Source organism: Harmonia axyridis, chromosome X, assembly GCF_914767665.1.
Source record: "Harmonia axyridis chromosome X, icHarAxyr1.1, whole genome shotgun sequence".
Classification (NCBI taxonomy): domain Eukaryota; kingdom Metazoa; phylum Arthropoda; class Insecta; order Coleoptera; family Coccinellidae; genus Harmonia; species Harmonia axyridis.
This window is the reverse complement of record NC_059508.1, coordinates 19,107,839-19,179,927: the sequence shown is the minus strand read 5'-3', so window position 1 is coordinate 19,179,927 and position 72,089 is coordinate 19,107,839. Positions and strand designations below refer to the sequence as shown.

The window sequence follows — 72,089 nt, the reverse complement described above, 5'->3', positions numbered from 1 at the left end:
TTTCAAACGCGGTGAACGAAATTGAATGGGATAAAAAATTTGTGGATATGGACACTGAGCATTGTGTTGATGTATTCTATAGCGAGATTTGTAGATTAAATGAACTTCATGTTCCAAATTCGTCAATTTACTCTTCGAATTTTCCAAGTTGGTTGAGTTTTTCAACTATAAATCAATCAAAGAGAAAAAGAGCTCATAGAAAAGGGAAACGATATAAAAGTGTTCTAGACTATCAAGAATTCAAACTTTTGAGGAGTCGTTCAAAGTATCTAATAGATTCTGACAACAGACCATACTTGGAATCTGTGGAGTCCTCGTATAGTACCAATCCAAAATCTTTGTGGCAATTTGCGAAAAATAAAAGAGGTTCTTCAGTTCAGATTACGGCAATAAAAAAGAACTACACGGATAGAGTAATTACTGATTATCGGATCATTGCTGACGAGTTTTCTGATCATTTTGCTTCCATTTTTAATCCATCTAATGTAATCAATCCATCCAAATTCGCTCAGAAATATCAAAATGTAGAATGTCATTGCATACCTCCTGAAGCTGTTTTGAAAAAAATTGAAGATCTGCCAAATAAACCTGCAGGAGCGGATAATCTGCCAAAGTACTTACTAAAGAATTGCGCTACTGCTTTCGTTGCTCCTCTTCATACGCTGTTCAATAAGTCTCTGAATGAAGGTTGCTTTCCGACAATCTGGAAGACAGCCTTAATTGTACCAATTCATAAATCGGGAAATAAACAACTTTTAGAGAATTAAAGGCTAATATCTAAATTGTGTATCATAGCTAAAATCTTCGAATCACTCATATGCGACCATCTATACAGGGTCTTTCACGAGGAACCTCACCCATATTTATACGGGAAACTACTAAACGTATTTTCATGAAATTCAGCACTTATAAGTATTTCACGATGCTGATGAAATCTAAAATATTTTCAAGGCATGAGCACCTCCGGTTTTTCCGGAAATGACGTCAACTTCCGTTTTTCAAATTAGAACACCATTTTTTTATTGCAGAAATAGATTTCTTTGAAAATTTCAAGTTATTTTGATGTAACATTTTTCAGTTTTGGTTGGAAAATTCTCTCTGAGCGGGAAAATTCGAAAAAAAAATCGAAAATAGAGCTCCGCTGAAACAAGAATAACTTCGAGGTTTTTGGATGGAAAATTTTCATTTTTGGGATTTTTCAAGATGTAAGATCGATGTATCCACTTTAAGATTCGAAAACGCGATTAATGATACAGGGGGTGAAAAAATCGCTTTCAAAGTTAGGGATGACAAAATCGTGAAAAACCATTTTTTTCGAATTAAAACCCCATTTTTTTATGGCAGATATTGAATCTACGTTAAAAAATAATGTGAGTGTATGCATCACACCCTTGCCCTAAAGTGGATATTTTCTGAGTTATTCACAAAAAACTGTTTTTCGTCCTGAATTTTCAGCTATTTCTTTTCCCTTCACGCCAAAAAGATGAAATTTTCAGGAACTGTTACTAAAACCATGTTTCAGATTTTACTACCCTAATATGCAAGAGAAAAAAGTTACAGGTTGTTCCTAAATAGATGGCGAATTTTGATTCGAATTTGTATCGGAAACCTCTTTATTTCAACTAATCGGCCATCGGTTTTCTCTCCAGTGATAAATAAATAATTCCTTATGAACCATATGCAAAAACTTACCATGTTTTACATTCTTTTTTTTAATGATAGATATCATTAATTACATCTGCCAAATTCCTCTTTATTCAGTGGCATTTTGTGTTTACTATTAATTTGGTGATAATTCGTATTAAGTTATAAAATCGATCACTATGCCTAATTTCACCAAGGAAGATTATTTAAATCTCATTCTACTTCATGGAGAATGTAATAAAGTTGTAGATAGAACGATTCGACTGTTCATTGAGAGGTTTCCTGACCGACCCAGACCAACGAGAGATACCATTAACAGAACCATGACAAACTTGAAAAATGTCGGATCTTTCGTTAAGAAAACTATACACAAAGAAAAAAGTGTAGTAGAAGATGAGAACAACGAAATTACAGTTCCTGAAAATTTCATCTTTTTGGCGTGAAGGGAAAAGAAATAGCTGAAAATTCAAGACGAAAAACAGTTTTTTGTGAATAACTCAGAAAATATCCATTTTAGGGCAAGGGTGTGATGCATACACTCACATTATTTTTTAACGTAGGTTCAATATCTGCCATAAAAAAATGGGGTTCTAATTTGAAAAAATTGATTTTTCACGATTTTGTCATCCCTAACTTTGAAAGCGATTTTTTTACCCCCTGTATCATGAATCGCGATTTCGATTCTTAAAGTGAATACATCAATATTACGTCTTGAAAAATCTCAAAAATGAAAATTTTCCATCCAAAAACCTCGAAGTTATTCTTGTTTCAGCGGAGCTCTATTTTCGATTTTTTTTTCGAATTTTCCCGCTCAGAGAGAATTTTCTAACCAAAACTGAAAAATGTTACATCAAAATAACTTGAAATTTTCTAAGGAATCTATTTCTGCTATAAAAAAATGGTGTTCTAATTTGAAAAACGGAAGTTGACGTCATTTCCGGAAAAACCGAAGGTGCTCATGCCTTGAAAATATTTTAGATTTCATCAGCATCGTGAAATACTTAAGAGTGCTGAATTACATGAAAATACGTTCAGTAGTTTCCCGTATAAATATGGGTGAGGTTCCTCGTGAAAGACCCTGTATAGCAAAGTTAGGAACATCATTAACGTCGAGCAGCACGGGTTTGTGAGGGGACATTCTGTTGATTTCCTTCTTGAGCGGATGAACGCTGGTTTTCAGGTGGATGCTATCTATTCTGATTTCAGCAAGGCCTTTGACAAAATTGATCATGGTATTTTAATAAGAAGGCATGCTGAGGTTGGTGCACATGGTAGTCTGCTGAGAGTGAAAACTTCTTATGTTAACAACAGACGTCAATCAGTGGTGATCGGTGATTGTTGCTCCTCTTACAGAAATCTTACTTCTGGAGTACCACAGGGATCTCATTTGGGACCTTTGCTCTTCAATATTCATGTCAACAATATTGTGCAGTGCTTCAAATTTGCTAGGTTTCTGATGTATGCTGACGACCTGAAGATTTTTGTGTCATATCTAGTTCATCAGATTCGGCCAAGCTTCAGGAAGATTTGAACAGACTCTTTAAATATTTCCATTAAAACTATATTTTTCTCAATTTCAGTAAGTGCCATTTCATACAATTTTCACGCAAAAAAATATCATCAGTGCCCAGTATGAGATAAACCACAATAGGTTGAACAGAGTCTTTGTAATAAAAGATTTGGGCATTCTATATGACTCATTTTCGATCACCACATCAATTATATTTCCAAAAAAGCTCATAAGATGCTAGGCTTCATAATAAGAATAATATCCCATCATATAACACGCGAAATAAATTTTTATTTCATATAAGTCAAAGTTCCACAAATTATCACCTGAATTCACCTCTGATTAGATGACTCAGGTCATTCAATTCGTTATCCAGTCTTGTAAATGTGGATCCTTTTTCACAATTGTTCGGGGTTTTTTCTGGAATTATGAAGCGATTCCTTATGGATAACATTTCTCTTTGTAATATATAGAATTGATTTTTTTTCTCTCCTTATGTATCGATGTATATTGCGAATGCATTGTTACAATTTTTCGCCCTCCTTGTATAATTTTTTTTTCAATCTTTAAACACCATTGTAACTATTAGTGAGTACATATTTTTGGGTTTTTCCTGTCATGTACTCCATTTGAAAAAATAAAAAATAGATAAATAAAAAAAAATAGGGAATGCCATTTGAAGAAATATACTTATTGACAAGATTTAAAGATCATTTTTCATTCATTGCAGTGTCTTTCGGACCACCTGAAGAGAATTCCGTGAATGTGCAGAAGACTTGAAATCAATTCGGGAATTCATTAAAAATAAATCATACAATTAACTCGAACGGTTTTCAAGATATGATCTTTATTAGTTTAAACCTCCAAATCATCCATGAAATTTGTCCAAGAAAGTGGCATATGTCAAACAGTACCACAGATGAAAATGATGACAAGTGGAGATTTCGAAATCAGAATTTCATGAAGATTATGAGTACGATATAAAAACTGAAAATGATACTAAAAAGAGAGTAGTATCGTGTTTCACCACTTTCGGATCACGCTGTAGAGTCAAAAATAATTTTAGCTTATGTGGTGGGTACTGTCGATTCCGTCAAAATTTAATAATTCTCCTAGCCCAAAATTTGCACGTGTTATCGACCAATCGAGCACTATTGACTAACCCTGTATATGCGAAATTTTGGGGAAAAAATTGCATGATTGCAAATTTGATTCCTTTCTAATTTTTCAACTGCATTTCATGCATTTAGCTCTCAGAGTTTCCTGAAGAATATCCAGAAGTAGGGCATGTATTTACATAATATTGGTTATAAAGATACTGTCAGATTCAGGAATGTTTTTCCATCGAAATATTCCGGTTCATTAGGAAAAATAATTACACAGCAATCAAAGCTGTCCTAAACCTCCAGTCAGATAATGACGTGAATCTTTCAAAACCAATGTTTTAAAGACGTAAAACTCCACTGAGAAACCGATGAGTGTGGGTGTTATACGAATTAGCCTAAATTGAGCTGTACCTGCAGCTGGAATCACAGTCGAATGAACAATTAATGGAATTCACATTGAATCGGTTGCAGTCATGAATACGTAATTAATGGAACTGGTCTGTTAAATATCGATTGTCGTTAATGACACTTTCAGTGTTATGAAATCAAATTTTCTAGGGGTTCGTTTCAAAATAGACGAAGGTTATTCCACATAAACATATTTTTATTATAAAATAACTATATACACATTGGTTGAACAGTCAATTTTCTACCATATTAGGTAACGGGCACGGTTTTACAACTGGGCGTTTAAAAGCACCTTTTTTCAGCTTTAACACTCACTACACGAGTCACACATTCACTACCAGGATGAAGTTCAATATCTCTTTCAAGATCCCACTTGGCTGGAGGACAGTTATCGTTTCTTATGATGACCATGGTTCCCACAACAACTGGATTGGAACCAGTAGTCCACTTTTTTCTCTGTTGAAGGAGGGAATCATCGAAACAACAACAACAACTTTCTGTGAAAGTCGGTTCTTTCATGACAGAACAGAGTCAGGCGAATGAAACCATGGCATATAGTGGAAAACATAACAATCACAGAAAGTCTGAACATAACCAACAAATACACGGGACAAATATAAACACAAACTGTTCGCTTCAATCTGCAGAACAGAAAGCTTGGCTTTATATAGGAAGGATAAATAATAAATGCACAACATGCTATATAGTCTGGATCTAAACTATGAAGAGATTTATGTAGCGGGTGATTTCAACCAGGATTTGAAAAAGTATAGTGGAAATAGTAGAGATCTTCAGGAATTGATGGCGGATTATGATCTTCATGCTTTGTTTACCGAACCATCAAGAGTATCAATAAAATCAAGTACGCTGATAAATAATATCTATTCTAACAGTAAAAGGAACTCGATTGCATACAACATTGAACCACATATATCAGACCATAAAGGTCAAGTCCTTAAGTGTCCTCGAGAGTATATAGATCCTTAAAAGAAAACAAGAAAATTAGTTAGAGCTTTGGCATGTGAAAAACAACTTTGAAGGAAGAATCATGAGACTTTGTGTATGCTGATGGAACTGCCAATGAGGTTTTTGAGAAATTTTGGACAAGATTTCTTGAGGTATTTGAAAGTTCTTGTCCAAAAAAAATTAACACTTCGAAAAAGGGAACCTCAAGGTCAACATTTAAGATGAACAAGGAAATAAAATAGTAGAAATTAAAAGGAAAAAGAACCTGGAGAAAAGAGAAAATGCTGAAAATAAAAATAAAGCGGTATGGAAAGTATAAAAGGACAATTCAGTAAGAACAAAAGAAAAAAACACTCAAACAAGAATGGACCCAGAGGAATTAAATGACTATTTTGTGAAGATTGGTTCTTTGATTGAACAGAGCTGTCCAAGAGTTACTGAATGTGCTGATGAGCTGCAAAAGAAAACAGAGAGGTCAGTGCGAAACTCTATATACGTGGGGAATACTACAACAGCAGATGTTTTGAAGATTGGAAAAAAACTCAAAGCGAAGGATTGCAGAGACATATATGACATATCACCAAGCTTAATGAAGCAGGTTCTACCGAGCATCGCGGAGCCGCTAGCATATATCATCACAAAATGCTCCAACGATAGATATTTCCCAGAAGAAATGAAAAAATCGAAAATAATACCTGTATTTAAGGGAGGGGAAAGAAACACGGCTTCAAATTATAGACCGATTGCGATTCTTCCTAGTCTCTCTAAGATAATGGAGATGGCTATAAAAGATAAATAAACCAACTTTCTTCAAAAGTTCAATATAATCTGCAAGGAACAACATGGTTTCCAAAAAAATCAATCCACCAATACAGCCATATCTTCTATACTGATAGGGGCTGCTCATGCATTCGACAAAAAAAAGAAGAGTAAACTAATAGCATGTGATTTAAGCAAGGCATTCGACTCCATAAATCACGAAGTCTTGAAACAAAAGTTAGAGTTCTATGGCATCAGAGGCGTTGCATTGAAGCTTATAATGAGCTACCTGCAAAATAGAGAACAGAAAGTATTAGTTCAAGGAAAATGTTCTGGATGGAGACTGGTTGAGTGTGGGGTTCCTCAGGGGTCTGTATGGGGACCGGTGCTGTTTCTTTTGTACAATAATGATCTACCATCACCGTTCTTTTTGTAGATGATACTTCCTTCCTCATAATTGATGAATCCGAGAAACAACTTGAAGGAAAAACAGTATCTATACTGAAGCAGGCGGAGATGTGGTTTCATGCAAATAGGTTAAAACTGAATAAAGAAAAAACTCAACATCTAAATTTCGATACTAACCTGAAAACAAGCGCTTCCCTCAAGTTCCTAGGCGTGTTTCTACAACCAAATCTAAAATTCACGGTACATACAGAAGATCTCGTCAAAAGACTGTCAATGGCCACGTACATGATAAGGAGGACGAAGCAGATTGCAGGGAAGCAGGCATCTCGCCACGCATATTTTGGATACTTCCACAGTCTCATCAGCTATGTGCTGTTATTTTGGGGTAGAGGAAATGATAGCAAGAGGATCTTTATAAAAACAAAAGAATGCTATACGTGTCATCTGTGGTCTGAATAGTGCTGAAAGTTGCAGAGGTTATTTTCAGCTGGAAGGTATTCTGACGCTCACTTCTCTGTAAATACTTGCTTGTATTCTGTACATTCATGAAAACAAGGATAATTTATCTAAAAACTGTGAATATCACAAGTATGAAAAAAGAAGTGCAGGAATGTTCACAGCACCGTACCACAGAATAAATGCTGCTTAACTGAGTATCTACCATGAGGCTATCCAAGTATACAATAAGATCCCAGAACGATTAAAAATGATGGACAAAAAGAAAATGAAAAACGGGATCAAAAAGATACTCGCTCAAAAGGCCTACTACTCGATGGAGGAATACTGGAGTGATCAGTTTTGGTAGTTCATCTCAGGAAATGTTGAAGATGTTTATAATTCTGTAGATTTCATTGTTTGTTTGTTTTATATTTGACTAATTTTGTATTTCTGACACCCCATGTAATTTTTGATGGGTCAAAGTTGTTCACAGTATTTGTATTTATAGTGTGAATATATTATTTGATATTTGAATTGAAATAGTCCCGTGACAAACTTTGATGAAGCTGCTGGAGCAACTGGAACCTAGATAGCCGATTCAGTTGAATGGATGTGACGTCTGGGTCTGGTACACTTCGATACAGGCGGCCAATGAGGAAGTGAGCAGGGGTTGAGAGTGTTAAATCATTGGGATCGGAAGAGAGAGGATACAAAGGTCGGGAATTTAAGACCGATTCTATTTGTGTGCTAAATTCTTCGAACGTTTAAATCGTTTCCCCAATAACTTTATATAAATGTGTCTTAAAGGACTTCACAATTTCCTCCCAGATTCCTCCAAAATAAGGGGAGCTAGGAGGAATAAAATGCCACTCGATATTATTTTCATCAACGGAATTAAAAATGAAAGATTCATCTCGTTTGAGGAACTGATATAATTCTTGAAGAGTGTTCTTTGCACCGACAAAATTAGTTCCGTTCTCTGAAAACATATCAGATGGAAAACCTCTTCGTGAAACAAATCTTCTCAAACAAGCAATGAAAGCGTCTGATGTCAAATCTGAAACCAATTCAAGATGTATTGCTTTAACACTTAATTAAATGAACAGGCAAACATAAGTCTTCGATATTTTGCATCCTCTCGATTTCCTGTCTTTTATCAAAAACGAACCCGCGTAATCGACATCAGTCGATTGAAATGGAAATGAGCGCGTTACTCTGCATTCAGGCAAATTACCCATGATGACTGATTGAGACGTTGGGGAAAACTTGAAACCTTTAAGGCAATTTCGGACTATCTTTTTCGCCAGATTCATTCCGTTTAGTGGCCAATTAGTTCATCGAATATTGTTCAACAAGAGTTGTGGACCCGCATGCAACAATTTAATATGCTCCGACTGAATATTAGTGCAGTCAAAGGATGTTTGCTGTCTAATATAATAGGATGTTTAGCCTCATAATTTAGGTTAGACAAACTGTTGGATTATAGGTTTTGAATACACAGAGTGTTCACTAATACACAGATAATGTTTTAATCGTTTATTATAAAACTCTCTACTAAGTCTCTCGCTAAGCGAGCTCGATACAGAAGGAATGAATCTCTAAGGTTATGTCCTGTCGTTTGCTGTCGATCATTGATCTATTCTTGTTCTTTCTCTCGATAGCCCTCGATGGCCTCGTACCTCGCTTAAGCGCTAACAGCGCTACTGTCGTGAGATGAAGTAACGAGAATAGGTAGGAAGTAATGTTGGTTGCCTCTCTCGTAATTTGTTCAGATGGAGTAATACTCTAACACTCCCTCCCTTCATCGAACTACAACCAGCATTATCCACTCTGAGATTAATCTGTAAACAGAATTCAATTAGTTTATACTCTAGTCTGTAGAAATACTCTGAAAACAAAAATTCAATGAGTTAGTATTCTAAGATTATTAAATCATTAGTTCTTGAGTTAATCTCTTATGACCGTCTGATGGTAGAGGTTTTGTCATTATGTCTGCCACATTCTCTTTGGTTGGAATCCATCTCACTCTGATTTTCATTTCTTCAACACATTGTTTTATGAAATCACCATATGTTTCAGCCATATGTCGTCTAAGTCCAGATTTCTCTCTATGTAGCAGGTCGTCATTTATTACCTCTGAATGATCATCAAATACTATTAGTTTGTGACTACCATCTTTCTTGGTGCAGTCTCCTGCGGATTTGTTATCTCACCAGACTGTTATAGGAAACATAGTTTTTCCTATCACAAATCTAAGTGCCTTATCAAGAGATTAATTTTTGACAAGCATCACTCATGGCTAGGTATTTGGCTTGACAAGTGGACAATGTCTCATATGTTTGTTTTTGGCTTCTCCAAGCTATTACATCTCCAAACAATCTATTAGCATACTCTCCAGTTAATGAAGATTCTGTATGATCTGTAAAGCTTGCATCGGTAAATGCCTCTAAGTCTTCAGTTTGAGCAGTGAATTTAAGGCCCAAATTCACAGTACCTCTCAAATACCTGAAGATTCTCTTTACATCTTTACAATCAACTTCGGTGGACTTTAGTTGTTTTCTCGCTATTTAACTAACTAACTATTTAGTTAACGGCAAATGTAATGTCTGGCCGTGTGCCATTTGAGAGATACATTAAGCTACTAATCGCTTCTCTATAAGGAACTCTCTTCATCTCTTGTTTATCATCTTGAGTCATCTTTTAGATTCGCTGATTGATTTCTCTTAATCCTATTTTCAACCTGTCTGGTTACCCTAGGAGTATTTTGGGCATTGCAGTCATTCATATTAAATCTCTCCAATATATTTATGGTATAATTCGATTGATCGACTTTTATATACCTCTCCTCTCGGTTTCTCTCGATATTTATACCTGGAAAGTTTTAATCCTTCATTTAAAATTTGCTCGCAAATGGTATTTTATTTCTTGCAGTTTTTGTATGTCATTACTGGCTAGCAAAATATCATCTACATATATGACTAGAAGTGCCATTTCACCATTGCTCTTCCAAGTATATAAACAGGGATTGTCCGGAGCTGGCTGGCCTAAGAACCATTCACATGGGTAAGCCGGTCCTGGATACCAGAGAGGTAACGGCTAAGGCCCCTAAGGAGGTTGTCAATTTTATAAACGTCGTTGACGACCTCCCTGGGTTTCTATGAATGAAAACGGTAGTGAACAAAAGATCTCCATGGTCGCAGTTCCCGGAAGGCTTACCGAAGCAAAATGACCCCAGTTCAAATAAAAATAATATGAACAGGGATCATGTAAATCATTCTCTGAACCAAGTTTTTTGATCTCTTCAGTGAATCTATTATTCCATCTCTTTGGACATATCTTCAGTCCATAGAGGACTTTCTGGAGTTTACATACATGAGATCGTTTGATGTCTACTCCATCTGGAATCTCCATATAGATTTCCTCCTCTATAGTGCCATCTAAAAAGGCTGTTTTTACATCTAATTGACAAACATGTAAGTCATACTTATTAATTATTGCAAATGTAGCTCTAAACATATTACAAATGAAAGACATATTGCGAAAAGGTTGTTTCCGAATTGATCCTTGTAAATTGCGTTTTCTCAAATTGTAACCAAAAATTATTTTGAACATATTATACACTGTGGAAATAGGACTTCAGTGGATGTTTCGTGGTTGTTTGCAGTTGATTTTGTTGGAAAATTGTCTGGCATTGGTAGTCACCGTCGATTATCTTCAGGTCTCCCGTTATTTCTTGTCGTACTGATATCGAGTCCGCATCTGCTGAATAATAAACATACACATACACTCGCCGACAATATTGATTGAAGTATCAATCAATCAATCAATCAATAAATGTTATTTATTTTACCAAATTTAGTACAATAATTTTCAAGAAATACTGTCAATTAAACCAATGGTTTGTGCCTGACAGTAATAATCTTTACATCTAAACAGTTTCAAAATCAACAAATATACATGAACCCATTTTAGTATTTTCTTTTCACTAGCTTATAATTATACACACATATTCTCCTATTTATTATTTCCTTTTTTTATTATTTTCTCCCCATTTTATTTATTCCCCCCCTATTTTTGTTCTTCCCCTATCGACAGAGATGAATGCAGCACAGTACAACTCAAGAATTATGCCTGAATAAATTATTATTTTTGTGATAGTGAAGTGAGTAATTCTGAGTACCCTATACAATAATAGCAAAAACATCATCTACTTTTGCTAGAAGACATTTAGTAAGAACATCAAATTTTTATAAACACTGATAATGTCCATCACTAATGAAACTATTCTAGAAAAAATAAAGCAAAATAGGCAAGAGTTGAAATCTTTGATTAAAGCAGTAGAAGTAAGGTTAGCACTGAGGTTTGAGGATTTGAATCGGCGGCTCGACAACCTAGAACAAGAGAACGAAGCTACAGCTAATCGCATCGAGTTATTGGAAAGAAAATCCAAGGAAAATAATATTATTATTTTTGGATCGAAAGCTACACCGGAGGAGGTAACAATCGATTACATCAGACAGGAAATAAAAGAATTAGTTGATGTTGATATTGTTGAGGGTGATGTGAATAATTTTGATCAATTGGGGAAAACGGATAAAGCACCAATCAAGATTGAATTCACTTCATACTTGAAAAAGGCAGCTTTCTTCAAAAAAGTTAAAAACTTGAGAGGTACCAGTGTTTCCATTGCTAATGATCTAACAGCCAAGCAACGGAAACATAACATTATTTTAAGGAAGCATTTTAATCTGGCCAGAGGAAACAAGGAGGAAAATTGTTTCATCAGAGAGAACAAACTGCACGTGAACGGAAGAAGTTATACACCTGAACAGCTGGAAAATCCGGAAGAAACTGAATATCCCAATTTGGAAAAACCACAGAGCGCTCCCAGTATCCCATCAACGATAAAAATAAACAGGGCAATTTCTAAGACCAACACAAGATCACCAGAACCCTCAGCAAAGAACCAGCAAGAAAGAACCAATACTCCAGCGACATCACAGTTACCTGAAAAGCCATCAGCAGGGAACCTGCATGAAAAATCCAATACCCCAGCGACATCACAGTTATCTGAGAAGCCATCAAGGGAGGTAAGTGATAGACGTTATAACAGTGGAAAGTAGTTAAATTGTTTATTTTCAATGTCCTCAATAAACATCGATTCATTCAATTGAAACATCTAATCTTCCGTTAAATATCATATTACTGTTTGGGGATATCAAACTGGATCTCTATATTCGGGATATTCATAACCAAACGTTCGAAACTCTAGAGGTCAATAACATGGCAGAACTCAATTATGTAACAAACTTTCAAAAAAGTGGCAAATTCACGATACTGCACCAAAATATTCGAAGTGCTTCCAAGAATATTGACCAACTAAAAATTGCATTAAGCACACTTAACTTCAAATTTGATTGCATAGTCCTGACTGAAATGTTCCAACTCCGAGACAAAAATATTTTTAAACTTGACAATTACCGTAGCTACTACACTGAAGGCAATATAAATTGGAATGATGGGGTGTTGGTCTATCTGAGAAATAAATACAAGTGTAAACAAAGAATAATTTCGATCGATGAGAGTAAAGCTCTAGAGATAAATGTAGAAACAGAGGATCATATGAAAACTCTCATAACTTGTATCTACAGGCCGCCCTCGACTTCGTGAGGTCCCTGGATCAGTACCTACAGCAAAATATAGAAACCACGATAAATAATCATATTCTTGTTGCGGATATCAATCTGGATCTACTCGAGGGAAATCAAACGGTATTCGACTACTTAGATCACTATAGCACAAACAATTTCACCTCAGTAATCAATAAATATACTCGTATACAGGGTGATTCCAAGAGTTGCCTAGATCATATATTTGTTAAGTCGAAAACAAATGATTTCACAAAAAAATGTCTTGCCATAGTTATAGATGCTAATATAACCGATCATAAAGCCACAGCAATAAATTTTCCCACGAAAGAAAATATTAGAAAACATAATGTTAAAAAAAAACGAAATTCACTATTAAAAAACTATTCACTATGCAAAATTAAAAGATGATTTGTTAAGAACAGACTGGAGTGATTTTTACAACACTGATAGCGTCCAGCAGCATACAAAAACGTTTATGCATCTACTGAGTGGATTAATTGAGCAGAACACCAAATACATAAAAAATCAAAGGGGTGAAAATTTAAGAAAAATGTGGATAACAAGGGGATTAGTTGAGTTCGTTAATCATAAAAATTATTTATACCGCGAACATAAAAACGACCCCACAGATCCTAGAAAAAAAAGAGACATATATTGAATATCGAAAACAAACAGATAAACTCATCAAAATAACCAAATACAAATAATATGATAAACTGTTCAACGAAAACAAAGAAAGTTCCAAAAAATTGTGGAATGCTATAACAAATCTAACAGTTTCTGATAAGCTAGGTGAGATAAAAAAGATCATTCTAGGAGACCGAACAACTATCACAGACCACGCAGAAATAGCCCATGCTTTCAATGATTTTTTTATCGATGTAGGGAAAAATCTCGCAGAAAAAATAACGAAACCAGAAAATCTCCCAAACGTCCAGAAAGTACCGATTATGAGTTCTCTTTTTTTGAAACCGGTAACTAGAGAAGAAGTTCTCAATATAATAATGGACTTGAAAGTAAATAAATCCCTCGGCATAGATCAACTGAAAGCTGAAACACTCAAGGAAATTCGGGAACAAATAGTCAACCCCCTCGTCTTCTTGATTAATAAAATATTCAGTACAGGTGTGTGTCCTTCTGAATTCAAAATAGCGGTTGTGACGCCCATCCATAAAAAAGGAAAAACATGCCTACTGAACAACTATAGACCTATTTCAGTCATCATCTATGGCCAAAATATTTGAGAAATGCCTCAGGAAAAGGTTGAATGATTTTTTTAACAAACCCGATATAATATCTGATCATCAATACGGGTTCAGAGAGGGTCGCTCTGCAAATACTGCAATTTCAGAAATAATAGGTAAAATCTATAAATTTGTAGATTCTGGAAAGCCGGCGCTCTGTGTGTTCCTCGACCTGGCCAAGGCTTTTGATACAGTTGATCATTCACAGCTACTGGAGGAGTTGGCTAGAACGGGGATCCGAGGTGTTACGCTCGAACTATTCTCCAGCTACCTAAAAGATCGGAAATAAGTTGTCAAAATTAAGGACAAAATAAGTCACGAAAACACGGTCAGCCACGGAATACCCCAGGGTACCGTACTGGGTCCTATTTTATTCAACCCCTACATAAACACCTTACTTACCATGCAAACAGACGGCGAAATCATAAGCTTCGCTGATGATACAGCTGTCCTATATTCATCAGATTCTTTGCTTAACTTACAAAATGTCGTTGAAAATGACTTCAAGAACATAGCAGACTGGTTTAAATTCAAATTATTAACCATTAATTTTGATAAAACATATTTCTTAGCCTTCTCTAGTTACAAAAGTGGACTCCCCGAATTCGATAAATTGCTGATATCTAACCAAATTGAAATTAATATAACAGATAGAATGAAGTACCTTGGTGTGATAATCGATTCACTCCTAAGATGGGATCACCAAATTTCAAGCATATGCAAAATTATTAGATGTCTATTGCCAAAATTCAAATCTCTGCGTACCATTATAAATCCCTCTCACCTGCGAACAATTTACTACTCACTAGTACAATCACGACTACAATATGGTATCCTGAGTTGGGGTGGAGTAGCTTATAGTCATCTGAAACAACTGGACGTTCTACAAAAGAGGGTGTTGAAGATAATGACCTTCAAAAGATTCACTTACTCATCGGATAAATTGTTTGTGGAGACACGAATTATGGATATAAGAAAGATGTTTATGTATAATATAATACTATCTATACAATAATAGAAACATACTAGAGCGAGTTGACCACAATTACCCGACGCGTAACAAACTAAAGAGAAATCTCAAAATACCGTCAGCCAACAAAACGATAGGCCAGAAATATTATCAATGAACAACAGACGTGTATGAATTGGCAGATGTCATCGAACCCACATCAATCTGAAGATGATAAGAAAAAAAACATCGCTAAATCCGTGAAAGAGAACGTAAATGTCCCTAGATGGAACAAATTGAATGAGTCGAACAATTCTCGTCCTGGAATATTAAAGGGTACAAGAACATCATCTGGAGAAGTATCGACGTTCAACAGCTGTTAATCTAAAATATGATTGTATATTGGTAAAATTGAGCTGGGGGCGACTGAAGATTCTATCCTAAATCATTTGAGTAAGATTTTTCCTGACCGGTCTTTCGTTGTCGAAGCCCAGCCAATAAGAGCCAACTCAACGAGCATGGCCTTCAAAGTGGGTGGTGACGTTGATCTACATGATCAGCTTAATAAAAGTAGCACATGGCCAGAGGGAGTAACTGCCAGGCGTTTTTCCTTTTTTCGAAGAAAAAACTATAATGAACAATAAAGATTATGAAGCTTAAGAACTTACAACACTATTAAATTTTAATTTGCAGTCTTTAGGAAACAAAATTGACGACGTCAAGTATCTGTTAGAGTCACGAAAAGTTGACATAGCCTGTTTCACGGAACACTGGCTTACTTATGATAAATTCACGAGAATAAATATGGGTGACTATGTCGTAGCTAGTTATTATTGTCGAAAATCTTCGAGACACGGTGGTTCCACGGTTGTCCTCCGAGTTGGCCTACCTTTTGGGGAGCTCGTAGAGGTTGCGTCTCACTCGATAGAAAGAGTGATAGAGCTTTGTGGTGTAAGAATGCTGACACTTAAAATGATAATAATTTCAGTTTATAGACTACCATCTGGAAGTGTACCTGACTTCATTGCTGTCTTGACAAGAGTACTCGAAATATGTCGAGGCTCTTATCCAACGGATAGTGTGATTTTTTCTGGCGACTTCAACATTGATGTTTCCAAAAATTCGAGGGAACAGGAACAACTTCTGGAGGCTTTCAAAATATATGGATTGGATCCAGTATTCACTGAACCTTCAAGGGTGACAAATGTGACTAAATCGTGCATAGACAACATTTTTTACGATATTGTTATAGTACCTAGAGAGAAATTTACCTTTGATCCACACATTTCAGATCATAAAGCCCAGATCTTCAAATTTCCAGTCAAGAAATCAACCAATCAGATTCCATGTTATAAATTAAAAAGAAACTTCAACGAAAAAAACACTTCTCATTTCATTGAGGAGATCAAAGCTGAAGATTAAACGCTGTTGTACTCTGATGATGCAGCGGTTCAGTTTTCCAATTTCCACAGCCGTTTGCTTGATATCTTACATAAGTGCTTTCCTGAAGAAAGAGTAAGAACTGAACGCAGAAAAAAGTATCAAAAGAATAGAGAATTGGAGAAATTGAGGAATAAAGTAGATGCAGCTGACACAATAGCAAAGGTGAGAAGGGATGAACGGAGTAGACTACTTTACGAATTCTTAAGGGGGTCCCTTAGGTCAAAAATCAGGGAAACAGTGAAAGAGAAGAATGCTCTTAGATTAGCGAAAGCAAGCAATAAATATAAGGCAATGTGGCAGCTGATACGACAGGAAACAAATACTCAACCAAGGAAAACATATAGTATTTAACATCAGATGACATGAATAACTACTATTGGGGTGAAAATAGGTGATAATACCCAAATTTCACTGGATGGATCGAAGGGACTACTCGAGAATAACACGAACAGAATTTGGAGTCCATGTTCATGTTTCCTGTCACAAGAGAAGAAATAATGCACCTCTGCAGAAAACTCAAAAGTAAGAATTCTCGGGATATTTATGGAATGTCAGTGGCGCTATTCAAGCAGGTTTGCCCTTTTCTTGAAGTACCACTTTGTAGACTGTTCAATGATTGCATGTCACAAGAAATTTTTGCTGACGAGCTTAAAGTAGGACTAGTTAGTCCTATTTTCAAGAAAGGTGACCTAGACGAATTTACAAACTACAAACCGATATCTGTGTTACCTGCTGTATCCAAAATTTTTGAGCTGATATAAAGGGACAGACTGCATGGGTTCTTTGAAAAACATTCCATAATTCATGAATCCGAACATGGTTTTAGACAAAATAGGTCCACAATAACAGCCATGACGCAGGTCATTGAAACAATTGTTGAGGCGAATGAATGAGGAAATGAAGTGGAGCTCACATGTATGGACCTGAGTAAAGCGTTTGATAGCGTAAACCATGAAATTTTACTGATGAAGATTCATCATTACGGAGTGCGAGATGGAGTGAATAACTTGCTCAGATCTAACCTTACGAAGAGAAGTCAGGCTGTGATATGGTGCGATGAAGTATCGGCTCTTAGAGGGTTGACAACTGGAGTCCCGCAGGGGTCCATATTGGGACCACTGTTGTTCATCATTTATATGAATGATCTGTTTCGGAACGTCACCGTGGAGACACTGGCTATCTAAGCACCTCGAAATCTCGGGATAAACTTTTGAGGGAATCGATGGTGGCAGAAGGGGAGGCTTTGTCGTGGTTCTCGATAAATGGTTTGCTCTCCAACAGTGAAAAAACTCAGAAATTGGTGTTCACCAACAGAGAAATAAATCAAAATTCTCTGACATACTTAGGGCTAGAATTTCAGTCATCTCTGAGTTGGAGTAAACACATCGACACTCTCTGTAGAAAGCTGTCAACGGCATTATTCATGATACGACGTATCAAAGAAATAGCAGATTTGTTGACAGCTAAACAAGCTTATTATTCTGCCTTTCACAGTGTGGCAAGCTATGGAATTATTTAATGGGGTCATGCTGGGGATGCCGAAAGAATTCTTGTGAAACAGAAAAGAGCATTGAGGATATTATCTGACATGGTAAACACAGAAAGTTGCAGAAATATCTTCAAGAGGAAAGGCATACTCACGATTACTTCCATTTTCATGTGTCAGTTATATCCATGCAAAGAGGGATAATTTTCCAAAAAACTCAACATTTCACGATTATAATACACGTGATAAAGATAAATATGCAATACCCCGCCATCGCATGAAAAAGGAAGAACAAGGACACAATTTCATAGCTTTGAAACTTTATAATGAACGGCCAGACTTTTTAAAGACTCTGGGGAAGGCACAGTTCCACAAGAAAGTAAAAGAATTATTGCTTGAAAACACGATCTACTATCTACACGAGTTCCTCGCCCGATCTTAGCGTTTATATAGTGTATTAGTTTATTTGTTGATTTTATCTGTATGATAATATTATGTTTTGTATTTGTATCTACACATCTATTATTTTAGATATATTATTCCATGTTTTATTAACGTGTCATGTAACTTTTGATGACTAGAATTTGTACATGAAATTTTTGTACAAATGAATAGTAAATAAATAGTAAATAAAAAAAATATTCAAAACATATGTTCTTCATATGCCTAGAACCGACGTAAGAAATCTCGTTAAATCTCGTCTTTGTTTGGAGTTAATACTAAGTGAAGTAAGACAAGGTTCATATGTTAGTAATCCATATCTTTCCGCCTAGTGGATTCAATGTTGCTGTTGTTGGTTTAGTTGTATGTATTGCATAAACATGATGATTTTTGTTTCGTCATTGTTTTCCTCCAAATCAATGACTCATTGTTTTTGTTTTTCATTTCCTTCTTAACCTGTATTCACCACTTATAATGTATAATTACCGAATTTATTGTTGGTATTACTGACACCACAGTCATATTATTTTTATTATATGTATATTCCTATTGTATATGTTCCTCGAGATTGAACAGGTGCGAATTTGCTGCTCCTTTATTTGCGATATATTTTCGATGTTCTGAGTTTTGGTAGTTTCATCGTGAGTAATTGTTCATATCTATTATTATACGAAGTCGTTGAATTGACGGTTTTACATTTTGAATGCATTTTCTTTCAGTTATTATCGTAATAATTGCTGAGTTGTTTCAATTCCGCTAGTTTTCATAACCACATATTATGTTGTCCTGTTTGGTGATAACATAGACTTTTTGTTGAACATCGCCGCGTGTAAGTACATATGCCTACACTTGTGTCTGACTGACACCAGTGGCGGCTCGCTCTGTTGGAGCCGAGCTCTGTTTTTGTTTCATATATATTTCCTTTTCTGAGTCACTCCCCCCCCTTTTTTTGTTTTTTTTCGTGGCCCTCCTGTTTTGTCTGAGTCTTCCTTACGGGTCCAAGGAAGTGAAGATTGTTTCAGCCTGAACCCAATCTTTCATTAAAAAAAAAAAAACACGTACACGTACACTACCGAAAAATTATATATTTGGCAGTCCTCGAGTTTGAAGTAACTCATTGAAGCTGTAGAAGTGAGAATAACACTGAAAATTGAAGATTTGAATCGAAGAATAAACACACTAGAGTTTAAGGAAAGATCTAAGAGAGTATAAAAGAAACAAAATCTTAGAAACTATAGAAAAAAATAAAAGTATGAAAGTCTTGAGATTGAACCAAACGAGGGGGAAACAAAAAATTATAAAAATAAAAAACAAACATGGAATGATGGTTACAGATAGGCAGGAAATTAAACGGGAAATACAAAAATTCTACGAACAGCTTTATCAAACGACTATACCAAAACAAGTAGGACCTCACAAACACATCATAAACGTAGGCTCAGAGGACATACCTGAGATATCATCATCAGAAATCAAATACACACTCCAACAGATGAGAAATGGCAGAAGCCCAGGAGAGGATCGAATAACACCGGATATGCTGAAGATGGGTGGAAGAGAATTGACGAAGACAATAGGCGTGCTACTGAATAAATGCCTAATGGATAAAAAAATTCCGAAATCGTGGAAGAGTGCGGAGGTTGTGCTATTATACAAAAAGGGAGATCATACAAATATAGAAAACTATAGACCAATAAGCCTGCTGTCACACCTGTATAAACTTTTCACCAGGATTATCAACAATCGACTGACTAAAAAACTGGATTCCTACCAACCAACAGAGCAAGCAGGTTTTCGAAAGGGCTTTAACACAAACGACCATCTGCAAACAATTAAAACAATAATTGAAAAAACAACGGAATACAACATACCCCTACATTTGGCGTTTGTAGATTACCGGAAAGCCTTTGATAGCATTGAAACCTGGTCTTTTCTAGCAGCAATGGAGGATGCGAGAATCGATTCGAGATATTCTACCATTATCGAGAATATTTACGATAACGCTACATTCCACGTTAAAATAGATGACGATCTTAAAACAGATGAAATACAACTTGACAAAGGCGTGCGACAAGGGGACACCATCTCTCCCAAGTTATTTACCTTAGCACTGGAAAATGTCTTCAAGAAACTTGAATGGGAAAAAAAAGGCATAAACATCGATGGCGCCTACCTCAATCATCTGAGATTCGCAGACGATATAGTCTTGTTGAGCACAGACATTCAAGAACTGAACACCATGCTAAATCAGCTCAACGAACAATCTAAGCGAATAGGCCTAAAAATGAACCTAAATAAGACCAAGATAATGAGCACCAATGAAAATAACATTACCATCGATAATGTTACCATAGAAAATGTAGATCATTATATATATTTGGGTCATAAAATCAAATTAGGCAAAGAAAATCAAAGTGTGGAAATAAAACGCAGAATCCAATTGGCATGGGTGGCATTCGGAAATATGGGATATATCTTTAAAGACAAAGGGGTACCCATCAACCTAAAGAGAAAAGCTTACGACAGCTGCATCCTACCTGTTCTTACTTATGGCTTGGAAACCATGGCAATAACCCAAAAAGCAGCAGAACAACTGAGAGTTGCACAAAGAGCCATGGAGAGAATAATGTTGGGAGTTACCTTGAGGGACAGAATTAGAAATAGCCAGATACGTGATAGAACCAAGGTAACAGATGTTATTAAAAGAGTGGCAAGCCAAAAATGGCAATGGATCGGCCATGTGGCGAGACAGGAGCCGGACAGATGGACCCAGAGGGTGATAATATGGAGACCAAGAGGTACAACAAGAAGTGTGGGCCGACCTAAAAAGCGATGTATCGATGACGTCAGAACAGTAGCAGGAGGACAGTGGATGAGATTGGCAACAGATCGTGTGGCATGGATAAACCTGGAAGAGGCCTATATCCGACAGTGGATGGACAAGGGCTGAAGAAGAAGAAGAAGAAGAAGAGTTTAAAAACGCTGAAAACACAGATAGAATCGAGAGGTTGGAGAGGATATCAAGGGAGAATAATATCATTATTTTTGGATTAGAGAGCAAACCAGAAGATATAAGTACTGATTTCATCAAGTGTGAAATAAAGAAGCTGGTGGATGTGAATATCACTGAAGGTGATCTGAATAACTTTTACCCATTCGGAAAAGCAAATAATCCTCCGATAAAGATAGAATTCACGTCTTTCCTAAAAAAAGCAGAGGTGCTGAAGAACGCAAAAAATTTGAAGGGGACGAGAGTTTCGGTGGCCCGAGACCTCACATTTAAACAACGCCAAGAATATAATATTTTAAGGAAACATCTGAACCTTGCTAGAAGAAACAAGGAAGACGACTGCTATATAAAAGGGAATCGATTATACGTGAATGGACGGATATAGAAAGAAGAAGATCTAGAAAATCAAGAGGATATTGAAAACAATATTCCGGAAAACCCCCAAAGTGCCCCTGGTACACCAATACAAATACCAACCAAAGAAGTCCAGCGTCAGATCACCAAACCCCTTGAACCATCATCAAAAAACCCTCAGCAGAAAATAAACACTCCAACCCAACTTACTGGCAAGCTCACTAAGGAGGTGGGCGAAAATAAGAAAATGTGAACTCGCAACGGAACTGGAAAGTAGTTTCATGCGTTGGTGCTTATAGTGGGCTTTTAATGCTCACCCATATCTATTTGATACATTAAAATTTTTTGAGTTATTAATTATAACGTAAAAATAATGGATCCATTCATCAAGGATCACAACTATTCACAATTTCCATCCAGAATAATGAGAGATGCTTCCGAGTATAATGAAATCATAAAAGATACAAATTGTAAGTTCAAATTAATCCATCAAAATATTAGAAGCATTTCAAAAAATCTTGATAACTTTGAGATAACACTAAGTCAGTTTGATGATTCTTTTGAGTGCTTGGTTCTAACCGAAACTCGAAATGATTTTGACATAGATTTCTTGCAAAGACAAAGGTATGACTTGTTATATAATTTCGGTAACATCAATAGATGTGATGGAACTATTGTTTATTTGAAAAATACTATTAACTATACCTCCACAATAGTAACAATCTCGGAGTGTAAAGCAATTGAAATAATCTGTAGGAAAGAGCAAAAAATCATAAAAATTACAGCCTTATATAGATCACCGGCAACCAATGATAAGGAATTTGTAAATGGACTCTACGATTACCTTTGTGATAGTGATATGGAGAGCAGTGATGTACATGTAATTATGGGTGATATAAACATTGACTTGCTCTCTAAAGATAACACAATTGTGTCTGAATATCTGGACATATTGAGTTCGTTTAACTTCAACTCAACTGTTAATACCCATACCAGAATTCAGAGAAACTCTAAAAGCTGTTTGGATCATATTTTTATGAGAATAAAAAAAGGTGAAGTCAGCGACTACTTTTCAAGTTTTATTTTGGATTCTCTTGTGACGGATCATAGAGCCACGATATTGAACACGAACATTTTTGAGGATATCGAATCTGGATATAGGGATAATACAGTAAAAAAGATAAATTTTACGTGATTAATAAACGACCTAAACAATCTGATCTGGGATTCACTATATACCATGAGAGATGCACAAAAAGCTACAACCTACTTTATTGGAAAAATTGAGCGAACCATTGAAAACAATACCGAAACTTATAAAGAAAGAAGATAATACATAAAAAAAAGATTGGATTACAATAGGGCTAATGAAGTCTATTATAAGGCGCGACAAACTATACAAGAAATGGCAAAAAGATAAAGTAAACCTAAAGCTAAAAGAGAACTACATAAAATACAGGAATAATTTAAATAAACTTATCGATGTTACAAAACTCAACCATCATAAATATCAAATTGAAAAACATAAAAACAATTCTCCAAAGCTCTGGAAAACTATAAAAGACATTACAAACTACAATAATAAACCAACAATAATAAAACAGCTACAATCAAAAAATGGCAATGACGTGTACTCCAGTGAAGAAATATCCAATACATTCAATGACTTCTTTTCCAACGTAGGGCAAGAACTGGCACAAAACATAGAAAAACCTCCAGTATCAACCCTACCCAGAGTGATAAATCCCTGCTCATTCTTCCTAAAACCTACGGATGAAAACGAAATCAGTAAAATTATCTTAAATTTGAAAAATAATAAGACGCCTGGTCTAGACGATATAAAAGCTGAAACACTGAAAGCAATATACAGGGTGGCCATTTGAAAACGAAACAGACGAGATTACAGACGAAATAGAGTTTTTCGATAGAAATGCTCGGACAGGTCGATTTCTGTTTCGAGGGGGACAACTTAAGATGTAGGTAACGGACGCATAGCGCTTCAACCCTTGCTGCTACAACCCCCACCCCCAATTTTTGAATAGGGAAGATGGGGTGAGTGATACCTCAATTTAAAGGTATTTTTATACTGATTTCAGCACAGTAATTGTTTTTTCATTTTATAAAAAGGACATTAAGACCGTTTGAGTATCAGCCAAGTAGCGTCCTTGAGAACGAAAGGCTATACTGGGATACTTTCATCACGACGGACAGACCAGTCAAACATAACAGACCGGATATCCTACTTCATAACAAGAAGGAAAAAACAGTGGTGATTATGGACGTCGCTATCCCGGCCGACGATAACCTGAGCAAAACGTTAATCGAAAAGTTGACAAAATACCATGATCTGGCTTTTAACTGAAGACTATCTACAACTTAAAGTCAACAACAATACTGCCTCTGGTCATGTCAACAAATGGATTGGTCGAGAAACATCTGGTTGAGAATACACAGAGACTGGAATTGGACGGGGAGGTCATCAGCACAGCCCAAAAAGAAGTTATCCTCGCGAACAAAAGACTGGTGAGGAAGTTCCTGACATCCCTCTGACCTGCTTTGGCAGAATCTGCCCGGCAGCGAAGAGTCCAACCCTATATGGTGAAGAGGAAAAAATAAATATTTATATATATATCATATATATTTATATATGAACTTTGTGTGTTCCGGATTGGACCGCGTCTAATATTTTGTCGTTTTCGACGTTTCGGCTCCGATTTTGGAGCCATTTTCAATAAACCGTATACTTTACGCCGGGGTCCCAATCTGCCTACTCCCCAGGTATCATCAACAAGAGTATTCTCGTAGGTGTGGTTATCTTCCGTCCCTCGAGGCAACTGAACGTTAACCACGAGAGGTCCTGTATTCATAGTAGAAGGGGGTGACCCACGTGTTGGAGGTTGCGCAGGAGCCGGTTGCGCAGTTGTTAGGCAGCCTCCAGTCATTGATCGAGCTGTCATCGATCGAGTTGTTATTGATCGAGTTGTATTCGATCAGTTTATTGTCGATCGAGTTGTTATCGATTGTGCAGGAACCGATAGTGATGTCACTTGACTTCGAGTCATCGATCGGGTTGTTATCGAACGGGTGGCAACTGGGAGCCTGGTACGGGTGGTATGAAGCTGAACTGTCGATCGGGTTGTTGTCGGGGGCTGAGTTATCGATCGATGTGTTGCCATGAGACGGTAAATCAAAGGTTTCCAAGTGTTGGGTAATCTTTGACCATCATCCCGTTTGTTGAGACAATTGGGTCGTTTTTCGATTTCTAGTGCTTCACGGATTATCCTACATGTGAGGGTTCTCTCTGCAGAGATGGTCTTACATCCCTCAAAATCAACGTTATGTTCCGTTTCAGAGTAGTGTTTGAATAGGGCAGATGTTGGATCTCCTTGGCGTATTGCGAGTTGGTGCTCATATACTCTGTTAGTTATACGTCTGTTGGTTTGTCCTATGTATGTTCTAGGACATGCGGAACATGGTATCTCGTATACTCCTTGAGACTCGTTATCGATCGTATCCTTTGGTGTTCGAAGAAATTTGGAAATTTTGTTATCGGCTGTGAACACTGTTTTTATATCCTGTTTTCGTAGTATGCGACTGATTTTGTCAGTGACTCCTTAGATAAAAGGTAGAAAAGCTTTATGAGGGAAATTTTCTGGAGGATTTTTGGGCTGTTGTGTATGGGTCTGATGTCGATTGATGGCTTTCTGAACTTGTTGACTGTTGTAGCCATTCTGTTGTAGGGCGGTCTGAAGGATGTCGATTTTTTTTTGAATGTGTAGGTTATCTGTCAGTTTTATGGATCTATGGATTAAGGAGTTCAATACGGATATGATTTGAGATGGATGATGGTGTGAATTTGCATTCAGGTAGCGGTTTGTGTGGGTTGGTTTTCTGTATATCGTGTGTGTGAAGGAATCGTTGGATTTCGCTACGAGGACATCAAGAAAAGGGAGTGAGTTGTTGGTTTCAACTTCCATAGTGAATTTGATATGGATATTTATATTATTCAGATGATCAAAGTAGTCTTGGAGAGTTTCGGGTCCATGTGGCCATATGACGAAGACATCGTCCACATATCGAAGCCAGCAAGGAGGTTTTAGGTGGAACGATTCGATGGCGTTGGTTTCAAAATCTTCCATGTAAATATCAGCGATGGCTGGAGAAAGTGGAGATCCCATGGGTGCACCCCTCACCTGTTTGTAAAATGTACCTTGAAAGAGGAAGTACGTGTTGGACATGCAATGGTTTATAAGGGTCAATGTATCCTGGGGTATGCGATGTTTGGTCTCCAGTATTTCAAGAGACTCTTTGAGTGGAATTTTGATGAAGAAAGATACGACGTCAAAACTGACAAGAATGTCTGACTCATAAATTTGATACGTTCTTAAGGTTTCGATGAAGTGGAAAAAATTCTTTACATGCGATGATGATTCTTCAGCTAGTGGTTGAAGTGTAGAAGCTAAGTATTTAGCAAGATGATGAGTTGCGGATCCAAAGGCACTGACGATTGGACGAAGAGGGATGTCCGGTTTGTGAACTTTAGGCAATCCGTAGATTCGAGGGATTCGAGAAGATTTTTCCCTTGGGATGAGAGATTTTCTGATTTCTATCGGAAGCTTCGAGGCAGTGATGAGAGCTTTGGTTTTTTTTTCTAGATAGGTTGTAGGGTCCTGCGGGGTGGTTTTGTATTCTGAAGACTTCAGAAGGGATGACATCTTCTCCACGTAGTCAGATGTGTTGAGAATAACCGTAGCGTCACCCTTGTCGGCTGGAAGGACAATGATATCGGTATTATTATGGAAATTTCTGAGGCATATTCTTTCAGAACGGGAGATGTTTGATGGAGGAAGTTTGACTCTCCTTAGGGTGCTGGTAATGTCCTGACGTGTTTCCTCGGCTTCGGTTGGGGGGAGGTGCGATATGGCGGATTCCACCTGAGTTATGATAGTTTCGGTCGGTAGTTTGTGTGGGGTGATACAAAAATTGAATCCTTCAGATAGAAGCTCTCGAGTGGTTTGATCGATGGGGGATCGGAGAGATTGTGTATCAGAACAGGAAGGTTGGATGTTTGTTTAGGTGGGATTTTGTGTTGGAGAAGGAAAATCAGTTTTTTCTTCTGGGTATCGGTCTTTTTTGCACTTATATGATCTGCGGTAATTCTTTCTTTAACGCATCCTCGTATTTTTCACTTTTTTATTATTTTTCATTGAAAATGTGCATTTTACAATGATTTTGGATGGTTTTCGATGATGGCAAACAAGTATTTTTGCTGATTTGTTGAATGGGATAGGGAGTGAACAGGGGTGCTGGGTGGGTAAGAATTTTTGAAGAAACGTTATGAAAATGGTGATTTTTATGCACGTTTACTCTTAAAAATATCTAACATGTAAATTTTGATGACGTCATTCTCAAAAACAATTCAAAAAATTCTACAAATTTTATTCAAAAATATTTAAACGTAACCTAACATAACCATAACCTAACAAAACCATAACCTAACATAACCATAACCTAACATAACCTTAACCTAACCTAACCTAACATAACCATAACCTAACATAACCATAACCAAACCTTATATAACTGCACACCTGTGATTCTGCAAATTGACGACGTTATTATCAAAAACAATTTTGAAAAATTCTACAATTTTATTCGAAAAGATTTGAACGTAACCTTATATAACTACACACCTGTAATTCTGCAGTTTGATGACGTTGTTCTCAGAAACGAAATAATTCGAAAATTCAAAGAAAAAAATATCTAAAGTAAATGTTATTCAGCATAAAAACTAGTACGCGCCCTCATCTACCTTGTAGGTAGATCAATATATCCTGTAGATCTACCTAATAGGTAGATCAATGTTGCCCATAGATCTACCTTGTAGGTAGATCAATGTTGCTCATAGATCTACCTTGTAGGTAGATCAATGTTACACATAGATCTACCTTGTAGGTAGATCAATGTTGCTCATAGATCTACCTTGTAGGTAGATCAATGTTACACATAGATCTACCTTGTAGGTAGATCAATGTTGCCCACAGATCTACCTTGTAGATAGATCAATGTTGCCCAAAGATCTACCTTGTAGGTAGATCAATGTTGCCAATAGATCTACCTTGTAGGTAGATCAATATAGCCCATAGATCTACCTTTTAGGTTGATCAATATAGCCCATAGATCTACTTTTTGATTCATTCATAAATACTCCCATATCTCCTGTAAAATCGATATCGCACTAAGATACTAAGGATTCATGAATATACGCGTGAGTAACGCGCATCTTGTATGTAATTTGAGGATTGGAATAATATCGAATAATTCCTATCAAGTGACAATCAACTCGACCCTGTATAAACTGTATATTTACATAAAACATCCTGAATATAAAGTTCTTGTTGAAACACATAGACGAAGCTTAAAATGCCAATCAACATATGTCTGATAAGTTAATGAATTTTGCATTGGAAAAATAAGCAAAAGCTATAACCTCAATTTTCAGATTTCATAATTCAGAAATGGCTAATTGCCACTAAATTGTACACCCAGTATAAAATTCAAAAAAGCAATCAGAAATAACGATCATCATGTCCTACCCGGGATTTCAATACCTCCTAGAATTATGCAATAGCCGAATAAGCAAAAACTTTAATCCTAATTTTCGAGAATGTCTAATTGGTACTGAGTTGTACCTACACCCGGTATTAACTTTACTCATATACTGTATAATTTCGCAAACTATGTAAAAGAAGACTAACCTAGAGCTAGTATCCCAATTTTCAGATTTCATTTTGTTTAATATTCCAGAAATATCAAATTGGTACCTCAAATTTGTACACCCTGTATAATTGTGAATCAATTATAATATATTTCCTCACAAAAAAATCCTGAAGCTTATAATCCGATGGTTCAATATTTCACATTTCTGCATAAAAATCTAATTAGTACTCGAACATGATACGTATATGATCGTCAGTCGCTTACTGTATACCTTCAAAAATTATGCAGAAAAAATAACCTAACATAACCGTAACCTAACATAACCATAACCTAACATAACCATAACCAAACCTTATATAACTGCACTCCTTTGATTCTACAAATTGATGATGTCATTCTCAAAAACAAGTTTAAAAAATTCTACAATTTTCATTCAAAAAGATTTAAACGTATCCTAACATAACCATAACCTAACCTTATATAACTACACACCTGTAATTCTGCAGTTTGATGACGTTGTTCTCAGAAACAAGTTTAAAAAATTCTACAATTTTCATTCAAAAAGATTCAAACGTATCCTAACATAACCATAACCTAACCTTATATAACTACACACCTGTAATTCTGCAGTTTGATGACGTTGTTCTCAGAAACGAAATAATTCAAAAATTAAAAAAAAAATATCTAAAGTAAATGTTATTTAGCATAAAAACTAGTTCGCAATCATTAATTACCATCAAAAAATAATTCCTAAACCTTAAGTCAGCAACAGAATAAAAGAAGCCCACAACATCAGTTCACCGTCCAGCACCAATACAATATCAATGATAGATAACAAGTAGGTATTTTTGCTGATTTGTTGTACGGAATAGGGAGTGAACAGGAGAGCTGGATGGGTAAGAATTTTTGAAGAAACGTTATAAAGCACGTTTACTCTTAAAAATATCTAACATGTAGAGTTTGATGACGTTTTCCTCAAAAACAATTCATTCTATACGAGCAAATTACTCTTTTTCCCAAACAAATGAATTAAGCAAAATAAAAAAAAATTAATACCTTATGTCCGCAGATACTCTTGACCGGCATTTTTCGCAAAAAGCGTGACACGACAACAGCCCATGAGCTATAAGGAATTGCCGCTGCACAACTTTATTCAAAATCATCTGGTTAAACTCAATATTCGTGTGAAAGAACTCTCTTTGTAGACGTTATAGCCACAACTCTTTACTACTGGCTGGAGAACAATCATTGTAATCTGCAAATGATTTGAAAAAAAATTCAAGCGAACTTTTCCGAAAGAACAATATTTCAAGTTAGAAATGTTCGTAAGTTACTTACATTTCAAATAATAGCTTCAAAAACACAAATCTTGTTTGCTTGTGAATATATTTCAGCCAATTTTTTAAAATGGCTACTAGCAAAAGAACGTTTCCAGGCAATGATAATATTAAGCGATGGCCAACTCTTTTCCTTTATATATATTCATAGAATAACATCAACCCATAACCAATAAAAGCTATAATGTCAAAATGAAAGCCGAAATTGAAATCCCAATTTTTTGAAATTACGTTGGAAGACATACAGTCATGGTTTCATATCTGCTATCACATTTCAAGGATATCCAATGAAGATATATATATATTCCTATAAGTGTCGCCCAAGAAAGACACCATTGATATTTGCAGGATCCTTTCGACCGAAGGCACTTGTTTGGATAAGCGCCAATACTCAATCCGTCAAGCCAGGATAACGGATTGAGGAATTCCCTAAAACAACGAAGGATTTGTACCGAGACTCGTGAATTTCCTGAATTAACATCGAAGTCTTTCACCACGATTGATAAGATAAAGTCGCCGAAACTGTCCGAGAAAAAAATATCTTAAGAGAGATGATTTTTTGGTAATTTGAAGGTGATTCTCTTGTGAAAATGTGTTGAAACCGTAGGAATTTATCAAATTAGAATGTGTATTATGTGCTAAATTTGATGGAGAAAAGTGTGAACATAGATATTCATAGAAACATAAAAAGAAATTATCAGGCCCGTATTGAGTAAGTGTTAGAAATAGCAATTTTCTTCATCGATTATCTCGGGAACTATTTATTTGCCAGTGCTCTTATTGGAAATATAGCATGAAAACATCATAACGAATCACTATACGAAAAATTATCAAAATTGGGGAGGGGGCGTTAAAGTAAAGATTAACCTGATCTGCCTTTTCGATAGAGATTCTAAGATAAGTATCCCAGATAATAGGATGGATGTTAGCAAGCGATAAAATTCCAAAGTGATGATAAAGTGACGAGTTGGTTGTATCGAGATTTTGTCTGATGTTGTGGATGGTTTTCCGGATTAAGGCATGACTGCACTTTGCGAGGATGTTCACGGTTGAAGGTGAACCGTCTGGGTGTTTTAATCGAATATTTGTAGAAATGACCTTGTTGTCTCGGCATGACTTGAGGAATGTTAAGTCACAAGGAAGTTTGGATCTGCGAATTAGAAGCGATGAATACATTCTGGAAGATTTCAAAATGTCCTCCCCGTAGAGGCGTGAAATATGTTCGGATAGGTTTCCGCGGTGGAAAATATTTGAACTTTGTGTGTTCCGGATTGGACCGCGTCTAATATTTTGTCGTGTTCGACGTTTCGGCTCCGATTTTGGAGCCATTCTCAAGAACCGTTGACTTTACGCCGGGGTCTCAATCTGCCTACTCCCAAGGTATCATCAACAAGAATATTCTCGTAGGTGTGGTTATCTTCCGTCCCTCGAGGCAACTGAACGTTAACCACGAGAGGTCCTGTATTCATAGTAGAAGGAGGTGACCCACGTGATGGAGGTTGCGCAGGAGCCGGTCGCGCAGTTGTTAGGCAGCCTCCAGTCATTGATCGAGCTGTCATCGATCGAATTGTTATTGATCGAGTTGTTTTCGATCGGTTTGTCGTCGATCGAGTTGTTATCGATTGTGCAGGAACCGATGGTGATGTCACGTGACTTCGAGTCATCGATCGGGTTGTTATCGAACGGGTGGCAACTGGGAGCCTGGTACGGGTGGTATGAAGCTGAACTGTCGATCGGGTTGTTCTCGGGGGCTGAGTTATCGATCGATGTGTTGCCATGAGACGGGAAATCAAAGGTTTCCAAGTGTTGGGTAATCTTTGACCATCATCCCGTTTGTTGAGACAATTGGGTCGTTTTTCGATCTCGAGTGCTTCACGGATTATCCTACATGTGAGGGTTCTCTCTGCAGAGGTGGTCTTACATCCCTCAAAATCAACGTTATGTCCTGTTTCAGAGTAGTGTTTGAATAGGGCAGATGTTGGATCTCCTTGGCGTATTGCGAGTTGGTGCTCATATACTCTGTTAGTTATACGTCTGTTGGTTTGTCCGATGTATGTTCTAGGACATGCGGAACATGGTATCTCGTATACTCCTTGAGACTCGTTATCGATCGTATCCTTTGGTGTTGGAGGAAATTTGGAAATTTGGTTTTCGGCTGTGTAAACTGTTTTTATATCCTGTTTTCGTAGCATGCGACTGATTTTGTCAGTGACACCTTTGATAAAAGGTAGAAAAGCTTTATGAGGGAAATTTTCTGGAGGATTTTCGGGTTGTTGTGTATGGGTCTGATGTCGGTTGATGGCTTTCTGAACTTGTTGACTGTTGTAGCCATTCTGTTGTAGGGCGGTCTGAAGGATGTCGATTTTTTTTTGAATGTGTAGGTTATCTGTCAGTTTTATGGATCTATGGATTAAGGAGTTCAATACGGAGTTGATTTGAGACGGATGATGATGTGAATTTGCATTCAGGTAGCGGTTTGTGTGAGTTGGTTTTCTGTAAATCGTGTGTGTGAAGGAATCGTTGGATTTCGCTACGAGGACATCAAGAAAAGGGAGTGAGTTGTTGGTTTCAACTTCCATAGTGAATTTGATATGGATATTTATATTATTCAGATGATCAAAAAACTCTTGGAGAGTTTCGGGTCCATGTGGCCATATGACGAAGACATCGTCCACATATCGAAGCCAGCAATTAGGTTTAAGGTATAACGATTCGATGGCGTTGGTTTCAAAATCTTCCATGTAAATATCAGCGATGGCTGGAGAAAGTGGAGATCCCATGGGTGCACCCTTCACCTGTTTGTAAAATGTACCTTGAAAGAGGAAGTACGTGTTCGACATGCAATGGTTTATAAGGGTCAATGTATCCTGGGGTATGTGGTCTCCAGTATTTCAAGGGACTCTTTGAGTGGAATATTGGTGAAGAGAGATACGACGTCAAAACTGACAAGAATGTCTGACTCATAAATTTGATACGTTCTTAAGGTTTCTATGAAGTGGAAAAAATTCTTTACATGCGATGATGATTCTTCAGCTAGTGGTTGAAGTGTAGAAGCTTAGTATTTAGCAAGATGATGAGTTGGGGATCCAAAGGCACTGACGATTGGACGAAGAGGGATGTCCGGTTTGTGAACTTTAGGCAATCCGTAGATTCGAGGGATTCGAGAAGATTTTTCCCTTGGGATGAGAGATTTTCTGATTTCTATCGGTAGCTTCGAGGCAGTGATGAGAGCTTTGGTTTTCTTTTCTAGATAGGTTGTAGGGTCCTGCGGGGTGGTTTTGTATTCTGAAGACTTCAGAAGGAATGACATCTTCTCCACGTAGTCAGAAGTGTTGAGAATAACCGTTGCGTCACCCTTGTCGGCTGGAAGGACAATGATATCGGTGTTATTATGGAGATTTCTGAGGCATATTCTTTCAGAACGTGAGATGTTTGATGGAGGAAGTTTGACTCTCCTTAGGGTGCTGGCAATGTCCTGACGTGTTTCCTCGGCTTCGGTTGGGGGGAGGTGCGATAAGGCGGATTCCACCTGAGTAATAGTAGTTTCGGTCGGTAGTTTGTGTGGGATGATACAAAAATTGAATCCTTTAGATAGAAGCTCTCGAGTGGTTTGATCGATGGGGGTATCGGAGAGATTGTGTATCAGGACAGGGGGGTTGGATGTTTGTTCAGGTGGGAATTTGTGTTGAAGTAGGAAAAACAGTTTTTTCTTCTGGGTATCGGTCTTTTTTGCACTTATATGATCTGCCTTTTCGATAGAGATTCTAAGATAAGTATCCCAGATAATAGGATGGATGTTAGCATGCGTTAAAATTCCAAAGTGATGATAAAGTGACGAGTTGGTTGTATCGAGATTTCGTCTGATGTAGTGGATGGTTTTCCGGATTAAGGCATGACTGCACTTTACGAGGATGTTCACGGTTGAAGGTGAACCGTCTGGGTGTTCCAATCGAAAATTTGTAGGAATGACCTTGTTGTCTCGGCATGACTTGAGGAATGTTATGTCACAAAGAAGTTTGGATCTGCGAATTAGAAGGGATGACTACATTCTGGAAGATTTCAAAATGTCCTCTCCATAAAAGCGTGAAATATTTTCGGATAGGTTTCCGCGGTAGGAAATATTTGAACTTTGTGTGTTCCGGATTGGACCGCGTCTAATATTTGGTCGTGTTCGACGTCAAGCTCAACAGGGTCGTCTTTTCCCACTTACTTTTCCAAGCTCGTTCCCTTAGCAGTGGTTTCGCTAGATAGTAGGTAGGGACAGTGAGAATCTCGTTTATCCATTTATGTGCGTCACTCATTAGATGACGAGGCATTTGGCTATTTAAATCTCTTCATTAAAAAATTATATATTGTACATCTGCTTGGCCAACATAGAGTACAAAGGGGCCGCCCTGCTCCGCCCATAAAATTAATATCATCCATAATCAACAATAATTGTAAATATAACAAAGATAGAAACACACTTTCAACAACAATGTATAGAAGAATGATACAAAACAAAGGGCTCTCCCGAAAACCTTGAAACCGGGAAGCGGGTCGAAAATGCACTCCCGCACCAGCAGAGGAGATATTTCCTCTGGGAAATTCGTCAGAGGTAACGCGTAAATGAAACTCTTCCCGGCGCACACACTACACATCACGATGCCAACCCCGTCTCATGAAGTCCTGATGGATATAAAAACTTCCTCTCACTGCCGTCTGCACCAACTCTTTTCTGTTATTGAAGGTGTTTATCTTCAACTCCTCCAGGGCTGTCGTACTGGGCCTGCACTACATACCTCTGGCTCCTATGATGAATGGTAGGACCTTGATCTCTTTGCCAGCATATCTTGCTCTAAGAACCTCCACGAACTCCGGTTGGTCATAAACTAGTCTTTTGGCCTCCCATGTTTCAGCCAGATCTCTAGGTGTCTCCCAGGATACTGAGACGTCCAGGACTATTACCTTCTCCGACTTACTCAGAATTAGATCAGGTTTATTGAGGACTCCACGGGTGTCTCTGATATTTGGTTCTTCTTCGACATCCCATTTCATCCTTAGAGCTATACCTTTTGTTCTTCTGACAATGAAGTTGTGCCGGTTCATTCTGGTGGTATGGGTGATAGGACATTTTTGCAAAACGTGTGAGAGGCTTTCCACACGGATGCATCCTACCCGGCATTTGCGCTGGTCTGGTGGGTTGTAAGGCAGCGCTCTTGTTGGTAGGCAGTTGCATTTAAGTTGGACCGTTCTAATGTAGTCTTGTCCAATATTTCGGGGGATCATCTACCAGATGGTTGGAAGCGGAGTCGTTTTGGAACTGGAGTGTGCCTCCCCCATAGTAAGACTGGTCCAGTAAGTTGCCATTTTTCCTATTCACCTGTTTTTTGGTGACACAATCCGGTTTAATCAGTCTTTCTATCCTCTTGGTCCATTCGTGAGCCTCAGCAGGAGATGCTTGAACTCTTCTTGTGATTCTGCAACCTTTATTTATCGATTTCTCATAATTATTGGGATTTTTCTGGTGAATGAAAATACCTCTAATCCGCCCATCTTTGCTGGAGCATACAGTACTGGGTCCGCTACATGTTCTGGAAGATGCAAGATCTTCTTAATTGTCCCTTTAACCTTCCTGTCCACCTCCTTCAGGACCTTCTTGTTTACAGCAGGGCTTTGCATCGCATGTACATACAGTGGGATTAGATACATTTTAATGACACACAATTTCTGTTGTGGTTTCAGTGGCGCCTTCCTGATCCTCTTCAATTGTTCCTGTAATTGTTGAGCATTGCATTGTATAGCACCCGTGCAGGAAAACTTCTGGCCTAAGTATTTTAGTTCCTCCTCTATAACCAGTAGTTATCAGATTGCGGCACTGTTTTTATTTTTAGTACTCGAGCGTGGCACATCATCATGTAGCCCCGCCGGTCATCTTAACCGTGCCGTGAATTTCCATCCCAACGCGAACCCGCACCGAGTCAAGAACAACAGAAAGGTCGGACTGGTCTTGCCCCCTACACCAGCAATACGGGGGTTAGCCCGCTGCTTACTTTTCCAGGGCACGGCAGCACGAGCACCCGTGGGTCTAAATCTCAGGGCTCAAATTCGCCGGAGGATTTCTCCCCCTACATCTAAGGTCCGATCTCAAAGTGTGCCAAGACACGGATACGAAATCCACGCTGAGACTTCCATCCACGAACGTGGCCAGTGCACGCGCATTTGGTGGCGATCTTTTCACCTTCCCTTTTTTTGAAGGGGAACCTGCGCGACTGGTCAGGGCACCGAGGGTGCCCTTCCAGCAGCCGGAACTCCCATCGCCGTGCATCTGTAATATAATAATAAAACGCATAAATTGGTAAAAACTGATCTAAAGCAGACCCCGTGAGCAATAAAATAAAATTTGCCACTTCTATTTCTTTGATGATGTATGTACAGGTTAAAAATATAAAAACTGTAAAATTAAAAGATAAATAAAATATATATTTTAGTTTCTGGATGGTCGAAAGTGATAATGATGAGATCTCATGTAATATGTTAGGAATAGAAATTCTTTCGAAGTCTCATTTGCCACTTTGTAAAATTTTTCTTTGAATTGATGTATAAATAAAATCATAAGTTAAATAAATAAGTTAAAATAGAGTAAATATAAAATCTGATGCTCAACAGGATCTGCGACACTTACAACACTGAATAAAGATAAAAATTAATAAATTATTAGTATATCTATTTACACCAGCTGGGCAGGTATCATCGAATAGCTTGCAGTGTATCATCAGTCTCTGCGCTCTCGACGCTTATGGGCAGCGAACCGCCCGAGAGGACTTCAAAAAGTCCTTCCAGACCATAATGCTGCCAATTATGGTCTGCGTGACCAAGGTCTTCATGTCCTGGTGGCTAAAACCCAAGACACTCGAGAGTGTCGAGTTCTCAACACACCAGGTCCCCTTAGCGCCAACAACTAAGGGGGCCACGACGATGATGTCTCCTGGGTGTCTGACGTTTAGAGCTTGAATTAAACGGGGCTCGCTATAAATGGCAACTTTATTAAGCGCAGCCACAGACAGGGGATTAGGCCCCTCCCAGGAAACCGTAGCGTCCACCACGACTATTCTCGACCCCATACGGAGCAACAGGTCGGGAATCTTCAGAGCTCCGTCTGTGCACCTAATTCTGGGCTCCACTTCCACCATCCACCCCTTGCGTTCGGCAATCTTTCGGACCGTCTGGACCAAATGGTCATGTCGACGAATCCGGGTACGCAGCGAAACAGGACACTTCTGTAACACATGCGACAGACTCTCGGTCCGCAAGCACCCCATCCTACACTGGCGTTCACCAGGCGGATTTGAAGGCACTCCATGGACCGGTAAAAGATTGCCCCGCAACTGGACGGCTCTGACGAAGTCAGCGCCAGACCAGTAAGGTGGGGGGTTAGGAACCCAGTCGCTGCACCGGGGGTAGGCCCGTCCTTGCCGCAAGCCGTTAACAGAAAAGCTAGTGTCAAGCCTCTCTGACATCCTCTGTGCCAGCGCTCTCATGCTCCCTCCACTCTCCCCCGTCCAGCGTCCCAGTTTGCGAACAAACTCAACGCTGTAGGACGTGGAGAGAGTTGCCGACGTTATTGGGTCGGCAGCAATGAACAGGCGGTTAAGCCTGTTTCGGAGGATGGCTGGTATAATCTCACTAAAGCATGAGAAACCGAGCCCACCCTCCCGAACGGGAGCGTGAATAAAGGCTTCTGCACAGGTCTTGTTCAGGTGGAGGTAGCTGCGGACAGCCACCCGCACGACCCGATCAAAATACTTCAGAGTCTTCTTAGTAACGACCGGCGATTGGAGCAGATGTAAATATCTTGGGAGGAGATAAACTTTCAAGATGGCCAACTTCTGCTGCGGCTTCAGAGGGCTCTTCCCAATCCTCCGGAGCTGAATGTTCACCTCGTCCAGCACCGGCTTAGATCTACCCATGATACCGTAATTCGCGCCCAAGTAGCCAAACATCTTGCCCGGCTGTAGTTGCCTGATCGGTTGGCCCTCTATACAAAATAGAGGTCGGGTGATACAGTACGAGTGCTTATTTGCACTTTGCATTTGGAGGGGTTGAACCCCATTCCCCTCCTAGTAAAGAAGTCTGCAGCCAGCTTGAGACGCTTAGTGGCCTCCTTAGGCGAATTCGCTAGTAGCAGCAGGTCGTCGGCATAACCTAAGACCGCTAAACGCGCGGTATCATTTACGGGCAGACCACCCTCGGCGCCTTGGAGATCACAAATCAACTCGTCGAGGACGAAGTTAAACAGGTAGGGGGAAAGCGGGTCGCCCTGCTTCACTCCCCTACATATTGGGATCTCTCCGGTCATACTCCTCCCGAGCTGCACTACGGTAGTGGCATCTTCAAAAGAATCCTCCACATACCGAATAGTAGTCTCGTCTATCCCGAGCCTCTTCATCGCTCTCACGATGGACTGTTGAGAAACAGTGTCGAAGGCTTTACGCACATCGACACTAAGGATAGTATAAGGTTTCAAACTCTTTCGTCTCTCCTTAATTAGAGCCTGAAGGGTGAGGTTATTTAATAGGACCCCGTCGACCTGTCGAAAACCTCTCTGGTTTGGGGTGGATTTGAATCCCCCCCATACGCTTGCCCAAAATTCTATGTAGCACCCGAGTTACCACCGAGGCGATGGTAATCGGGCGACAGTTATTAATATCATCTGTGTCACCCCCCTTTGGTATCAGAATCGTCCGGTTTCTCTTCAGCGCCGACGGAGCGACGCCAAAGAGAAGCATGGAGTTGAATAAAAAGACAAGCCTCTTCAGAGGCACCTTCATGAGGTCTTTGATTTTGACACCATCGACCCCAGCGGAAGGCGACTTGTTTGCCCCGAGAGCCCATACGATTTCATTCTCCGAAATCGGGCTCGACAAGTCCTGAGCCTCTTGCTTGCCCTTGATGTCCTCTACGTCTTTCTTTGAGGGGTGACTGAAAATCTGCCGAAACTTACTTTCGGCAGACTGAACGTTGGGAAACGTCTGACTCCCCCCTACGGGAGAGTCATCTATGATATTTCGTGCCAGAGAGGCGCGGTTTGTCCGGTACATCCTTTGTACCGTCTAATATAAAAAGGCTCGCTCTTGACGCCTATTTAACGCTTCGACAGGTCGTGTCTTTTCCCTTGTGTTATTATTATTATGGCCACCTAGCCTGTCGGACATCTGCGGAAGCAGAGCCTTCAGGTAGATGGCTAGTTTCTCTCTCACCCTCTCTCTTTGATTATGGGTGTCGACAAGCTGCGTCATGTTATAGACCGCTTCATCGGCATCGACCCATCCACCTTGAGCCGCCCAATAATCTCTCAAGAAGAGAACGATTTTATGTGTTTGTCTCAACGGATGGAAGTCCGAGGCATTCGGGTTCAGAAACCCACTGCTGTGCAACTCCGCACTAGACTCAACGACCACCGAGGCCTCAGAGGTAGCGGCCGCATCCGCAGGGGATTGGATGAGCGCAGCGACCGCTTCGGACATCCGTTGAAATACTTCAACGGCGTCACTCGACGGCCCCGCATTCTCACCCGCGAGACGCTGGATGACTTCTTTGTACTTGGCTTCCCTTCTGCGGTACTTAATGAAGTCAAGATTCCTTTCTGGGTGAAAACCCAGAAGGTGTTTATTAATGAAGGGGCCATTGTACGCGAGTTCACATCGAGCCATCTCGAGCATGTCCTCGCTTGTCCATTCGTCTCTACCCCCAGGAATCTCGTACCGATCCTCCAGATCCCGGTTGGTGTGCCTGTCTCATGTGTTGTCGAACGCCGCGATAACCGCGGAAGCGACTCCCACAGATAGGGCACGCGTCAGCGTCGCTGGCCGGTGGACCGCGACATCGCAGTCTCCTCAGGTGAGTCTGCATGCCCGCGTCCGTGGCGAAGGTCGTTCCGCATACGCAGACGACCATCGCAGATGTTTTGATTCACCCTTCAAATAGAAGGTGGTGCAGTAGTGGGTGGGAGGTAAAGTGTCTCACACACTTTTATTGTATCTAAGGAAACTTCTACACCACAATTGCACCGTGCTACGTCGGTGAAACCACAAACCCTCTCCCTAAGAATGTGGGTGGACCCACGATCTGCTCAAATGTTCGTACAGATCGCTGTGAAGGGGCCACTTGAACTGTTCTATTCTTAGGGTTCGCTTCCGCTCGTTACCGGCAAAAGCCGTTACCAGGGACCACCACGTGGAGGTGAGCGGAAACTTGCTGAACAACGCGTGATCAACCGACCGCGCGACACACCGAGGGCGAGACAATTAAGTCTCAGAACACTCTCTAAAAAATCACGCTTTTTCGGTAGGACACTTGTATATCAGCCAACGGTCCCCAAGAACCAGTGGCTATTATAATCTCTTTATTCAAAATAAAAGTACATCTGCTGGGCAAACATTAAGTACAGAAAGGGCCGCCCTGCTCCGCCCAAAATATTCCAACATATTTCTCCAAACATTGTGTAAGCAATTAATATGTATAACAACAGTAATATCAACAACAATGTTCGGCAATAGATTTTATAAAAAAAAAACATGTGCTGGGCCAACATATTTACAACGGGGCCGCCCTGCTCCGCCCATAAAAGAACAACAACAATAGTTTATACAAGAAGATGTAGACAACAAACAATATTTCTTATTTCCATAAATGGTGTACAAACAACAGTATTGAAAAAAAATGGAAACAAAAGATGGGCCGAAACCTGCACTCCCGCACCAGTAGAGGAGATATTTCCTCTGTGCACTTAGTCAGAGGTAACACTATTCAGGCCTTTCCCCGAACTCGCAACATCGCTCGCGACGCCACTCACAGGACCACTGATCGCAATGCCGCACTCGCACTACCGATCACGACACCAGCCTCTCCTCATGAAGTCCTGGTGGATGTAGTAGCTCCCTCGTACTGTGGTCTGCACCAGCTCTCTTCTGTTGTTGAGGGTGTTTATTTCCAACTCCTCCAATGCCGATGTGCTAGGTCTGCACCACATACCCCTAGCTCCTATTACAAAGGGTAGAACTTTTATCACCTTGCCGGAATATCTAGTTTGGAGGGAATCGAGGAATTCTGGTTGGTCGTATACCAGTCTTTTGGCATCCCATGTCTCTGCCAGATCTCTAGGTGACTCCCAGGAAACGGAGACGTCCAGCACTATAACCTTTTCGTGGTTGGTCATAATCAGGTCTGGTTTGTTGAGGACCCCTCGGGTGTCTCTTATGTGCGGCTCCTCTTCTACCTCCCATCTCTTCTTCAGAGCCATGTTCTTGATTCTCTTCACCACGAAGTTATGTCGTTTTATTCGGGTGGTATGCGTTATTGGGCATTTCTGCAGCACATGGGACAGGCTCTCAGTACGGTCGCAGCCCACCCGGCACCTGCGCTGGTCTGGCGGATTGTACGGTAATGCTCTGGTTGGTAAGCAGTTGCAACGGAGGTGGACTGTTTTTATGTAGTCCTGTCCGGTCCAGTATCGGGGGGGATTGTCTATCAGATGGTTAGATGCAGAGTCATTTTGGAACTGGAGCGTGCCCCCTCCATAGTACGACTGATCCAGCAGGACACCATTTTTCCGGTTCACCTGTTCCTTGGTGGTGCACTCAGGTTTGATGAGCCTTTCAATTCTACTAGTCCAGTCCTTGGCCTCATCCAATAGATACCGGAAGTCCCCCTCCGAGTCCGCAACGGATCTCCATCGACCTCTCATTATGATGGGTATCTTCCTAGAGAAGGAAAATAATCCCAGTCCGCCCATCTTCACCGGGGCATATATCACTGGGTCCGCCACATGTTGCGGAAGGTGCATGATCCGCTTGACCGCCATCCTCATCCTGCGATCTACCTCCTTCAGGACTTTACTATTTATTGCTGGGCTCTGCATTGCGTGTATATAGCGCGGTATGAGGTACATCTTGAGGACATTCAACTTTTGTTGAGGTTTAAGTGGCGCGTTTTTGATCCGGTTAAGTTGATCTTGGAGTTCCTTAGTACTGCAGTGGATGGCCCCTGAGCAGGAGAACTTTGGTCCTAGATATTTAAGCTCGTCTTCAACTGCTAATGCCTTGATGGATTGGCCGTATATGTAGTACAGGGGGGTGGTCACCACGAAAGTCTTCTTTTTGGATGGAAGAGTGCGCAGAGTAAGTGATTCGCACTTTTTGGGGTTAAGTTTGAGACCTCTTGCTTCGAAGAACTCCACTGCGCACTTTAATAAGCCCTGTGCTGAATCTATCTGGTCAGCCATCAACACGATATCATCTGCATACGCCAGTGTACTAACTTTGTACTGTCCCAGGGTCAGTCCTCTCATAGTAGAAAGTCTCTCAATCAGCTCATCAACAACCGCGTTGAATAAGAAAGGTAAGAGTGGATCTCCCTGTTTTAATCCTCTTCTTATTTTGATGTTTCCAGCCTCTTTTCCAACACATGAGATGGTTGTCTCACATTCTGTCAGGTTGTTCATGATGTAATTAGATGTCTTTTCATCTATATTCAAACGGTGCAAGGCTCTTCTGACAGAATTGTGAGAAACGGTGTCGAAAGCTTTTCGAAGGTCCAAGGTGATCATGGTGAAGCCTCTTCCGGTCACTCTTTCTCGTTTGATGATGGTATGGACGGTCAGGTTGTTGGCGAAGCACCCATCAACTTCCGAAAACCCTCGTTGGCATCTGTTCAGCGGGACAGCCCTCATTCTCTCCGCCATCAGCCTGTTGATAACACGCAGTAGGATAGGGGAGACAGTAATCGGTCTCCAGTTGTCCACGTTAGTTAGATCCTCGCAGTTCTTCGGGATGAGGGTCGTTCTTGATTTCTTCAGGCAAGCTGGGACGAATTGAGTGTATAGCATGATGTTGAAGAGTAATGCTATCTTATTTAGAGGTATTCTTGACAGGTCCTTTCCTGTCATGCCATCAGGCCCTGGGGAGGTGCGGGGGCTAATAAGATCTTTATTCAGTTATACTGTGTGTGATACATAATGATAGACATACAAGACGTAATCTCTCAAATACAACAATCAAAATTACATGATCTACAAGACATAGTATCCAATATATCAAGCAAAAATTACATGTACAGTAAAATAAAATACAGACATTGGGTTTTTATATGAGTGATGGCAGTGAACAATCGCCAAAGAAAAGATGTAAAGTCTTTGTATGAACCGATGTCACTTACACGCACATTGAGCGGTAAAGGCCATATTCCCGCACACGATCACACATAACACGCACAAAAGACCGATTACTCTCTGAAGGCCTTGCCAGAGGTAGCATTCAACGTAGTTCAATCCCATGACCTGCGGCAGACGTCCGTATGGATGGACCAGCTGCCTCGTAGCGTTGTCATAACGAGGTCTCTTCTTAGCTGTGTCGTGGCGATATCGAGAGCTTGTAGCAGTGTATCACTCTCCCTGCACCAGAACCCCCTTGCTCCTATAATGAACGGCAGCACACTTATGTTCTTGTCGGGGTGCTGTACCGACAATGCATCCAGGAACTCAGGCTGATCGTATGTTGCCTTCTTGAACATGTATGTTTCTGATAGGAGTCTAGGAGTCTCCCAAGATACGCCCACATCAGCCACAATTATGATGTCGCCTTTGGAGCAAATCATGTCTGGTTTGTTAAGCCTTCCTCTGGTATCTCTAATATGGGGTTCTTCCGTCACCTCCCAGCCCTTTCTTCGGGCAGCTTCAGCGATTCTCCTCGACACAAAATTATGGCGGTTTATGCGCTTAGAGTGGCCTAGGTGGCATTTTTGCAGCATATGAGAGAGGGATTCAATTCTTCCGCATTTGCCCCTACACATCTTTGCCTCTCTGGGGCCGTATGGTAGGCCTCTCGTGGGAAGGGTGTTCGTCCTTAGTTTGATTGCTGACAAGTAATCCTCTCCTGACCATGCAGGAGGTGATGAATAAATATAAAAATTGGAGGCACTGTTGTTGGCTGCCTGTTTAGTACCACCACCATAAAAGGAACTCTCTAACTTATCAGCATTATTCTGATCCACAGCGTTCTTGTTCTTGAGGTGCGGTTTTATCATCCTCTGCAGCCTCATCGTGAATGCGTCGTCCTCACCAATCGCACTGCTGAACAAGTTGCATCTCCTTTTTACCCTCACTATTCTGTTCATCATTATAATTGGAATTTTACGTGTGAGAGAGAAGATGCCAAGTCCGCCCAATCTCACGGGGGTATATAGACTCTCATCAATGACATGCACTGGAAGTCTCAAGATCTTTTTTACCGCTCTTCGTATTTGTCTGTCGGCCTGCTTAAGCACTCTGATGTTGATTGAAGGGGATTGCAAAGAGTGTATGTATCTTGGCACCAGATGTTCTGCCAGTATGGTCATCTTCTGTTGAGGCTTAAGGGGCGCTCTCATTATTCTTGTCAGCTGGGTGTCTAGGTTGGCGGTGCTGCAAGGTGTCATTCCGGCATGTGTATAAACTTTTCCCAGGTATTTAAAAGATTCGGCGACAGATGTTATGGGGGGGATTGGGTTACCTCTAACGTAGAACTTCGGAGTAGGATGGATGTATAGCTTCTTCTTCGAGGGCACCACTGATAGTGACAAGGACGTGCACTTATTTGTATTAAGTGCTAAGGAGCGCGCTTCGAAGAATTGGCAGGCATATTTAAGTAGAAATTGCGCATCCTTTGTGTTCTCTGCCAGCAAGAGAAGGTCGTCCGCGTACCCGAGAACGGAGATGTTCGCTGTTCCCATTTTGACCCCATGTCTAATCTTAAGGGATGCGATTAGCTCATCCAGGACCATGTTGAATAAGATCGGAGATAGAGGGTCCCCCTGTTTGACTCCTCTTTTAACCTGCATTCCTGCGATCTCCTCTCCCTCACAGAAAATTGTTGTCCATTGGTCTTCAAAGTTTGCCATAATATAGGCAGCGGTTCTCGGGTCCACTTTAAACCTTCTAAGTGCCCTTTTTATTGACTGATGGGATATGTTATCAAAAGCCTTTTTCAAATCTAAGGTGATAACCGTCAGGGGTTTGCCCTCTTTCCTCTTCTTTTTAATGATTTTCTGAAGAGTAAGATTATTAGCGAAGCAGCCGTCTATATCTGTGAAGCCTCTTTGGCATTCATCGATCTGTATGTTTGCAGCTAGTTTCTTGGCCATCATTTTGTTGAGAACCCGCAGTAAGATAGACGCTACTGTTATCGGTCTCCAGTTGTCAATATTTCCCTTGTTCTTATCGTTTTTAGGAATCAAGATGGTGCGGCTCTTTCGAAGGGGTTCAGGTACATATTTGGAGTGTACCATCAAGTTGTACAGAAGTTCTAAGGTTTCCAGGGGTATTTTTTTTAATCTTCCCGAGTCTATGCCATCAGGACCCGCAGAGGTCGTCCCCATACTTTTAATGGACTCCATTATGTGGGTCTTCTCTATGGCCGCGTAGATGTTGCACGGGCTTTCCATTGCATCGGTGATGTAGGCAATATCTGGAGGGGAGGCATTCTCGAAGATGCTCTTATATTCCTCAATAATATCATCAATCTTTGGCCTTGATTTTGTTGCCGATGGTTTTATATCATCTATGATCTCTCTGGCGAGTTCTTTCTTATTAGCCTTGAACTTATTCTGAATGTATTTGTACAATCTTGCCCTATATTTTCTTCTTCCACCAGTCTCTTCTGGCATTTGTGGCGCAGTTCTATAGCTGCTTTTCCTTACTCTTCCATACTTCCAGATGTCAAGCACCCATCGGTCGATGACCTCTTTATATCCACTCTCTCTCTGACATACTGCGTTACACACTTGAATTGCCTCCACATCTTCTAGATCTACGCACATCTGTATCAGGTGGTTGAGTACAGGATCTCGCGTGTCTATCGGTATATTACCTGGGGTTGTTGGTGTGTGGTGTGCCGTGGATTGTATGTCAGGCTGCCAGATGTTGGGGCTCGTGGGCGTATGGGGTGCCGTGATCGGTTCGGCGTTAGTCGTCTGTGAATCTGGCTCAAGGTCAACCACTATTCGGAGGGGTAGTTGTTCATTATCGGGATCGTATGTATATTCGGTAGGCTCCTCTTCACTGTCTTCCCTTTCGGGGATATAAGTCTCTTCTTCTATGGATGCAGAGGATGTTTCTGAATCAGAAGTCTCAACTCGGGCTCTCACAGCAGCCACGCGACCTGGTGTTACCCTACTTCTGGTATTTGGCCTAGATGGCCCAGCACACTCGTTGTCTGATGTCGGTGACGTAGAGGATGTAGTAGCTATTTCGTTCTTAAAACGTTCGACTAAGTTAGTATACGTCATACCATATCTCTTCTTCCTCAAGCCCTCTTTGGGTCTGCCCATTTTTTCCGATAGATAGTCGAGCAGTTTCTCACCTTCATAGGCCGCCTCTAGTCTAGCCATTTCCTCTAGCTCCCCCTCCGTCCAGAATTGTCGGCGACCACCAGTCTCCGCCTCCTCATACAACTCTCTATTATATTCCTCAGGATGACTTGCCTGCTGATGTTTACGCATTGCCATAAAATTCCGAAAATCTCTGTCGCAGTATCTGCATTTTGATTCGTCTCGGACGGGGGCTCCGCGGCAGTATCTCCTCTGATGATCTTTTCGCCCCCTCTCGGAGACGTAGGACTTTCCACAGATGCATGGGTACATGCTCGCTAGTTAGGTGGAATCAAAAAGTCTCACCTCAACTTCAGGAAAAAAAAAATGACGATTAACGAAAACGAACAATAAATACAATAACAAATAAATAAATAAATAAGAGAGTCATAGTTACTCCCGCCGTTTACCCGCGCTTTTTTGAATTTCTTCACGTTGACATTCAGAGCACTGGGCAGAATTTACATTGCGTCAACACCCGCTGGAGCCATCGCAATTTTTTTTAAAAAGACGAATCCCCAAGCTAAGGGCTGAGTACTAACAGATCGCAGCGTGGAATCTGCTCTACCGATTACAACACCCTGCCAAGTACGTAAGTCGTCTACAGACAATTCAAAGCTTCAACATCGAAATAGTTGACCCATAATCGACCGTCAAAGGGCCAGATCAGACGTGGCAAGAATCGATCCCGCCGCCGACCATCAGCCCCAACGGCAACCTTGGCTCGTGCGACACCAGACGAGAACATCTGATGCCTAGTGAAGTCACATTGTTTTGAGCCTTTCGACTCATAGAAGCTCAAAAAGGTATCGTTGCCACCTTTGACTAGACAGGATACGGCCTTAGAGGCCATCAGGCATAATCCCACGGATGGTAGCTTCGCACCACCGCCCGCCCGAGCGAGTGCGTGAACCAAATGTCCGAACCTGCGGTTCCTCTCGTACTGAGCAGGATTACTATCGCAACGAGTCATCAGTAGGGTAAAACTAACCTGTCTCACGACAGTCTGACCCTTATGAAGCATTGCATGTCGAACACGTACTTCCTCTTTCAAGGTACATTTTACAAACAGGTGAAGTGTGCACCCATGGGATCTCCACTTTCTCCAGCCATCGCTGATATGGCCACTGGGACCCGAAACTCTCCAAGACTTCTTTGATCATCTGAATAATATAAATATCCATATCAAATTCACTATGGAAGTTGAAACCAACAACTCACTCACTTTTTTTGATGTCCTCGTAGCGAAATCCAAAGATTCCTTCACACACACGATTCACAGAAAACCAACCCACACAAACCGCTACCTGAATGCAAATTCACACCATCATCCGTCTCAAATCAACTCCGTATTGAACTCCTTAATCCATAGATCCATAAAACTGACAGATAACCTACACATTCAAAAAGAAATCAACATCCTTCAAACCGCCCTACAACAGAATGGCCACAACAGTCAACAAGTTCAGAAAGCCATCAACCGATATCAGACCCATACACAACAACCCAAAAATCCTCCAGAAAATTTCCCTCATAAAGCTTTTCTACTTTCCATCAAAGGTGTCACTGACAAAATCAGTCGCATACTACGAAAACAGGATATAAAAACAGTTTACACAGCCGATAACAAAATTTCTTCGAACACCAAAGGAAATCATCGATAACGAGTCTCAAGGAGTATACGAGATACCATGTTCCGCATGTCCTAGAACATACATCGGACAAACCAACAGACGTATAACTAACAGAGAATATGAGCACCAACTCGCAATACGCCAAGGAGATCCAACATCTGCCCTATTCAAACACTACTCTGAAGCAGGACATAACTTTGATTTTGAGGGATGTAAGACCATCGCTGCAGAGAGAACCCTCACATGTAGGATAATCCGTGAAGCACTCGAGATCGAAAAACGACCCAATTGTCTCAACAAACGGGATGATGGTTAAAGATTACCCAACACTTGGAAACCTTTGACTTCCCGTCTCATGGCAACACATCGATCGATAACTCAGCCCCCGACAACAACCCGATCGACAGTTCAGCTTCATACCACCCGTACCAGGCTCCCAGTTGCCACCCGTCAGATAACAACCCGATCGATGACTCGAAGTCACGTGACATCACCATCGGTTCCTGTACAATCGATAACAACTTGATCGACAACAAACCGATCGAAAACAACTACTCGATCCATAACAACTCGATCGAGGACAACTCGATCAATGACTGGAGGCTGCCTAACAACTACGCAACTGGCTCCTGCGCAACCTCCATCACGTGGGTCACCTCCTTCTACTATGAATACAGGACCTCTCGTGGTTAACGTTCAGTTGCCTCGAAGGACGGAAGATAAACACACCTACGAGAATACTCTTGTTGATGATACCTGGGGAGTAGGCGGATTGAGACCCCGGCGTAAAGTCAACGGTTCTTGAGAATGGCTCCAAAATCGGAGCCGAAACACCGAACACGACAAAATATTAGACGCGGTCCAATCCGGAACACACAAAGTTCAAATATATATATATATATATATATATATTTATATATTCTTGACCTGGTCTTCGGTGACATCGATATCCAGACCGTATATTTGCAGCTATCTTACTTTCTCCTCCCCTATATCTTCTTTCATTTTCTTGCTGCATTTTTCTTTTTAAGTTTGCAGATATTACCCGTCTCCTTGCTGCCTCTTTTCATTTCAAACAGAAGATGTCCCTCTCTTGTTTGTCTAAGTCTTTCTATTTCATCCTTCATTTCATCTTGCTTTCCCAATTTTTGTTTCAGATTACCTACCATCTGGGCATATGTGACTTCCTCTTCTCTCTCTACCAATATTGCCTCTTTTCGTTGAGGTGATACTTTTCATGCAAAATGATTTATGTGCTTTCCTGGAAAACACATTCTAGGATTTTTTTTATGTTGTTCTCCTATGTCGCAGATTATCGCGAGATGTATTTTCTTTGCTACGCTTTTCTTGATTGCTTTTTTTTATTTCTTGACACGCTCCGAACAGTTTTTTTCCCTGTCCGCCCTCTCCCTCTGATAGGCCTATCAGGTGTACTTCTCTGGCCTCCTTCACAGTCTCTTCATTTATTTCCATCAAACCCCAGTTCGGGGGGTGATAATCTCTCCTACCTTCATTTTTCCCGCCTGCATGTAATTTGACACACTTTTTGATGTCCCTATCAGCTGTCTAATGAGCCTTGTCTGAGACATTCTTTTTCCCTCTGGTATAGCCACTATTGTCCCTTCTATTTCGGTTTCTGTTATGTTTTCACTAACTACCTTGTGTTTATACGCCTCCTCAGGCCATTCCCATTCAGATATCCTCTCTGTATCCTCTCAACTCATATTTTCTACAATTTCTCCCGTATATGACCAATCGTCCTTTTCAGCTTGACCAGTTTTTTCAAAATTGTACCTTGACTCTTCTGAAACATACTTGTCACATTTTTTGTGGCAATCTAAAGTTATTGGGATTTCAAGAGCAGGATGATATGCGTCTTCTCCCTCGCTACCTTGCATTTATTCGAGTTATTTTCCGAGCTGATAACTAAGTCTTGGAAATTTTTTACATCTTTATACAACCTGAAACTGTTAAATTCGAGGAAATCATTGAGACTGTCAAGAACAGTATTCGATTTATCGGAATATATACAGGGTGTGGCGTAATTAATGGATAATCCTGTACTGGCGAATAGGGGAGGTCATGGCCGACCAGAAAATGTAAAGTTATGTTCAGTAAAAATATCATAATAATAACCGCAATAAAATTGACAATTTATTTATAAAATGTTCACAAAGGTCTCAATACAATTTTTTTCATCATAACGACTGAAACTTAAAGAAAAAAGTAAGTGAATTTGCAAACATGAGGTTCATCCTACTTTATTTTTCTTAATTAAGCAAGATGGTAGGAATTTGGTAGTTTATCTCTTAGAACAGCTATTTGAGAGTAAAATAGAAAACAATGCCCAAAGAAATAACAAGATTTGTGATCACAGCATTGAAATTAGTGAGTAAAGGTGCACTTTTTAGAAAAAAATGAAATTGTCCGATATCTCGAAAACCATGATATTTTTACTGAACATAACTTTACATTTTCTGGTCGGCCATGACCTCCCCTATTCGCCAGTACAGGATAATCCATTAATTACGCCACACCCTGTATATACCGCAAAATGTATATTTGCAATCGCTTACCTTCACTTCAGCGATAATTAATTCAAAATCAGAGTTATGTTTAACTATATTCACAATTTTATGTTACTCTTTAATGGCCATCAAGACTCCTCCCCCCTTAGATTTTTTAGTATAATCAAGATTCCTGTCAGATCTCACCACATTATATAATCCTCCGTCTACCAACTCTCCATCACCAACCCCCGCCTGCAACCACGTCTCGACAGCAAAAACATTATCGTAATCTGAATTTAAAGTAGCCTTACAGAATTCATCGCATTTAGTGGTCAACCCTCTACAATTTTGGTAGTAAACACTAAGGATCGAAGCTAACATACCAAGTCAAGCCTCATGAATTATGAGTGAGTTCAATGATAGGAAAACTAGAATAAAACAGTAAATATATTATAGCAGTATAAGTGGCGAAACATCTTAAATCCGAAGAATATATGAATATATACCTTTATTATAATTATTATTTATCAGTCATATACGTATACACACTTATATTTGATGTGATAACCAAATCAACTAAACATGACTATACTCTTAAATGAAATATTTTGACCCATCTTCATCCAGAAATAATATTAACTGACTTCCACTAATATAAACGAGGGCTTATCTTGTTGTTTTTTTTTATTTGAAGGTGAGAAAACTAAAACAAAATAATACAGATTATCCTAAACAGGGACAAAATCCACAATTCCATCAATACTCCACTTATGAACACAAAAACTATCGTTCAAGAATTAGCAGAATATAAGGCTGAAATTGAACATACATTATTCTTCCTATCCCTAGATGTGAAATAAAATATTTTTTCTTATGAACTAGACTAGACAAATGGTAGTCATGGCAATGGAGTGATAATCACCAACAAAAACTTCCGCTTTTCACTATCAATATAGTCTTTGTCATTCAAGCCGGTTCATTTAAATCAGTCTCCTCCCGCACTATTTTCACAGTGTTGCCACGTGTTATTTGAACACGCTGCTTGACGACCATATTTTTTCCAGGCAACAATCAGGAGACTATTAGCTTTCTTCGTTAGATTTTCATTAATAAATACTCTAGTATCCTTCAGTGATTTTCGAGCATGATATACCTCGTTTCTCTTCAATATAAAACCAAAACTAACGACAACAATTCTGGGCCTAGTATTTGAATCATTCCTTTTACCAATCTATATATATTGTTGATTTCCTAATGAGAACATTTGACTTTCATACCTTCATTGAGCAATAAAAGAATCCCCGACAATAAATTCTCATTGTTGTCCTCTTTGAATCCTGCCAAAATCAATGAGTTCTGCCTGCTATCCCGCTCCAAATTTTCAATTTTAGTTTTTACTGCTTCGGTTTGAATTTTGTTAGCTTCAGCCAGAGAACATACTGAAGACAATTGAGTAATTATATTTTACATCTTGGAATCCAATTTATCGAATATTTTACATAATTTATCTAATTGTACCTCAATATTGAGGTTCAGCATTGGTTCTAATTTATTGACTAAAATTTCCACTACGCTCTCATCAATTGTAAAGGAATTGGAATCACTTCTAGTAGTTTTCTGACTCATTTTTGAACTTGGTACTATTTCCATTCACGGTTATCTGGCAACAGGGCATCAAATGCTTGTTGAATTAATTATTGTGGTGCATCAAAGTTTTTCACTTTTACAGATAGCACATATCTTTTGATGAAAAACACTTCGATAAAAAGATTTTCCACTGATGAATACCCACTATGACATCAAGATCTGAATTTTTATAGCCAATTCAAGCACTTTAATTACTGAAACTATCGAGAGCTCACACTAACGATGCTCAACCTGGTAACATGACCTTTATGCTGAAACAATACGCAGGAGTGCCTCCGCTGCTGCGACACGACCTGCGCACATAATGTTTTACGTTTCACACCTTCCCTCCATACCGGTGCCGCATAAAGTAGCACACTATGTACCATCCCCGCCAACATCCTTCTTTTCATATATGATGGCCCTCCTACGTTAGGCATCAGCTTAGTGAGTGCAGTCATCTTCTCTTGTGCCTTAGTTACTATCTGGTCCACGTGGGCTGATCACACTGCATTTTTCTGAAGAATAACTCCCAGATACTTCATCCTATCCTTTGCCTCTATAAGAATCCCGTCCACCCGTGCCTTCACTTCGTACTTTCTGGTTTTTGGACACCTTGCCAGAAATATCTCCTTTTTCTCCGGAGCCACCTGCAGTCCATTTTGCCTCAACCAATTCACCGTCTGAGCCACCACCCTCTCGATCTCTCCAGTCAACGTACCAATCTCCTCAACTCCCACCACCACCACCAGGTCGTCGGCGTAAGCCACTGATCTTAAGCCTTCACATTCCTGGAATCTTAACAGCCCATCATACAGTTGTTCCACATGGTCGGCCCTAAGACCGAACCCTGCGGAACCCCTACTGAACATGCATGCCTTACTCGCCCACATTACACAAACCTCTTCTTGCTGGTTGGGGTGGAGTTCTATTTCCGCCTCCAGCCGGGACACATGGAGTCTCTCGTATAATATGCCTAGGGTGTTTATCAAACATATAGGCCTGTACGATCCCGACAAAAATGGTTCCATTCCTTTTTTCGGGAGAAGTACGACTCTTGCCCCCCTCCACTCCCTGGGAAACTCCTGCCATTCCAAAAGCTTATTATACAGACTCAATAATACATAGGAAAACCCCCTATGCATAACCTTCACTGTTTTCACCGCTATGCCATCCGGACCTGGTGCCTTGCTAGTCTTCGTCTTTCCCACAGCATCCTCCTGTTATGAAGTTGTATTTGTTCTTGGAATAACTTATTGCTTTGATTATATTATATGTTTCTTATATGGAGTGTACCTGCACATCGACTGATAAATAGAATATGTTCAATAAAGCAGTCTTCTACTTATCGTGTTATGAATGACAACCCAATATAGAGATGCGACACCTGCAATTCCTTCAGAGTAAACTTATTCTCTACATTACCTACATCTTTCTGTCTTTCCCACGGATCGTCTATTGACACGAACAAGTTTTGCATGATCCTCTTCCTTCTTTTAAAGTAAAGAGGAAATGGCGGCCTACCAGCCTGGAGAAATCTCGTGGCAATTCTATATCCTTCTCCCCATATGTCAAACTCCAACTCATCCAGAACATCTTTCCAGCTCTTCTTCTTTGATCTCCATATCGCTTTCTTCAGGTCCCTATACGGACAAAAGTGCGACTACCATCATTTGCAGCCGTCCAACCCAATTGTGCCAACCATTCATCCACTATCCTCTCGCATCGGCAGAATTTGAGCCCCATGTGGGAGAATTTGCATTGATATCTCCTAGGAGGATTATCCTTCCAGAAGAAGTAGCAATCGTGCTGGAGGCTTCATCAATAGCTCTTGCAAGTCTCTGCAGAGGCACGTTCGGTGATATATATATATATATATATATATATATATATATTTTTATATACAGTAAGAGAATTATTTGCCGAATAAAGTAAGTAGGGGTGAATTTGGGTATCTACCTACTATTGCCTAGATACCCAAATTCACCCCCACTTATTTATATATATATATATATATATATATAAGGAGGTGTGGTTGGGTATCTAGGCAATTTAGAAAAGATCAACAGTCTATCGTCTATTCATCTATATTTCGAACCAATATGCGGTTCTTCTTTAGGATGCTAAAAATCACACAAATCACAAAGTTATAGTTGGAAAGTTGTAAAAACAGCAATTCATGCTTACATCTGACAAGACAGAATTATTTAAGATGATAAGTACAGCTATATATAAAAGGTCTTCTACTCATAAAATTCAATAAAAATCACAATAAATGTAGAAATCTCAGAAACGTTGCCGTAATGCATATGTCAATTTTACAGGTTAACATTCATAGAACAGGGGAACACAGAGAAAACAACAATTCACGAAGTGACATAAAGTCATGTTTATCTAGATGGACTACGATCTAAGGATAATAAATAACTATATACAACACTTAAATTCTTCAAGTCAGTCTTCTTATTTATATTATTTTCATTTTCATTTATAAAACACATTTCAAGGAAACTTCTTTTATTATAGTTAGAATTGGTACATAATATTTCAACTTCATCAAACTTAAAATGGTGGTCTAGAGAGGACGAATGGCTAGCTAATGCACATCTATCAGGTCGTAATCTGGCGTCACTCTTATGTATTGAGATACGTCTTTTTAAACATTGTGATGTCTGTCCAACATACACAGACTCACAGTTCTCACATTGAATGTGATAAACCACGTCAGATCTAGACATGGTGTGGATCTTATCTTTAGTTTGGCTGAAAAGAACGCCTACTACTAAAGGATTGTACTTCGCAATTTTTATGTTCTCAATTTCTTTTAAAATTTTGGTCAATTTACCTGTTAATGGTGGAATGAGGGGCAGGCTTGCATATTTTTCATGTGTGGCAGGGTCGACTAATGTCGATGTTCTTATTTGTGGGACCTCGTCGATTTGGTTAGAAGTTAGAGAATGCAGACATCTGTTCAGAAACATCCTAGGGTAACCATTGTTCTCAAAGATCTTAAGCAACTTTTCTTCACTGTTATGAAGAAAGTCTGGATGGCAGCTTTTTCTTAATTCTACGAAACATACCTTTAATTAAGTTAGTTTTCATAGCCCAAGAATGGTTGGAACTATAATGTATATAAAGACCTGAAGAGGTCGGTTTTTGGTACCAATCCAATTTTACAATGTTACCTGCACATCTGATAGCTTTGGTGTCAAGGAATGGGACACCATTTTCAGTTTCTTCTTCTGCAGTAAACTTAATGTGTGGGTCGTAGTTATTGAAAACTGCCAAAGTCGTAGCAGTCCTGTCTTCGGGAATAGCAAGGAGAAGGTCATAAACATATTGATAGGTAATCGGCACCTGGAAGGGCAGTAGAGGAATGCAATATTTCAAAAGCACTGACATGACTATATTAGCCAAAATGGGACTGATTTTACTCCCCATTGCACAGCCAAAGATTTGTGAAATGAAGGAACCCTTGAAAACAAAATAGCTGGACTCAAATAAAAACTTTATGATTATTAGAAAAAGTGATATATCTATGGTTGTGACCTGACTTACTCTGGACCATTCCTGCTGGATAACTTGTATAACTATAACTTCAATTTTTTGGGAACAATTCCGCAATCATCCACAATATTGAGGATGTACTCTCAAGAGTTAAAAACTATCCCTTGGCATTGCATATGCAATTGCTGAAAATTTCAACTTTTTGCTCCAAAACATGTGAATCCTCGGAAATTTAATACAGCCCATTGTGATGCATGCAATGGAATGCATTTCAAAAAATTTCGTTGTTCTTCGGCATTTAAATTTAGTTTGAGTTCTTTTCCATTTTTTTGTAGATAATATAGTGACGTATGATCAGCGCAAAGTTCGGAAAAAGAGTCTTCCAAATACCTCCTTGAATAACTATATGCTGATATAACTTCAGATGGATCGATGAGTTCCTCTGCAGAATAACTCGAACTTCTAAACTTAGACTTCCTCCATGAATATGTTGCAATACTTCTGGAAGAAGAAAATGTGATCAATTCGGGTTGTACTTCGCTTTCTTCGATCACTCTTAAGAAAGAGTTAATTGGGAACCGTGTTTGGACACGAATAAATCCTCATTTTCATCAGAGGGGGGGGGGGATTTATTCGTGTCAAAACATGGTTTACAATCAACACCGTCGTCATTGTATTCAAAATCTGAACCAATCTCGTCCAGAAGTTCGAATAATTCATCAGGATTATACGCCAATCTATTGAGATCGACTTTTTCAGTTCGTTCTGTGAAGAAGATTAAGAAATTTGAATTGATAAAGACCAACACTACGGCAGACTCCTATTAATTTTTTTGATAGTTCACTCCTGACCCTCAAAATTGTGTTACTCTTTCGAAAATCTACTGTAGTATGTGAAGTAATTATTAAAATTTTATTATCAAGCTTTAAAATAAAACAATGGGGCATCCTCAACAATTTTGCATTGTTTTAAATACAAAAAAAATTTTTTTTCAATATGTGCCTACTTCTTGATGCCATTTCCAACAGATGCGCGAACACAAATAACTTCTCAGTGTCTGGAATAAACATAAACACCGACTTCCTAGTAAAATGCATACGCAACACTGTTGACAAAAACACTCACAATAATGTGATGCAGGATAAAACCCGTAATATGATAACTTTATTTTCGCTCTTATATCCAGTGAAAATAAGACTCTCACAATTGAGTATACGAAGCGTAAGGGCTAAGTATTCGATTTCTTTTTTCGTACTCACTTCTTCCCCCATTATTTCAATTTTAAAGTCTGTCGTCTTCCGTGGTCCTTTCATCTCCAGTACCTCCGTCTTATGAGCTGCAATTTTTAATCCCCTCTCATCCATCCATCTTACGGCCATTTTTATCGAATTCTCTATTTTTTCTTTGGTTTCCCTCTCGTTTACTCCTTCCATCACATATATCAAATCGTCTGCGTACGCTATCGCTGTTACTACCGCCTTATACTTTAATTTTAGGACTCCATCATATTGTACATTCCAGAGTCCTGGCCCCATTATCGAGCCCTGAGGTACTCCGTTTCCACATTCATGTTTTATGTAGCCTGATTTTATCACTCGGTCGGAACGGTACGATTCCACGCATTTCATCAAATACAGACTGATTCCTGCCTCCTTAAGTCCATCAATAATATGCTTCCAGCTTGCCGTGTTGAACGCATTTTTCACATCCACTGTCACCAACACACACTATTTATTTCTACATCTTTCTATTGTTTTCTTCAGAGAGAGCATTATTGCTGTTGTTGATCTTCTTTTTCTGAAACCATGTTGGTTTTCGGACAGATATTTCCCTTCCTCCAGTTCCTCCTTCAACTTGTTCCACAATAATCTTTCGTAGAATTTTCCCATTGTATTCAAAAGACATATGGGTCTGGACCCTGAGACTTCGTTCCAATCTTTCCCTTTTTTTTGGAAGCAGTATAGCTCTGGCCTCCTTACATTTCTTTGGGAATATCTGCTTCTGAAGGAAACCATTAAACATTTCTAGCATTTTATCGTGTATCACCGCAAAAGCGATTTTTACCGCTTCCGTCTTCACACCATCCGGCCCGGGGACTTTCTCGTTCTTCATCAATGCCACCGCCTCCCTAAGTTTTTGTGCCGTGAAAGGGCTCAGGACCCCACATTCTTTACTAGTCTTCTTTTTTGGGTCTGTACTTTGTGGGAATAGTTCTCTTATAATTTCTCTCCATTTTTTTGTTTGTATCTCATATGAGAGATCTTCACCTTTCAATTTTCTGGTGACAATACTGTACCCTTCTCCCCATATATCGTCCTCTAGTTCATTAACCAGTTTTTTCCAATGCTCTCTCTTCGACCTTCTTATTTCTTTTTTAATTTTTGCCTTTACACAAACCATCCCATCTTTTATATCTCTCGCCTGATCAGTTTCCTTATTTTCTGAGTCTTGTGTATTTTCTTCTGTTCTTTATGTATTCTATCCTATCTTTTTCAATGTTATCGTACCACCAATATGGCATCTCCACTGGTGTCCTCCGATCTGTCTTACATGCCATATTGTAGGTTTTTGCAATTCTCGCGTATATGTTGTCAACGTCCTCCCATTTCGTGTTTTTTAGATTGTTCAAAGATGTCCTCGTGCACAGAATCATTTTGATGTGCTCCCTTTTCAAATTTTTCTCTTCCTTTATTTCTATTGTTATAATACCATGATGTGTATATGGGTTATGATAGTCTACCTCCCATTTTCTAATCTTTTTTAGCACCTCCTCTGACAACTTCACATCTATGTGGCTTTTCGATTCCTCCCGTTCAAAAGTATGATGCCGTAACTTGTAGCTCCCCAATCTAATTGTGTAATCCATTCTTCGATATATTCACCTCTTTTATCTGAACAGGGGGAACCCCATAATTGGGATTTTGAATTTAGGTCAACAATGATGATTGACTTGCTTGGACTTTGTGATGACCTCTCGAAGACTCTTTCTATTATTTCTTCGAATGCCTGGATATATAACACTTATGTTTGGGGATATGTACACAAGGAAGAAATTCATCTTGTTCACCACTATTTGTATGTAGTTGTTTTCTTCTTTGATTTGATCTATTTTTATTTGTCTGTTACATAATTTCTGTGCAACATCTTCCTTCTTGTCCACATACCATCCTTCTCCGGAGCATATTTTTTTATGGGGCTCTGAGATCATCATTAGGTCTATCTGATGTCACAGCGTCCTTCCAAGCTATGTCATGTGCTGCTTTTACTCTTCCCAGGTTAAGTTGTAGTATTCGCAGCATTTTGGCGGAGAGGCATCCTTCTAATGAAACTGTAACAACACTTCACATTTAAATAGATAAAATAATAAGTTAATATAAAAAATTTTAAAAACAATGCGGGTGTGAAAGGCCCTAAAATGATGTACATTTTTGTTGTTAAATATCCTTCAGAGCACTTGCTATCTTCAAAAGCTTCGTCAGGTGTGTGTGAGGCATATAGTAGAGTTTTTACATGTGTGTTCTCCTTTCTCCCTTGTGCGGATGCGTTCCACGGCATCTTACTCATATCTAAATAATAACCGCAGAAACATTGTATTTATAAAATCAATAAATTAATATAAATAAATCTCCGTTAAAAACTTTGTATATATAAAACCAATATTTCAATATAAATAACTCTCACATTTGAATAGATAAAATAATAAATATATAGCTCACTAAAATAATAAATTACTAAATATTTGATAAAAAGTTTGTCGGGTGTAAATGGCCGACTAAAATAATAAATTACCGAATATTTGTTAAAAGGTTCATATAAACAAATTAGGACACTAACAAATAAATCAATAAAAAGGTCAATATATATACAGGGTGGCCACTTTTTCAATGGTATTGTATTGGTAACTTTTGAACCATAAGAGATAGAAGGTCGGTCAAATAGAGAAAAAGTTGCATGCATAGAAGCATTGTCGAGCAGTTCAAACAAAGCGAGATTATCAGGGCCGGTTCTTGAGATATCATAAGAAAAGTGAATTCTGTCTTTTTGGTTTTTATTTTTTTCCCACTTCATTTCGAATATTATCAAAAAAAATTACAGGAACTATTCATTCGACAGTAAATTATCCCCAATTTGACGTAATTAGATTTCGTATCCAACGTTTCGTACTCTCTGGGCCACTCTCAACCTCATTTTTATCAATACGGACCTGCATATTTTATGACACTTTTCGAAATAAATTTTAACACGGAATTCAACGATATATCATACCATGTCATTGAAAGTTGATTTTCAGGTGATTTTGACCCTTATCCAAATGTCTTTGGCACGGATCTGTATTAAATTCAGGTACCTTTAGTTGAATTAACAACATGCAATACATTTCGATGAGAAAATCAACTTACTCATCTTGAACTAAATGGATATTAGAATCAAAGCAAAATACAAGTTATAATGATTTACATATTTCAATTCATAATAATTAAACGAAACTATCAATTAATGAAAGGAAAATCAAATGATTATTCGAAAATAAATGAAAATTAATAAAGTAAGTGTTCGAAAAGTCCATCATTTTGTAGAATACACTTTGCGGTTCTGGAACTCATACTTCCAACACATGTGCTTATTTCGTCTCCTTGAATTCCTTCCAATACATTCTCAATCTTCTCGCGAAGAATCTCTATTGTCGGGTTCGTAGTATCATAAATTTTATTTTTGAGATGTCCCCACAAATAAAAATCGAGCGGATTCAAATCCGGAGATCTGGCAGGCCATGCTACTGGACCTCTTGTTCCAATCCATGAATCGGGAAAAGTTCGATTAAGATAATCTGTGACTATTCTTGAGTTGTGTGGACCACATCCGTCTTGTTGGAACTATGGTCTATTACGTCGATACCGTATAGGAAGACCATCCAACATTTCTTCTATAATTTCAACATATTTTGGTCCGGTTAGGTTGCCCTCAATAAAATAGGGTCCTAGTAATTTATTATTCCACAAACCGCACCATATATTAAAAGAAAAACAATATTGATGTCTAACTTCATTAATTAAGTAAGGATTTTCTGTGGCTTAAAAATGTTTGTTCCTTCGATTGAACATGCCAGAATTTGTGAATGTCGTTTCGTCCCCCCAAATGATATTGTGCGCAAAATTGTTGTTATTCCGCACCTTCCATTGAAACCAATTACAGAATTGCAGCCTTCTCTCAGGATCATTGTGATATAGTTTTTGCACGGCTTGGTATTTATAGTCATGGTATCCGTGTCTCTTGAGTATTTTATTAACAGAACTTTTTGATAAATTGCATTCTCTGGCCATAGTTCTCGATCCTTTACCTGGATTTATTCGAATTTGGGCCAGAACATTGATGTCATTGACAGGCTCGTTTCGTCGTTCATAAGGACCTCTAGGTTTGATGAATGCATTATGATCAAGTAGCGTTGTAGATAATCGTCGAAACATCTTAATATTTGGTGTTTGTCTTTCAGGATATAATTCACCATACCTTTGTTGCGCTTTGAACGAATTGCTGTCTAGTTTTATGTACACTTCGTACATATCTCTCTTCTCTTCATTTGTGTATCTTACCATATCGAATAATTTCAATAGAAATAAGGTACTCAGAAAAGTATTCAATAACAAGTTCTTGTAACGAAATAATAAACGAAGTGACAAATAATATGGCATTTCTTATTATGATGATGATATGAAATATGTAAATAATTATTACTTGTTTCTTGCGTTGATTCAAATATGTTCCATTTAGTTCAAGACGAGTAAGTTGATTATCTTATCGAAATGTATTGCATGTCGTTAATTCAACTAAAGGTACCTGAATGTAATAGAGATCCGTCCCAAAGAAATTTGGATAAGGGTCAAAATCACCTGAAAATCAACTTTCAATGACATTATATGATATATTGTTGAATTCAGTGTTAAAAGTTATTTCGAAAAGTGTCATAAAATATGCAGGTCCGTATTGAAAAAAATGAGGTTGAGGGTGGCCCAGAGAGTACGAAACGTTGGATACGAAATCTGATTACGTCAAATTGAGGATAATTTACTGTCGAATGAAAAGTTCCTGTAACATTTTTTGATAATATTCGAAATGAAATGGGAAAAAAATAAAAACCAAAAAGAAATAATTTACTTTTCTTATGATATCTCAAGAACCAGCCCTGATAATCTCGATTTGTTTGAACTGCTCGAAAATGCTTCTATGCATGCAACTTTTTCTCCATTTGACCGACCTTCTAACTCTTATGGTTTAAAAATTACCAATACAATCCCATTGAAAAAGTGGCCACCCTGTATACGAATAAATGAAATTTATGTACAAATAAATAACTTTAAAGACTGCGGGTGTAGAAAGCCCGTCTTAAAACATTTACGAAAATATTTATAATCTTCAGGGTGTATAGAGCCCATCTTTATACATTTATTATTAAATCCATTCACCTCCTTTCTGCACAGTAACGGAGTTTCGGAATTCTGCATTTTGTTATTTTTTGCCCTAATTAATTTTATCCGAGACTGCTCCCTCGGTTTTTGCTTTTCCAAGCGCTGTTCTGTATTGTGGACAACCACCTTTCGCTGCCCCGTGTCCTGTTATTTTGCAAATTCTGCACGCTTCCTCATTCGCACAATCTTTGTTCTTGTGGCCGTCTCTACCGCATTTATGGCAAAGTTTTGTTCTGTCGGTCCTACTGCACTTTCTTGCTCTGTGTCCGACTTCCCAACATCTATAGCACTAGTCAGGCTCTATCCTCCGCTCGACCGTGCACATTGTCAAACCTATTTTTAGTGACTTCTGTAGGAGCAGTTTTGCCACATCCTCATTTGTGGTGACATTGATAGCCTGAGTTTTATTCCTGTTCGGTCTCACACTACTGATCCTCATATATTGTGAGCCCATATCACCTAATCTGTCTAATATCGCCTTTTCCACCTCCTGCTCTGTCACCAGCTCGTCCGTACCTCTAACATGTAGGACTGAAAGTTTCTGGTCTTTGGCCCAGCGACGGGTGGCTTTTATCTTACAAGGGGCCTTTTCCAGCGCCTTCTGTAGGGTCTTTATATTCTCTTCCTTTTTTTCGATAGTTATCAGCATCTTATCGTCTCGCGCGCTCCTGATGGATTTAATTACCTTGTTTGCTGGGTTATTTTCGAATTCTTTTTTTACGGCTTTGTGTGTTTCCGTATAACCTCCGCTTGAGGTATCCACTACCAGCGCATATGTTTTTCTCTCTTTGAAGTTCTTTGTTTGCCCTCTGTTTACCTCCTCTTCTCCCTCGTCGTAGACTAAAACTTTCGTTGCCGTACTCAGGAAAATCACCTCTAACATTTTCCTCAATTTTTGAACCGACATTCCTTTTATGCTATGCACTGCTAGTACTTCTTCACCGACCAGTTCGTTTTTTAGTTTTTCCAGACCTCTCCACACACTTTCTTCTCCATCACTGTCATACGCAATCTTTACTACCTTGTCTTTTCTGTCTTCCTTTTTTTGTGGACCTATTTACCGACATTGTTAGTATTTCAAAGTCCTCCTTGATTTCTGCAAGTACTGGAAATTTTTCTCTGAAGCCTTCTGTAGTTTTTTGTTTCATTTCGAAGTCATTTTTTTCCACCTTTACCACTTTAATGCGAGGTGATTTCTACGGTTTTCCATGTGTCATCTCTGTATTGGTGAATATCTTTTCATCCCATTCATCATATTCTATTTTTTGAAAATCTTTTAACTCTATAATGCCGGCCAGCGCAGGTACTGTGTTATTAGGATCTTGCCATTGGGTTGACCCATCCTTTCTTTCTAACCTGGCGTCCTTCTGTGATTCGGCGTCATATTTCGGCATCTCCTCCCTATACTATACCTATTGCTGTTCAACCATTGCTCTGTAGAGTCCCTTCTCAGGAACTCCGCGCTGTGTTTCAGCTGCTTTGATATTTCTTCAATTTCGACCTTGGTATTTTTTTCGATATATTTCTCCAATTCTTTTATTTTTGTTTCAATCATCCCCAGAGTCTCTATAAGTAAAGAAGCCGTAGCATCTTCCCTTTTTTTCAGCACCTCTGTCGTTGTATTGGGTGATCTATCGGCGGGTTTCCTTTATTTTCTCCTGATTAATTTGCCTCCCAGAAGTGCGCCACTGAGGCGCCTAGGCGTGTCTGGTCCTCCCGGGACTTTTTTATCCATTTGTCCTTGTATCCCAGTAGCTATAGAAGCCACCCCAGCCTAGGATGACCTGGGGCTACGCAGGCACCGGATGATGGTCGGGCAGGGTCTGCGCTGCACCCTGCACCTACCAGACCTGGAATATCCCTTCCCTGCTCCGTAATTGCATTATCGGATTTTCCAGACATTTTCATTATAAAAGAGGGATTGGGGCAGTACAAGCACACATCCCCGTGTCCTGTTTCGAGCCAATGTCGGTTTCCGTAGAAGCCATCCATAGAGAAAGGAAAGGTAAGTATTTGAGGCCCCGGACTCGCTTTCCCAATATACTAGCAGCCGGAACCTCCACAGGAATATGTCAGGAAAGGGCAAGATTGGGGAAAGTTTGTGGGGTTTGAAGGAACATAGGAAATTAGGGTATAAGGAATGCGACAACGGCTGGGATTGGCGGTGCCACATTCCGGTCCATCTTTGTTTTCGCCGCTCTCCTTGAGCCTGTTCGACATGGGAGGCCCTGCTGGAACCGAAGTTTCGACGACATAGCCTCAAGGATCCTGGCGGGTACTTAAGCCCTTCCGACAAGACAAGGTGTTGACCTCAGAAGAGAACTTATTTCAACTCAACTTAACTTAACTTAATTTTTTTTTTTTTGGCCCTGAGGTAGGGGGAAGCTAATGTCTTATCCGCAGCTAGCCGAAAGATTATCAATTATTATGATGTGTGCTGCGGAATTTGTGTGGGACTTTCACCTCACTAAACCACCTTTCCTTTCCCCGGGTATCGTTGCCTCCTTGAAATAGGCTCCGAGTCCGTCAATCAGGAGCGTAACCCGATATGATCTTCTTTCTTTCCTTCCTTTTTTTTCTCTTTCCTTCTTTCTCTCTCAAATGTTTGACCGTCTCATTCCTCGTCAGACATCCGCGGCCGCTCTCTCCTGTTCCTCTCTGTCTTGTCTCTCCTTCTTCCTCATCATGCCCGTGATGTAATCGTAGATGTTCTGCCATGTTTCCATGTTCTGTATCATTTTAGGTATCATTCCCTCAGTCTTTGGTAAAGATCCCAGCTTATCGACTAGTTCTTTTCTTTCGCTGTCCCATCTACTACAAGTCATAAACATATGCTCTGGGTCGTCCTTTACATCGCACTCTCCACACAAGTCGGTCGTTGTTTTCCCTATTCTCCATGTGAAGGAGCCAAATGAACCATGCCCTGAAAGGAATTGCGTCAGAAAGTATCCTGTAGTTTTGTGGTTGCACTCAATCCATGGCTCAATTCTCGGTATTAGCCTTTTAGTCCATGCAGCCTTATCCCGCAATTCTTTTCATTTAAGCTGCCATTTTGTCATCGTTTACTTCCGTGCCATTCTCCTATTTCCCGTCAGTCTTGAACCGACGGTGTGAAGAAAGCATTTTTCAGCCACCATCAATTTTATGGGCGGGAAACCGGCAATCACCTGAACGGCCTCCGCAGACACCATTCTATACCCCGAGGCCACTCTAAGCAGGCTTCTTCTCTTTATAGAAGTAATCTGCTCTAGCTGCTTTTTTTTTGTTTCAGGACTTCTCTCCACACTGGGGCCACGTACAGCAGTATACTGTGTGTGACCCCGCACAGTGGTCTCCTCTTAGTGTAGCTTGGTCCTCCAAGATTCGGCATCAGCCGAGAAATTGCTGCCAGTTTTTCTGATGCCTTGTCTACTATACAATTATATGCTTGGAGAAGCTCAAGTTCCTCTAAAAAATCACTCCCAGAAACTTCAATTCTTTGGACGGTTCCACCTCTTCTCCGTTGATGTCCAGCCTGAAACTGTCTACATTTCTTGGCCCCCTCACCACCAGCATCTCTGTCTTGTGGGCTGCAATCTCCAGACATCTTCCCTCCATCCATGTCATGGCCAGATTTATGGTTCTCTCCGCCTTTGTCTTTACCTTTCCTTCGCTTTTTTCCTCCACCACAAAAAGCAGGTAGTCTGCATAGGCCAGGGCAGTCACGCCCTCTCCGTACGGTTGTCACAGGACTCCATCATATTCAGCATTCCACAATGTCGGTCCTTCAATTGATCCCTGTGGCACTTCTCTCGTACATTCATGTTTCATCATGCCGGACTTTAAAATCCGCTGGGAGAGATATGATTCCACACATTTAATCAAATATCCACTAATTCTTCTTTCACGCAGCGTTTCCACGATTTGCTTCCAGCTGGCCGTGTTGAAGGCGTTTTTAATGTCAATGGTTATTATAACCACCCATTTTTTCGTGGACGATTTACCTACATTTTTCAGGGAGATCATTGCTATAGTTGTCGATTTCTTCTTCCTAAAGCCATATGCTGGTTTTCGGATATGGCCTCGCTCTCCACTAGTTCCTCCTTCAGCCTGTTCATTATAAGCCTCTCGTATAATTTTCCCAAAGTATTCAGGAGGCATATCGGCCTGAACGAAGATGCCTGATTCAGATCTTTCCCTTTTTTTGGCAGTAGCACAACCCTCGATACTTTCCAGCATTTTGGAAAGTGTTGTTTTCTGAGGAGTTCATTATAAATTTGAAGCATTTCACCTGGTATGGTTTCGAAAACTAGATTCACTGCCTCCACGCTCACTCCGTCCGGCCCTTGTGCTTTGCCGGTCTTCATTGATCTCACGGCCACCTTCAATTCCTGTTCGGTGAATGGTTCAGGTTCGTCTACCATTCCTCTCGTTTTTTAAATTTTATATCTGTCGTGGGGAACAGCGCTCGTAAGATGGCCCTCCTTTTCTTTGGAGGGATTTTATGGGTAAGCCCTCCATTCCTCAGATGATTTGTTTTTATACTTTTAGCTTGTCCCCATATATAATAATAATAAAGGACTTTATTGAACAGAAATTCGAATACACTTGCTTTTACATTAACTTGACTTAACTTAACTTAGATTTTTTTTTTCGGCCCTGAGGTAGGGGGAAGCTAATGCCTTCCCCACAGCGAGCCTTGAGTAGTTATTAGTATCTTTCTTTGTATGCTGTGGATTCGTGTGGGACTCTCACCTCACTAAACCACCCTCCTCTTTTCCCGGGTATTATCGCTACTCGGATAGACTGAAGAACCTGCGCGTCGAGTGCGTAACCCAGTCTATTCTTTGGTATAATTTATATGGGATTCATGTTTCCACGTTCTATGCCATCCTGTCCTCTCTTTCCTTCTTTATCATGGTACCCACCACAAATTCATACACCACCCGCCAAGTGTTCTCGTCCTCCCGCATTTGGGGGATCACATCGTACACCGGGGGCATACGCCTGAGCTTCTCCACCATTGCCTCTCTTTCTCTTTGCCATCTGGCACAGACTGTATAAGCATGTTCTGGGCGATTGGTTACGCCACATTTCTGGCACATATCATCCGTGGTCTTTCTTATTCTCGGAGTAAACGTCCCAAAGGAGCCATTCCCTGTCAGAAATTGAGTAAAATAGTAGTTGTTTTTTTTATGTTTATTTTCTATCCATCTTTCTACACATCGGGTATTAACTTTTTTGTCCATGTTGCCTTACCGGTTTCCTCCTTCCACCTTTACTGCCACCTTCGGAACGTCCTCCTCCTCGCCATCATCTTCAATCCCTCTGTGCGGCCTCTCACCTTATATATAAAGCCTCTCTCCCCAACCATGAGGTCTATCGGAAAAAAACCCGCAACTACTTGCGCCGCCTCTGCAGACACCGTCCTGTTCGCCGATATTACCCTCAGAAGTCCTTTTCTTTCGGTTGATGTTAGTCTTACATTATACTTTTTTGTTTTCAATATCTCTCTCCATGCGGGGGAGGCATACAGGACGATGCTGTGTATTACGCCACATAGTATCTTGCGTCTCGCGTACGCTGGCCCCCCAATGTTTGGCATGATTTTTCGCAATTGCCCGGATTTTGCCTCTGCTTTCTCTATTATGTGTTTAATGTGTTCTGAAAAATCCAAGTTCCTCTTCAAACCACACCGAGGTACTTTGAGTGAATTTGTGGACTCACTTGTATGCGTTCTACGGAAATATTTATTGTTTTTTCGTTCCTTGGCGCTCACTTTCTGGTGAGACCCGTTTTATGCGGGGCACTCATCCGCATATGCCACCACGGCCACCTTCTCTTCATAATTTAATCTCAGAATCCCGTCGTACATTGCATTCCATAACGACGGACCCATCACTGACCTTTGGGGGACTCCCATCCAGCATCGATGTGCCACGTTGCCATTCTTCACCGATCTTCCGCGGAAATATGATTCGACATATCTCATCAGATATTCGCTTAGACCTCTTCTTGTGTGGCTATCTAGAATTTTTTCCCATTTTGCGGTATTGAAAGCAACACTTAGATGTCTCTTCCACAATCCAATCCTTGACCTCAAATATTGCTGAGACGGTCGACTTCTGAAAACGTTCTGGCTCCGCGATATCATATTTTAATTGTCAAACTCCACCTCCAGCCTGTTAACTAAGAGTCTTTCATACAATTTGTTCACCGTATTCAATAGGCAAATAGGCCTGTAACTTGTGGACTCGTTCGGGTCTTTTCCTTTTTTTGGGAGGAGGACCACCCTTGCCATTTTCCATTTATCTGGGAATTCTTGCCTACTCAGGAGTTGATTTAGTTTCTTCAGTAGCTTCTCCGGGATATTGAGGTATACTATTTTGAGTGCTACCACTGAGATACCGTCCGGTCTAGGGGCCTTTCCATTCTTAATAGTTCCCATTGCCTCCTCAAGCTCTCTTCTAGTGAATGGTGTAGCGTAACTCTGATAAAAAAAAATTTACAGAATAAAAATTTCAAATTTCTCTTAAAACAAAAACTTCACTATGATTGAAGAAAATTAACAGAATAAAAATTTCAAATTTCTCTCAAAAAAAAAAAAGAGCTTCACTAAGATTTCCGCCGTCAGCTGTCAGTGAAGACGGCGTGGGTTCACGATGTTTAAAAGGGCGCCAACGTATTTGATTCAGTGAATCTCCAGAAAGAAAAGATGAGCAGATGGCTTCGGCTAAATACGTAAAAACCGAATGTTTATTTGGTGACAAGAGAAATATAAAATAAAAAAACAATAATAATGAAATGAATCAAGGAAAAGAAAATATCAATCTTTCAGTTCCCTTATATTCCGACAGTCAAAATACAGATACAATTTTAATCAAAATTCTCAGAGATAACTTGAAATAGTAAACGATAGGTTTCAAGAAAGAAAAAAAACAAAAAAAAAAGGTACCTCACTTGATCAAGATCAGTTCACAAATTTCTTCATATCATCAATATCATTCATATCATAACAATAGATTATATAATGGCTGAATTTACATGAACTTTTTGAATTCACTATACTTTTATATGTATGGAAAGAAATCAAATATCTACTCTTAATTCAGACGACCGAATGAAAACTTTCCAAATACAATCTTAAAGAGAATGTAACAAAATGTTTGCACTCATATGAGATTAATTGATACCTTCAATCTGAATTCAAAGGAAAGAAAAACATACAATACAATCTATTCTAGCAATTTCAAAATATGACGAAATTGTTTGTTAAACGAATGAGTTCAAAACTACAAAATTAAATTCTCCCTGCATCAGGATATTTCTAACTGGAATCGGCAATTAATTCTGTACATACCAACCGAAGAATCAAAAGGGCTGAATGTATTATTCAAATTAACTTCACCAATTCAAAATCCTGTGTCCAGAACTTAAAAAAAGGAAGGAACAATCCAAAGATCCGCAGCATATAACCATCTAACTGTTGCAGGGTGTTAGGCAATTTCTCAATGGTCGGTGAACTTGAATTTTACGTTTTATTCAAAACGTAAATTGATGTTGGAAAATTGGAGGCAAAAAAAACAAAAGGCCCTAAAATAACAAAAATATGCAGTAGATAATCGTTCTTGATGTTATTGAACGAAAATCATACATAAAGAATATTAATTACACTCACTTTGGTTATTGGGCGGCCTTAGAAGAAAGAAACTCGTTCTTTGTACTTAGATAATCCCCTATTAAGGGTAATATATTGCTTCTTCAAAGAAACCAATACGCAATATATTCTTGAGAAATAAGGAAAATAACGTTATCCCAAAATTTTTGGATTTTCACAATCAACAAGACTTCTACTTTCCAAATTCATAAGTAACAAAATGCGTTTTTCTCGAAAGAAAATTCCAGTATCGGGCACATATGTTGACAAAAAAGTGATAAACAATATAGGAATATAATTCGAATCAAATTCATCAGTAGGCAACCAAAATTACAACACATTGTATTTGGTGCTGCAATTAAACGCTACAAATTCCTCCCCCACTTGAAGAAATTTTCCCAAAATTTCAAAAAAAAAAATGTAGTCGAAAGAATTCACCGACAATCCCCAACATAACCAGCTGGATCATCCCTATTTGGTTCAGCCTTGAGATCCTTCACGTGCCAAACTCCTCTATCTCTACCGTTACTATCCCTTAACCGATAAGTCCAAGGCGAAAATCTCCTGTCAATGATAAAGGGTCCAATCCATTTAGGAGCTAGTTTTTTTGTAAAATGCTTACTCGCATCCTATAGAACAAAGTTTCTCCGATAAACTGGTTGATTAAGGATGTACTCTTCTGGTCTTCTCCTCAAATTATATTGACGAGCATTTCTTTCTGCCGCCTTCTTTAATCTATCCCTCAATTCGATATAAAGTTTATTGAATTCCTCAGATCTAGTTTCTTGAGATGGACTCCCTGTCGAATCTTGCAAAGTGATATCATAGTCACTTCCAGACAACATCATCCTATGACCGAAGTTAACGAAATACGGGGTATGCTTTGTTGTTTCATTTCTGGAAGTCCTCAGAGCACAGGATATTTCCGCCAGATGTTGATCCCAATCCTTATGGTTATCTGAAGCATAAGCTGACAGCAAAAACTTAAGAGTCCGGTTAGACCTCTCCGTGGGATTAGCTTGCGCGTGGAAATTGGCGTTGAACTTAGCACGAACTCTATACCTATCCAAAAGTTTGAGGTATTCCTTCTTATATTGTGGGCCATTATCGCTAATTATCACATTTGGTACGCCAAACAGCAAAAACACATTCTCTTCCAGAACCTTGCAAACTGCAGCCGAGGTAGCTTTTCTCAAAGGAAACGTGAGGCAAAATTTGCTGAAATAATCTGTAACAACAAAAATGTATGAATTACCTTTCTTAGATTTTGGAAGCGGTCCTATTAAATCAGAACTTATTAGTTCCCAAGGCCTGGTAGCATTAGGGTAATGAGATAACATCAAACCCGCTGGCTTTTTTGAATCATTTTTATGTCTCAAACATACAGAGCAATGTTTTACGTATCGAGCAACATCCGAACGTGATCTGGGCCAAAAATATCTCTCACACAATCTTGAATAGGTTTTGAACACCCCCATATGTCCCGAGGTCGGAAGATCATGCATATCTTCCAAAACTCTCCGGCGAAGTTGCTTTGGCACCACCAATTTCCAAGAATCTTCATTTAATCCACATCTGGAAGATACCAAATTTTTATACAAACAACCATTATGTATTCTCCATGAAGGAAACCTCTCAGGCCTATCATTGACATTTTTCATCATCCGCGTATACCAGGAATCGGTGATATTGGCTAAATTATTGACTGTAATTAGGTCCAATTTCGGAACAGCTCGAGATAGAAGGTCCGGGACATGATGATCGGAGCCCTTTCGATGGGTTACAGTGAAGTCAAATTGCTGGAGTCGCACAATCCACCTTGCTAAACGACCCGACACAGCTTTCAAGTTCTGCAACCACACCAAGCAATAATGATCGGTTATCACCTCAATCTTAATACCTTCTATATACGGGCGTAGTTTCTCCAGAGCCCACAAAACCGCTAAACATTCTCTCTCGGTGGTTGAGTAATTTTGTTCTTGCTTGGTCAAAGAACGACTTAAATAGCAAATCACATTTTCGCCACCATTCGGATTTGGTTGGGACAATACAGCTCCTAATCCATGGCCTGATGCATCGGTCTCCACTTGAAAAGGAAGGTCATAGTCGGGACAACTGATAATTGGCGCGGACACAAGTTTCTCCCTCAGCGAATCGAAAGATTTCTGGCATTCAACATTCCAGGAAAATTTATTATTCTTTTTTAACAGGTTAGTCAATGGTGAGATCAGACTCGAAAAATTCGGAACAAACCTTCTATACCATGAAAAGGTTCCTAAGATACTCCTCAATTCTTTCACGTTACTTGGAACAGGAATTTCCAACATCGCCTTCACCTTTTCAGGATCAACTTGCAAACCATTTCCATTCACAACATAGCCCAAGTACTTAATCTTGCTTCTGCAGAAGAAACATTTATCATGAGAAACAGTGAGTTTAGCCTCACGAAGTCGACGAA

The 72,089-nt window shown here is 39.5% G+C and overlaps 3 protein-coding genes across 3 annotated transcripts; all 3 read right to left on the bottom strand.

Moving 5' to 3' along the window:
• Positions 1–25,431: 25,431 nt before the first annotated feature.
• On the bottom strand, positions 25,432–26,532 carry LOC123686586. The gene has a single exon (XM_045626818.1). It carries the CDS (start codon positions 26,530–26,532, stop codon positions 25,432–25,434), a length of 1,101 nt encoding a protein of 366 aa, XP_045482774.1.
• Positions 26,533–32,929: 6,397 nt separating this feature from the next.
• LOC123686585 lies at positions 32,930–34,158 on the bottom strand. The gene is made up of 2 exons (XM_045626817.1): positions 34,085–34,158; positions 32,930–33,896 (listed from the first exon to the last, which is right to left on the bottom strand). The coding sequence occupies exons 1-2, from the start codon at positions 34,156–34,158 to the stop codon at positions 32,930–32,932; spliced, it is 1,041 nt and encodes a 346-aa protein (XP_045482773.1).
• A 3,733-nt stretch (positions 34,159–37,891) lies between these two features.
• On the bottom strand, positions 37,892–39,810 carry LOC123686583. Its single transcript, XM_045626816.1, has 4 exons — positions 39,602–39,810; positions 39,053–39,468; positions 38,526–38,896; positions 37,892–38,407 (listed from the first exon to the last, which is right to left on the bottom strand). The coding sequence occupies exons 1-4, from the start codon at positions 39,808–39,810 to the stop codon at positions 37,892–37,894; spliced, it is 1,512 nt and encodes a 503-aa protein (XP_045482772.1).
• Positions 39,811–72,089: the final 32,279 nt, after the last annotated feature.

Bases quoted from the DNA above. Each gene is read 5' to 3' on its own strand.
- LOC123686583 (XM_045626816.1), bottom strand. From the start codon at position 39,810: ATGGTCGTCTGCGTATGCGGAACGACCTTCGCCACGGACGCGGGCATG. The intron at 38,897-39,052 runs GTGGCCATAATA...ACTCTCCCGTAG, and splicing joins GCAGATGTCCGACAGGCTAG to GGGGGAGTCAGACGTTTCCC. The intron at 38,408-38,525 runs GTAACTCGGGTG...CTCACCCTTCAG, and splicing joins CGATTACCATCGCCTCGGTG to GCTCTAATTAAGGAGAGACG.
- LOC123686585 (XM_045626817.1), bottom strand. From the start codon at position 34,158: ATGGATAAACGAGATTCTCACTGTCCCTACCTACTATCTAGCGAAACC. The intron at 33,897-34,084 runs GTAAGTGGGAAA...TCTAATTCGCAG, and splicing joins AAGGGAACGAGCTTGGAAAA to ATCCAAACTTCTTTGTGACA.
- LOC123686586 (XM_045626818.1), bottom strand. From the start codon at position 26,532: ATGTCATCCCTTCTGAAGTCTTCAGAATACAAAACCACCCCGCAGGAC.